The sequence below is a fragment of the Artemia sp. Qi Xiang Cuo genome, chromosome 9, assembly GCF_049724085.1.
Source record: "Artemia sp. Qi Xiang Cuo chromosome 9, ASM4972408v1, whole genome shotgun sequence".
NCBI lineage: Eukaryota > Metazoa > Arthropoda > Branchiopoda > Anostraca > Artemiidae > Artemia > Artemia sp. Qi Xiang Cuo.
Genome location: NC_142802.1, coordinates 50945539 through 51008489, shown reverse-complemented (window position 1 = coordinate 51008489; position 62951 = coordinate 50945539). Strand labels below are relative to the sequence as shown.

General features: G+C 36.4%; 1 long non-coding RNA gene across 1 annotated transcript; it reads left to right on the top strand.

The window, feature by feature from the left end:
- Window positions 1-3590: 3590 nt before the first annotated feature.
- LOC148948769 (uncharacterized) lies at window positions 3591-52017 on the top strand. The gene is made up of 4 exons (XR_016142204.1): window positions 3591-3805; window positions 29391-29563; window positions 44904-45026; window positions 51832-52017. It is a non-coding gene; the product is annotated as an uncharacterized LOC148948769 (long non-coding RNA).
- The last annotated feature ends 10934 nt before the right edge of the window (window positions 52018-62951 follow it).

Below are 62951 nucleotides of genomic sequence, written 5' to 3'. Positions count from 1 at the left end.
AAAACTGTATTATAAACTTTAATACGAAAAACTGCAGAACAAAGATCACGGATGTGTGTTTATTTGTCTGTTTGATTGTTTTTTGCTTGTTTTTTCTTCAGGGGTAATTGTATGGAACCGATGGCCGTATAAACACACAAATAGCTCTTTCGAAAAGAAACGGATGTTCTATTGCTTTTTTTAAGTGACCAAAAAAATTGAACAGCAATTAGCCCCCCTCCTAAGCCCATTTCTCCCCAAACTTGTTTGATCAAAATTTCAAGATATCCATTTGATTCAGCTTAGTCGAAAGGTCCAGTAATCATGCTTTTGGTGACAACATGACCCTCCACAGTCCCTGGAGAGAAGGATTTAGTCAGTCAATGAGCATTTTAAGTCTGGGCTGCAGTGGTACCTGGAAACCTAGTAAAAGACGATCATGTCCAATAGTAAAAAATTTATAGGTCACAATTCCTAAAACTAGAATCAGATCAAAATACGAAGCACACTAATAGAACCACCTTGTCCAAAACCCCTATATTGGAAACTTGTAGTCCCTTGGCTTGAACAACAAATGAAATATACTGGCTTGTAAATCATGAAAGGTGGCTGAAACCGTGATATTTTGTACACATACGGATCTTCATATTGTTCAGATATCGGGGCACTGGAACCAGTGCCTCCACTTTTAGATTTCAATTTTCCCTATTTTTATATCAGTTTTCCCTTATATTCCCTATGTTTGGGTCTGCTTTCTCCCTATTTTTCTCCCTAGAAAGAAGGAATATTTTGCTTTACATTTCCAAACAATCTACATGATTGCATGGTTTGATGCTGTACAGCGCAGCATAAATTGTTATTTGATGCTGCGCTATAACATCTATTTCACTACCTAGAACACATAAGAAAGTTTAATTAAGCGTCATTTCCAGCATTTCATCGCACTTGGCTTTTGCCTTTGTCTTGAAGCCAGTGACAGATTTTGGTATGCTGACTGTTGATAAAGTTTTATCTTTGTTTTCAAGCAGTAATTGACTCGAACAGGTGAGACTATTGTGACATTCTCGACACTATTTCGGATGTCTGTTTTGATTAATTTCAAGGGACTAAACAAATGCTCAGTTATTACATTGGTAAAAGGTAAAGAGAAGATCAGTGATTGCGCTTCTGCTGGATGCTTGAGTTTGCCACTGCACGTCTCCAGACTTAATATCTTCATCCAGTACCGCTCAACTGACCGGTTTTCAACTTGGGAATCTGCCAAATGAAGCTCAATGACATCAGTTATTGCCTGTGGCCTCCATTCTACGTCTATTTTCTAGAGGAAACACTTTTCTCCTAGAACAGGAAATCTCACAAACAGTGACCTTTGAGATTTTGGTTTCAAATTTTTACCTTTCCTTGGTTCAACCAAAGCATCTTGGAAGGGTCTTGGATGTGCTTGATTAGGACTACATAGTATTTTCAACAAGACTGGTAAAAGAGATCAATATTATCATTTGGCCCTTGAGCATCTACGAGTCCTTACATTGAATTGGTTGCAGCTATTCCCGCATATGTCTGGTTTAAAGGCAGGTACTCACTTGAAAGGTAAGGATCCAGTTCGGTAAAGAAAGCAGCACTGCGAATATAGTCCAGTTTCATGAAGTTAGACAAAACATCGTTCACATGTTTGCTGACACTTGTCTTTAGGGTGTAAAGAACTGGAAGCTCAGATTGAAAAACTTTGTTGAATTCGTTGGAGAGGCCAAGAGAGTGGTCCATGAATTCAAGGTACGGCTTTTTCAATTTGATTTGTAATGTTGACAAGATGAGGTCATTGGTTGCAGTTGGGTCCTCAAAATTGTTTTTTATGAAATACTGAGTAATAAAAGCCTGATGCTTAAAAAGCCTCTTTATGCAGGCCTGAAGGAACAACCAACGGGTTTATCCTGGTGCAAGAAATGAGAGTGCTTTGGATTGAAAGAACTCCTGAAATTCAGCATACTTATCTCATATGTAAACGCTTCTGGAAATGTGGGTATTGATATTTTGCGCTAAGTCTTCTACTGTCTTGGGAAGTGACAAGCATGCATAGGATGAACATCAGTGAATAAGATGGCATGAACATTTCACATTCAATGTATGGGACACCATGGCTTTCATTAGCGTTGATCTATTAGCTCCAAACCTGACGCTAGTAATATTTGTACAAAATCCAACAATATTTTGCTAAGGAATCGAGTTTTCTTTCTATGACTTGTTTGCTGCATTTAGTAAGACCCTCAGCCAATCCATCACTAAATTCGTTTTAGTGATGGTAAAGTTCAAGGGGTAAGGTTCATTTCTGACGCACATGCATGTTAAATTTTCATTCAGGATGCAATTCTGACTATAGAGATATTTTTATTTCTTAGCTACCTGAATAGTTCGTTAATATAAACCTTGCCCACAATTGCTGGATAGCCAAACCAATACTTCTTTATGTCGGTAGTTTACACCAATCAAACCCATTGCATAAAAAATAAAGTAAATGCTAGGATACTTAAATAATATTCCAGGGTTCAGCTTTTTGAAATTTTGGCAGTTATAGCACTGTAATCCACTGTTACTCCATAAGCTTTTTTAAAAACTGAGCATACGCAATGTTTGACAATTTTACAGCCTTTCGTTTCAAAAATAAAATTTCCCCTTTACCTTACTTTACCCTAGATTTCCCTGAAGATTCTTACTTTACCCAAGATTTCCGTTTGTCCCTAGATTTAAAATGAGTGTCCCTAAAACAATTGAATTCTGCTTAAAATATGGTAATCTCCCTAGAAGTAGAAGCCCTGAGTGGAACACTTTAGAGAGCTATTTAATGGCTCATTTTAAATGAAATTGATGGGATTAAAAACATTTTGCAATTTAAAAAAGTTATTTTTAATATAAAATCACTTTTTTACGAAAAAACTGCATTTTTCATGGTCAAGATTGATGAATGACGTCATAATCGTAGGTACTTAATCGTCATAATAGGAAGCGGTTTAATGGCTCATTTTAAAGGAAATGGTCATGTATAGAAATCTTTTTTATTAACTAAATATATTAAAGAACGAATTGTAGTCCATAGTATCTGAAGTATTATAGGGAATCATTATATAGATGATGAGCTTTTCTTAAGAAATCATCGTAGGTAAAAATTTCCCATACCGGGATAATTATGATAAAGAACGAACTCTAGGCCATAGTAACTAATTTGATTTTGAAAAGAATGAATTACGGCAGAAACCTAGATGGCAGTATAAGTAAGCTACATTCGTTTTAGGTCCTCTTCTTGTATTCTTAGAAATAGTAACCAGCTCTATATTTTGTCCCTTTTTCTTATTATCTTATGTCACAGTTTATCTGTGTCACAGATCAATGGGAAGCCGTACAGCCAGAAAGTGGATATCTATCCACTAAAGACTTATCTGTGTCACTAAGTTGTTGCCATTAAAGACTTAAAACAGAAGATATTCTCCAAACAATTTTCTGACGATCATCCCAAAGAGGTTTGTCTCTATTGCTTGATTGCTTGATTTCCTTAATTTCCTGAAATATTAAAAATAAAGAATTCCTTTTTCTTTTTACATGAAAATTTTCTATTCAGAAGCTACTGCTGGAATTGATGGTGGATGATAATCCTGAATCTGGTCCTACAGCTTCTGAAGAAAGGACTAGACTGCCATTACGAAGACTCGCGGAAATTTTTGGTGAAACTGGTGAGACCAGTCCCCCTAGGCCCCCCCTGGATCTGGATGTTTACAGTGCAGCCCACAAGTCAGCAATGCAGTAGAATTTTAAGGTTTAGGTGATTCTGTATAAGGTAAGACTGAAGTTTTCCATTGTACTTCTTGTCAGGCAGTTTAAGAATGGATCTCATGTAATGAATTTTTACCACCTACATTCATAACATTGAATCTTATCCTTGTGATGTCAAAACTATACATTCCTTTCTTCTATAACTAATGTGACTTTTAATTAAACATTCATATATTTCGGTGTGTTCTCGTATTTCAATGATCCTGTAGTTCAAGGGAAAGTTCTCAAATATCAAGGAGAAGTTTTTAAGCCTCTACATGGAATTCTCATGGTATTTATAAATAAATACAAGTATTTGTGAGTTTTTTTTAGGTGGAATTTTAAGTTGAGGCAAAAAATGTTGAATAGGCAAATACAAACAAATGTGATTAGATATGTGATTTCTACGCTCTTTTCTATTGCTGTTGAACATGAACTAAATGTTTAAAGTCAAAAGAATTGTTTGGGGCTTAAAGCTTTGAGAGAGAGACAGTGAGGTTGGGGAGAGGTTCAGCCTGCAGGTGTATAATAAACTTGGCCTAAGGCAAAACATTTGCAGCCTTGCGCCTTGGTAACAACCAAGACTGTGCCCAGGTAAAGTCCAGTATGACTGGAACCTTAGTTTTGTGAAAGTGAGTAAGAATGAAGAGAAGGAGGGGAAGTTACAACTTATATTTGGCAGCAAAAAAAAGGTTATGTCAAAGAACTTTCTTTAGCTGAGATGAAGCACTAGTTGCAAATAAGAGATCAATTTACTAAGGTATAATGCAACACAGAGACCAATTACATAATGCAGATAAAAATCATAGTAACGCAGAGATTCATTGGATAGTCGGTAAGCTATTCAAAAATTTAGTTCTTCTTCGTCGCTACCATCGTCTTCGAGGTTTCCGGCATCATCTGTTTCGCAATTATAACAGCTTGTTCCTTTACAATTGCCACGACCCCAGCTACATTTTAAGCCATGCTTTTTGTAAGAACATCCTAGCGTCGAACACTCGCTCTTGCAATTACAGTGAAACACTGAGACAAGGGAAGGGGGTGCCGGAGATCAACCTGAATATACAGGTCGCAATTTTATTTCTGCACAATCCAGACAAACCCCAAAAGATCCAGTCGACACTCAACATTTTCCCACGCTTTTGCTTCAAAGTATGCTCGAAGCGAATGATACTTGCAAACATTGCTTGTTGGTTGGAGCGTTTTTGCCTTTACATACTTCCCAGAACTTCCAACTTTTTCGAGGAATTTCCTGTAGTGGACCTGGTTAAGGTTTGTTTCGTTTTCCGCAGACTTAAATGAGATAAGCATGGCCTTCTCTCCAGATTTTCTTTTGTCTTATTTTGTAGAAGCTGAATATATGAATAGTCCAGTGATATCCTGGAAGTTTTTCTTCTTTTTTGCGTGCTTCAGTGGTGTAGATTTTCCTCTGCCATAAATTGCCAAAGTCGAGTTGCATCCGAGAAAGGCAATAAAGAAAAGAATCTGGTTGCAAAGGGTGTCATCAAGTTTCAATTTAGTGGCCAATATATCCCACTAAAGGACCTCAGTTTTCTGTGACTTTTACTTGGAATCGAAAAATAGCGGGTTACAGTCTCGCTTTGTGTGGTACAGTAAAAGGAGTAGTAAGTCCGTATCTCCTCCTATAAAGACAGTGGGCTGGTGTTCTGCCGACTCGATTGCAGTCATCACAATTCGCAGGTTATCATTGGCTGTTGATCGGTACATTCTGCATCCTGTATCATTAAGGTAGCCGGACAGCATGCTGATGATTGCCTGCTTGGTTTCTGGGTTGCAAAGGAAATCATCTCTTTTTTTTGCTAAAAAAGGCATCTGCCGCTGAATACTGATCTTAAGACAGCCTTTAGACCTGCTCTACCTCCCATGCGGTACTTCTTAAGATTGAGGTTCCAGATAAATACCCGTCAAGTGCTTTGAAAGCGCATCCATATCTTCGCTACACATAGTTTATGTATTTGGTGCTGATATCTGCGTACGTGCTGCATTTTTCTAAATTCAAATGATAGAGAACAGCCCCACAATCTAGTATATACTGAAGTTCATCCAAGATTTTAAGTTCGCAATCTGTCTTTGGTTGGAGACCTTCAACTTTGCCGAAGATAGCATTGGCAAGCGCTGGCTTGTCCACCAACCGAAGGAGACCATTCGGCTCAATTAACCAAGTTGGCGGGAAGCAGAGTTTGCACTTGAAAAACGTCTGGAGTTCTACATCTTAACTCTTTGCAACAGTGACGAGTCTTTGAAACATCAAAGGTGGGTTAACTTTAGGCAGTTCTGCTGCTGAATTCAGGTTTCTTTGCACTCTTATAGTACTATCAGTTGCCTTCTTCTTGAAAGTGTAAATGTTTACGTCTTTTCCAGTCATATCATTCAGGATTTTCCTGCCTATTGGTATAGCCTTGTGTACATCCACCTGCTCACTCGTAATGTCACCAGTTACTATATTCCTGAGAAATATCTACATGCTTTTTATAATGTTAAAAATCCTATTTTGATCTTTATGTCTACCATGATTTGCTACAACAGTGTTAAATGAAAAATGTAGAAACTCGTGGACAATGACGATTTTCGAAAAAGTCAGAATTGTATGTACCTCAAGACTACCTCACCCTCCTCAGACTACCTCATTTGCTTCAGAGACTACCTCACCCTCTCCATCCTCAATCCAATTTCCGGTAATGTTCTGGTGTAAATAGGGATGTTAAATCAAACCGCTAAACCTCTTTCTAAATTCGGAAGTATCTTTTCAGGACGGCATTATTTATATTAAAAACATTCACCCTCGACCTTAACCTGAAAAAACTCGAATTTGTGAAAAGAGCCAGAGCGGCAAACTTTTCAGATTTGGAATCAGCACATGATTTTTAGTAGGGTAGTGAAAGAATCATTTGTATAGCAATTTGTTTGAGGTCCGACCACATTTTTACTAGACTATCATAAGAAATGTGTGTAAGCCCCCTATGCTCAAATACAATGTGTTTAGGTGCTCCAATATGCTCCATTGCAATGCCGTGAGGACTGAAATTATTGAAATTGAGTGATGGTAGAGAAAAATGTCGGGAGAAAGACTGGATTGTTCAAAAATAATACAAATCAAGATTTTTTTTATGATTATGAATTTAAAAATTAGTGTATGAATTTAAATATTAGTGTAAAATATTGAAATTAAACTTTAATTATCCCTTGAAAAAGAGGGGAAGGGAGACTCGCTTTAGGTTTCAAACCCCAGTCTTGCATTGGGGGTATAGTGAGTTCCCTTAAAAAAAATGTTAAAATACAGAAAAAATAGTACATTAAAAAGAGCTATCTGTACAGTGTTGCAGAACGCTTTTTAATTATCTGCTCTTAGCATGTTTTGACCCTATACATTTCTCTGTGATAAGACTTTTAACTTTTACAGTAAAGAATTAAATCTAAAAAGTTTAAAACTGAAAGTTAAACTAAAACACTAAAAATCTTAACAGTATAAATGCAATGTTTATTATAGTTTTTTTTTTTAAATTGGATCTTCAGAAATAAAGAAGGATGGTGAGGCTTGCTATAGGGGTGAAACACAAAGCTCGTGAGTGGGGTAGAGAGATTTTTCCTTTAAATAGGATCAAATCTTAAAACACAGAAAATAATTGGTTATAACGCCATGCAGTGACTAACCCCCCTGAAAAGCTGGCATGATAGGTGGTGGCTATCTCTATACAGTATTATAGAACGCTCTTTGAATTATCTGCTCTTTGCATGTTTTGACTCGATAAATTTCCTCGTAAAAAGCTTGTGACTTTGACAGTAAAACCTTCAATCTATACAGTTTAAAAGTGACAATTAAATGAAAACATTAAAAATTATAAAAGTTTAAAAATATTGAAAGCAAAGCTTTAAACGTGAAAAAATTGAATTAAAATTATCCCCTGAAATAGAGGGAGGGGAGGCTCGCTGTAGGTTTGGAACCTGAGGCTCACGAGGGAAGTATAGAGCGTCTGCCCTTAAAAAAGACCAAATTTTAAAGCACAGAAGACAATCGGTTAGAATACACTGCAAGGAGTAACTCCCCTGAAAAGCTTGTATGAAATGTACATCTAATGGAGGGGGGGGTTTCGAAGGTTATGTGGTAAATATCAATGAAAGGGGTTTGTTCTTATGCTTTAAGTTATCTCTTGGTATGTGAATCTTTTAGTTATACATATTTCTATAGATACTTTTTAGCTAAACTCATAGTTGACGGTTCGCGTGTGGCATACCTGAGTGGAGGTGGAACTTCGTATGTAGTGAGCTTAAATTAGTGGTTCGAAATAGGGAGCTTATATTAACAACCATACTGACTCATAATCAGATTGATAAGTTTCAGGTTCCCTTGGTAGCGAGTGGAGCCACAAGGACAAACTATCTCGAGAAATACTAACATAGAGAAAATAAAATAAGAAAGTAATGTATTATTTATTACTCACATAATCGTCACAGAGTTTGATGGTAATATCAAGGACACATTGCAGCACAAGACACTAATATAAAATGGTCATCTAGAGCGATGCAACGCAAAAGTTAATGCACTGATAAAAAGTTTTCTCAAAAGTTTATTTTGAATGGACTGCAAATAATCTCACATAATACAAATCATAAGAAATTCATAGTAGTTTCTCCTAGATTCGACTGAGACAAGACTGAAAATAAGACTGCTCAAAATTGCTAAGTTCTAGCTATCTACTTTTCCCAATTTTGCCAGGGGTTACGTCCGGGAGTTACCAACAAGTATATTTTACGGATTCTATTGGTTCTATTATATGGCCTATATTTCTATTGGGTAATGATGAACCAATGAGCTACTTGTGTTTAATTAAGATTTATGACTTTTAAGATATCACTTTGGAATTCTTCAGAACAAACAAAGTTTTACACTGTATCTTTTTGCTTGTAAGGTGTCACTTAGTTCCTGGAAGGCTGATGATTTATTTCTGTGAAAATTGTTAAAGGACAATACAATTTAATTATATTGAGATGTTTATTCTGATATTTTCAGAACGAACAAGGTTTTACATTGTAGCTTTTCGCTAATGAGCTTTTTAATTACATTTAGATACATAGTTCTTTTTTCAGAACAATGCAATTAGATTACACCAAAATATTCTGTATCTCGAGTGACTATTTCTTTGTGTAATAAATTCTACCATCTCTTGATGGTTTGGTATTTCGAGCTCATAAGATTTAAAACATATTGTTGGTCACCTGTCATATAAGATTTGACAAATCACCTATTTTTTGGGTGATTTTATTTTATTTTTTACCTGAGCAACTTTAATTGGAAAATTTTGAGGTTTTTGAAAATTGATCCCATTACATATCATCCTTCCCATTCTTAACGATGTCCTCATCGTTGTGTTATGCTACTCTCTCTACACTTTCAAATTTTGATTTTTCTTTAAAAGAATTTATCTGAGTATTCATTACTTGAATTAGCTCTGCTTTTGTAAAATTTTATATCTTTTTTTTTCATATCCCTGATTGCTCTACTAGACTATACATGTAACAACATTACTTTAAAGTCTATCGCCTACACACTCGATTTGGCGAAGGAGCCAAAGAGTTTCTATTGACTAACACATTAGGTTATATGATTACATAATAATTATTGTTTCCTCCACCTAACACTAAGATTACCTTTACCTGATACGATTATCTTATCACTGAAAATGGTACATATTTGCCTTTTCTAATACTTGACTATACTTCCACCTGACGCTATAATGATACGATTATATTTTTATTCCTTCACCTAATATTAAATTCCTTCACCTGATAGGCTAATACTTCTACATGGTTTTAACTAATTAAGTTCTGCTTTTTGTAATTGCTTTATTACTTAACGTGGTACATATTCGCTACTTCTAATGCTAGTTTATGCTTCCACCTGACACTATATTGGTACGATAAGTATCTGACTTCAAAAACATCTAACTACATCCAAAACATCTAACTACAATACACTGATTGGCATGAATTAAAATAGTTTGCAAGAGAAAAAAAAATTTTACACATTAACATCTTTTAACTTAATATCTGATTGCAACACTGGGATAAGGTAGCTTGCACTGGTTTTCATCTTTTTTTTTGATAAGTTTTTCAGTATTTATTAAGGTTATGAGTTATATTCATAATACTTCAAACATACTTCATCATTTTACATTTCTATAAAATTCATACATGTTTTAACTTTATTTTGGGTTCCCATGGGACTCTTTACTGTGTCGACTAATTGTTTATTGTTTGTCTTTGTGGTGTTTCATCTTTTTGGCACTTTTTGCTTGGGATAAGCGTTTACGTTGTTCATAAGTATGACTGTTGCCCAAGATTGTCTGTGTATGGTTTGTCATGTCAAATACGAGGGGTTGCTGTCACAGGGATGTTGAAATGTCTATTAGGTACATAACCCTTGGGGAATTGATTACATGAAATGGGTATCTTGATCGCTGGCTGGGTATCTCTTCTTGGACACTTTTATTCTCGGGGAAAATCTAATACTCGTACAGTCTGTGTTTCCCGTAAATTGTTCACGTTCAATCCATCTTTTATTTGGACTTTGGGCTGTCTTACGACATTTAACGTTAACTAGGGCATGATCGAAACTTGATCTAAGGGCCTTGGCTCGACGTATTTGCTTTGATTCCCAGTTAAATGATACACAATCATTGAGGGCTTAACATGGAGATAAAAACAATAATAACTGGTTGGTTCTCTTCTCTGAACACTTTATTTTGGGAAAAATTTTAGCACGTACAGTTTATGTTTCCCATTAAATTGATCATGTTTTGGTTCTTCTTCTCATGGATGATGGTTTGGTTTTACGACATCTAGTAATGATTGGATAGAGTCAAAACTTAAGATTTTGATCTTGGTTAACATATTGTCTCTGATATGGGGCTTAATATATAGTCCTTGAGGGACTGACTCTTGGGTTATTCTTGGAGCTCCAAACATTTAATCTTAAGGACCTTGCTGTCTAAGGATAGTTATTTGACGGGTATTTATGCAGTTTTACGACATGACTGGTCGAGGTGGTTCTCTAGGTAATCATTAATTCAGATATATACTTATATATGGGGTCCTCGGTTTGCCGACATTGCTTGAGATAAAATTACCTGGTACTAGGTTTTGGTGATTTGGATTTTTCGTCAGGGTATCGTCTTCAGATATTTCCTTGGTGAGTACTTGTCGGTGGTTGACGAATGATGAAAGTAGATGCTACTGGGTTGTATCCGTGTTGCTTGCTGTTACGCCAATAATTAATTTGCACTGATTACTCTGCTTCCTGGAATATAAATATCTGGGCAGAATCACATGCTCTTTACAATTACATAAGTTAAAACATATATAACAACAATACACAGTTTTCATAATATTATACGTAGACTATTGTTTTAAATAATAGTCGTGATTATTGGTACTAATAATATCAACTTTTATATGGATACTGTTAAATTCAAAGACAAGATGAATAAAAGCAATCTTCGTGATTTTACACGTATTTTGTAGCAATAATTGGTTACAATACTTGTTTGATATACTAGGTTGATTACTCGTATTAACATTAGAATTAGTAATAAATATTTTTTTGTTTACGAAAACGACACTACGTAAGATTCTCAAGATTTGGTAATTATATGTATACTTATATATGTATGCGCAATTGGCACACATTTAATATTCAATACGTTTTTAAATGTTATTCAACACTCATCTACTTTAGCATTTGCTTATCTATTATACTACTACTTGTGAGGTAGGCTATATGGTTTTTATGAGAGGTCTCGATTTACTATAAATTTTCAAATCTTTACTGATTATGCGCGTCCATGCCGCTTAGGAAATATATCTTTGCAGCTGCATGGGTTTGCAAAAAAAATAAGTGGAAATTTGGGACTGGACATGGCAAGAATGAGGACCTCTACTCCCATTCGCTCGATCATATCCTCCCTTACTTTTTTGGCTTAAGGTTTATCAGGAAGTTCTGGGTTTATGTTCTGAGTCTGATTTGGCTCAATGTGATCTTTCTTCGGGTCCTGTCTCCGTGGTCTCATAATTCTTCCATAACTTGGATCAACAAAATCCTCATGGTTGGGGGAATCAATGAGCTCCAATATCGCAAACGACTAAATATTCCACTTGAAATGAGCTGAAGACGCTCCACATTGGTTTCTCGTATCTGATAATCTCCGGTCTCCTTGTGAATAGGAGAATTCATATTTCTCATGCATTATGACTATTTTGGGGGTAGTTCCCATGCTTAGGTATGACTCCTTGCTTTGTGACGTCTTGGGCCACTGCATGAACAATGAAAATTATGATTGCATCCGTTAATCGCACCTTCCTGTCTAATTCTAAAATTAATATGTGTTAATTTATTTTGCAATGTAATCTATTCCTAATTTTTTTGATTTTATTCTTTTGGGTTTTTAATATAGATTGTATTATTACGCGAACAGCTAACATCGTTAGCCACATGGTTTCTACATATATTGAAGTTACTAATCCTTTCTCGCATTGTATTTTATTCCCAATTTTCCTGTTACGGATCGATAATTGGGTTTATTTGCCAATTGTATTCTGAAACTATACGATTTTTCGTCATATTTTCTTAAATCGTATTTGACGTTTCATTTATTCGCGAAGACTTCTTCCCCTGATTTATTCACTACGATCATTGCAGCCGAGTATATGACGTTTTCTTTGGTGTGCTTTATACATATGAATTTCGTGTCAATAATTGCTTTGGCCATTCCTTCATTTGGTCCTTTCAGAACATTTCAGAATAATGGCCAAAAGAAGGTAGTTTCTATTGACTTTTGTCTAGTTAACTTTTTCAAGATTGGTTATAGTTATGGTACACTCTAGGTCGAGGTCAAACTACCTTTTCACCGGCATTTCCTCAATACATCGGGTACTCATTCGTTTGACCGTAATTCAAGTCATCTAAGGCTCCATATTAACTAATAATGAATACTTACTTTGAATGGAAAACAAGGTAACTTTAGGTCGAAGTTGAACTAATTTTTCACCGGTGCCACCTTGCACCTGGCTATTTGTGTGTTTGAACGTAATTCGATTTCCTAAAGCTCCGTACTCTAGTTTAACGACTTTGCGGTCGTTTTATAGGCTTAAAAGTATAGGGACTTTTCGGGAAACTACCTTTTCTGTCAACATATTAACACTGTATTTAGATCTCGTGACATTCACTCTAACTCATGGTTCTATAAATATTAATACAAGGTTGGTTTACAATGCACCTTTTAAATTGCGATAATAATAATTCAGTTAATACTGAAGGGTTCTTTTATCGTTCATTTTGACGAGGTTATTTATATATGCAATTTCTCCCACTACTATCGGGTTTCAATTTCAATATAGGTGCATCATCTGGCAGTGCCGCCTTTGAACTTGGAGATGTAAGCATATCGAGAAGTCGATAATTTTCCCATGATGAAACATTTGAGCTGAGAAATTTGAGTTCAAATAGTATATTATTTTTTCCGCTTTCAGGTATATTTAAGTACATTAAATACACCAATAACTGATTTGGGAGTTGCAGGCCTAGGTTGCGCCACACTGGAGGGCCATTTGTTTAAGAAGTTTGATGAATAGGCAGTTGTAGTGCTTGCCAAGCAACGTCTTGTTGTGCACTCAAGTCTCGTATCCATGTAACTTTTTCTCAACAGAGGGTGAAAGTCAAGTGATTGCATGGTGGGACAATATACACCATGCCCATCCCTGGCTCTAACCTCTTATGCTCGGGGGTTCATCCGTCTTCATTATCGTATATCGTATAGACATTTGAAATATTGCTCTTATTCCATTTTCAGAGTATTTCATGGGGTTATTCGCTGACTATTATTTTATTTTGCTTTTATGAATTAAGGATTGCCATATGTACTGAGCTTTTATTAATTGCCGAGAAAGAGAAAAAATTTTTTTTGTTACATTCGACGTGTGATGAGTACTATTACTGATTTTTAGTTAAAAGTATGCTTCGCTTTGTTTAAGTGTGTTTTTTTGAAATAAAAGAAATTTTTTTTTATTACCGTGCGAAGTGTGAGAGGTACTACTACTAATTTTTAGCCAAAAGTGCGTTTTACATGGTCTGAGTGGGTTTTTCGAGTTTGAATCATTAAGGAAAGGGTTGTATTATATTGTTTGTTAGCATATTTCAATTAATGCGATATCTGTCAATTAGTTTGAGGAAACTCTAAGGTTTTCTATTAGAATTTAATGTGGCATTCGATTTTATACTTGTTGAATCCTTATTTACAACAAAAATTCTTTCTTAAGTAACCTAAAGTTAACGAGGTTTCTTTCTAAACAATCTTTTTAAAGTGTTCTTTTTGAAGGCCCTTTTTTGAAAATATGGACTTATTCTCTAAGGCTTTCAAAATTAAGCTATTAAACTTTAATGCACTTTCATTTATCTTTATATCTCATTTAGCTTTAACTGGTGCGACTAAAGTATCTATTCTTTTATTTTCTTTAGCTTTGTATATCCTTGATTAATGGGAGTTAAGTGAGTTGAAGTGTAATTCATTTACTTTTAAGGTATCAACTCATCCTTCTCCTGTGGCGGAGTTATTGCCACGTAGCAGAGGTACTTATTATCAATTGTGGTATTACCTAAAAGTTTCGTGGTTTGTCATAATGGCATATCAATTTAATTCTTTTGTATTTCCCAATTAAAAATTAAAATATATTTTACGTTTGATGCAATGAAGGCGCCGCACTAAGGTGCCGCGTGATTAGGGGGGGGGGAGTGGGGGCTCCTAAATTTGGTTAGAATATTATTTATAGTACCTGTTATTCTTTTTCCTGGTATTTTATCGTGATAATCTTTACTATTTTACCCTTCTATATAAGCTCGTTTAGAGAGAAAGTTTCAAAATTTTTCTTGATTTTATCTACCAATTTAGTTTTTTTTGAAACATGTTTTCTGAACAAAGAGTAAAAGTGCTTTATCGGTTTTGGGATCTATTCACTTCCTTTCTTTTATGGCCACAACTTTCGCTTGATTACATTAGAAGTTACCCTTTAGTTGTTCATACTTCGTATAAATATCTGTTTTTATTTCATTAATTTTAGTTAAATACATGTGCTCGCTAATGAATGTGTATTTTTTGAACTCTTGAATACCGTGCTTTCGAAAAGCTTGAATTTTGTGAATAGTACGTGGTTTACTATGCTATATTTCTTATTGGGGGGATTAAGGATTCTCTGGGACCTGATGTCGTGACTGGTTTAAAAGGTTAGTAAAAATTATTAAATACTGTTTTGTTGTAGGTGCACTTATGAGTGACTATAATTTTTGGAAGAAAAAAAATTCTCTTTTTCACATTAATTGGTTTTTTTTGCAGTACTTGATTTCTGAATTATTTTGGTTATTAGTCTGTATTTTGACAGGCCTATATTGGTTTAATTTTTTTTCTTTTACCTACTCGTCTTTAGCGATAGGTTGCGCGGTTTGCGTCCTTTATGAGAGCCCACAGAAATGGGATTACATTTCTGTAGCAGAACGTATTTGCTACTGTCAAATAGCCATTAGCCTAACTGCACATTGCCATTTTTTAGAGTGCCACAGTGAATTTATGGGTCACCTTTACGATATACGCTATGTGATTGTCGTTTAAATATTTTGGGAATTACGATGCTTTAGGAATTAACTGATTGGTTTTATGTTTTACCCTTCTGGTATGTCATTTTAGTAAATTATCTGTCTTATATATATATATAATATACGACTGATTGCTGGATCGTAAGCGAATAATTTTATTCAATATTAGCTTCGCGTTTGGTTTCAATGGTCGTGATTATCTTCCAATCACAGTTCAAAACCTTTCTAAGGCTAAGAAATTGTCTGACCTAGGAAAAAATTTTTTTTTGTTATTCTTTTGTTACAGGTTATTCTTTATACTTTAATTGCGCGGTTCATTTGTATGCTTTGACTCGCTTTAATGTAATCTTGGTTGAATTTATTGCTGCAATTCTTAGGGTTTTTGATGAATATTTTGCCCTTTGCCTATCGACTGTAAGCGTACTGCTGTTTTTCCTAACTATTGCAAAATTAATGTGTCATTTAGCTAATCGTTGGTTGTGATTTTAATCTATGGTACAACAATTTTTATCAGGGAAATATATTTCTCTGTAGTTGGTCATCAAAAATTGAAAAAATTAATCAATATGCGTCCCTTTTTTTTGTATTAGTTCTATCTTATTTGTGACTCCTTGGTACGATATTTTGGTACTTTGATAGCTATTTTCATGCATTTTGGCCTTATGAAAGGTTGCTCTTTAATTCTTCTCACTCATGACTCAGAGGATACGTGAATCAATATTTGACTATGCCACTCGAGAAGTTCCTCTAACCAAATAGGCTAGACCACAAAATAGGCTGGGCCACTACGTATTTGGTCTATGTATTTGTGGGACTGGTTTTTATAGTTTAAGAATTACACTACCTTCGTAGTTTTGCTTGTATCTGTGGACATACTTCTTATTAAGGAATTTCAGGTTGAAACTTACATAACGTAATTAACACTTTAAATTCTATAATTTCCGCTTATTTTTTGCGCTTAAGGTTATTTTGCGTTGAAATTCTGACGATATTCTTCTTTTTGAAAGAGAACATTCTACTTATTTTGCAAGTTCTGGATTATACCACGTCAATCTACGATCAATATATGATCAATTATATGAATAATGATATTGATATTTATAAAAGAGGAAACGAAAGAGAAAATCTTTAGTTTCTACCTAAGGGTGTATCCCTTACTAAGATGTCCTATCACGTTTCTATAGGTTGAAGTCTACTTATTAAATTTAGTATTTTAAGTTCTACAATTTTGATTTATTTTTACATTTTGGGATATTGATTTGAGCCAATGCTCTAATGGTACATTGCGTGTCTTATGACCAATCACGATAACAAGATATTTCGAAAATGACGGTCCACTTTCGCAAAAAAAATTACATAATTTAATTAGCCCAATTCTGGAAAATTGGTTTACAAATTCTTAAATTCAAGAAAGGATTTGAAGGAATAGTAAGGCCCGCTTTTGTTATTCTAATTGATTAAGAATTCTTATAACGATTAGTTACCCTTCTCTAAGACATGAAAAGAAATTGTATTAACATTTAAGGGAGAACTAGCGTATTTCCTACTATTTGACTGAAAGCCAACTAGCACGCATGGTGCACGTCGGGCCAGGTAAGTAATTTTAATGTGACAACTGTGCCTTCTATCCGTATTAAGGGTATCTTTTGTATTAATTGGTTAGTACGTGCATTTTTGGCGACAAACAAATGAAAACGCACTGGTGTAAAAGGGGAGAGTGAGCAAATTTTGACATTTTAGCCTTTGTAATGAACTGCATTGTAGTTCATTTTTTTTTTGTGTTGCGCTTACGTGGTTTGGATTGGATATTTTTAGGATTATTTATTACAAAACAATTTCTAGGATATGACGCAGTACACGGGGTTAATTGAACTATACTCCTTATACTTTCTCTAAAAGAGAGAGCATTTTGATTTTGTCGGGGGAACACGTAAACAAGTTTATCAAGTTATCACTAGTTTTTTTTGAATTCTTGGAACGCATAGCTAATTTTTCTGGTGTGACATAGTTTTCAAGGATTCGCATTTTGCATAGGGTCACTTGAATTGCATAAGTAAGTTCAACGCTAACAAGAAATGGTATTAGTTTAGTAAGAACTTCGAAAGGAGAGAAAAAAAAATTGATGTGCAGGTTTTTTTTTAAATAATTGAATTTATTTAGAGGCTCAAATGAACTTTTTTTTTGGTCAAGGATGGTCTCCTCTATATAACCTAATCTTCACATCACCCCAAATCTAATATGCAGATTAAATATTCACTATTTTACTAAGAAAAGGTACAATTTTACTTATAACTAGCTTTTAATTAGTTAATTTTTGGCAAAATCTTTAGTTCATTTTTTGATTCGAATCTTTTGGGACAGATTTTTTTGTTAGTAGGCTTACATGGTTAATTTTATGAAAGATTAGTCAGGCTTGCTTCTGTTATTTAGATCGACAGAAAATCGTATATTTATGATTCGGTTAGTTATCATATCCCTATATGCATGTAAATCATGCCTCGCATTGTTACTACCCTTATTTATATATATATATATATATATATATATATATATATCATATATATATATATATATACTATCATATATATATATATATATATATATATATATATATATATATTATATTTATATACTATATATATATATATATATATATATATATATATATATATATTTATCATCATATCCTATATATATATATATATATATATATATATATATATATATATATATATATATATAAATGCTTGCTACCAAACTTCCTCTTTTCCGACTAAATTTGTAATACATACATTTTTTTCTATTAAGGAAATACTTCTGGCTAGCAGAAATTTAGTTATCTAGTTTAACGAGTTTCCGCTCGAATATTAGGTTATTTACTATATTTCGTTGCTAAACATCACCTTCTATAAAATGTAATCATTTTACTATATTAAAAAGTGATTTCGACAAAAATAAGGATTTTTACCTCTCTTTTTTTGTTCATTTAATTCGCATTCTTGATATTCCTTAGTTTTTCGTACCATCTGGTAATGGCTGGGTTTTGGGTGTTCTTTGTGGTGCAGAAACTTCTGAGGAATCTTGGCCCGTAGTAACATTCTCTTGGGCGTCAGGGCACTGGGTCCTCATAGTTATGTTATTATCCGTTGGAGGATCTTGTTGAGTAGTTTCCACTTGGGGTTTTATGTTATGTCGGGCCTGGTTTGGTATTACAAAATATACGGGTTGTGACGGTCCTTCGTTGTAATTGTTAGCAAGAAGATTTTCCAAATGGGGACTGAGGGGTAGGTCAATTTCAACAGTAAAGTACGTTGCATCCATTTGTTCTAAGTTTGAGCAGAAATCTCTCTGTTTCTGTAGTTCTTTTGTAAGTTCGGCATGGTTCTCCTTTAGCTGTTTCTCTAAGCTATCTTGTTGCAACTTGATTATTTCTTTTTGTGCTTTCAAGTGGTAGTACTTATGCTGCATGTCTAGGATTTTTGCTCTTTGGGGTGCCAGGAATTCCTGTATTGCTATTGTCGCGGATAGGATAGTACTATTTTTGTAATCTTGTACGTTTTTTACCAATTTCCTGCATTTTATCGTATAATACTTGTAGTTTTAGGATCTTGTAGGGATAATTATATCCCTCGATAAGCGTGGCGTCGCTTATTGATTCCATTTCATTCTGGATTTTGGCTGGTTGTTCTTTCACATCCATAAACTGGGCCTCAATTAATTTATCTATTTGTTTAGTAACCAGACTAACATTTATTTTCTTGTTCATTCTTTCTTGAGATTCCTTAACTAAGGGATTTAAGTATGGTTTCTATCACATTTTCAATTTTTCATTTTTCCATTATCAATTGGGCCGATGCTTCTAGGAGTAGTGATCGTATTTGAAATAACTGATCCATATTTGTTCTGTCTGTAACAGGGTTGCACTAGTTATTACTCTTTTTGTAGGAGGAGTTGAACAATTCTTGTTCTTCTTCTATCTTCAGGGTTTTTTTATCAAGCCGGAATTCAGTTTATCTGGAAAAATTTAACTATTAACTTTTTTGACTTTTTAAGGGTCGCTTTCATTGTAATTTCTTGTTTATATGCCCCCATTCTTTCAAAATGCTCATTTCGATTTACTAATGACTTATAAATATTTGTGGTATTTGATTCTTAGATATATTTCCATTTTTCTGGTTTCTTACTAATTCTGTCAGATTTCGTGGTAATTTCTTGTTCAGTGTCAGGCTTTTTATTTTTTTTTGACTTTCCCATATAGATTAGGTCAAATTTCTTGTACTGTTTTAATAGAAATTTTTGACCTCTTGCTTTGGCTGCCTTAGCATGAGCTGCGGCAGAAGCCGGTTTTTGTGTCTGTGTATCTCGGGGCTCGTCAGTAACTGATTCTTCGTCGGATTCGCTAGGGCTAGTCTCTGAAGACTCATTATTTGGGCTTTTGAGGGCGGTCCTTTGCGACTTGGGGGTATCTCCTGCCCTTGCTTCATATGTTTCGTCTCTTTTTGAGGTAGAGGGCTTATTTTCCAATTCCTCGCGTTGAAATCCTGTTTCGGGGGAGTTAAAAGATTCTTGGTAGCTCTGGGAGAAGTCAAATACTTTTGGGGAGTGTCTCCATTGCTTGAATGCCATATCTTCGGGGGGGGGTGAGGTATATTTCTTAGCATGGGGTGTTTCCAGGAGTGGGATTCCTTGGGTTTTACTTTGGATACCGTTATGTTATGGTATTGTCTTAGATTTTCATCTTCGGTGTGTTGCTGGGTCCTAGGCAAGGTACTTTGCCTTGTTTTTATCGGATAATTTATAGTGTCCATGGCTTCTCTCAAGCTTTTTGTATTTGTATCCCTAAGGGGAGTCTTCCTCCTTTTTGCCCCTGGGGTTTCCACAGCTCTGTTTAATTCCTCCTGTAGCGATAGGGGTCTTTCTATCGGGGTTGCTGGGGATACCATGTCATCAGGAAATCTTTTGGGGGGACATGGGGTTGAAATTCTATCCGGGAAAAATTGGGTTTTTGGCGACAGCGTAGAATCCAATTCTTCCTCCGAGCTTTCTGAAGATGAATTCTCTGGGCTTTTTGGGGTTCTTGCAGGCAAGGGTTTTAGGGGTTTTCTTTTAGGGATGACTAGGTTTTTCATGGCCAAAAATTCTTCAAAATCTTCCTCTTCCCTATGGTTTTCAAAATAGTTTTGTTTGAAATTAAAGCGTTATCATTCTGATAGCCTGTACTTGGGAAACTCATTTTCCGCATTTGATGAATCTGAGGATGAAGGCTCGGGTGCCCACTTAACGGGGTATTTGGCACCTCTCATACGGCTAACATGTGCCTTGTATGTTCTCCCGTTTTCTGGATTTATCATTTTAAAAGTAAAATCATTGTCGTATTTTTTGATTATTCTGTAGAGTCCTGAATATTTATTGGAAAGTTTCTTGCCTTCTAGCTTTGCCTCATTTTTCAGATACACACAATCTCCCACTTTAAAAGTTATATTTCCTTTGATTTTGGACTCATTTCTCGACTCTTGGTTCATCTTACTTTTTTCTAACTCTTGTCTAACTATTTTATAGGTTTTTCTCATCCTATTTATAAAATCTTGCTTGTAGTCCTCGGTATTATTGTAATATTCTCTGGATTCTATAATCTCCTGATAAGGTATTTTAAAATCCCGTCCGAATAAAAGAAAAAATGGACTTTTTTTAGTTGTTTCTCAATAAGTAGTATTAATTACATTGGTTAGGTAGGGTAGATATAGATCCCAGTCGTTTCGATTGTCTTTTGAATAAATACTCAAGACATTGGAAAATACTTTGTGCCTATTTTCAATTTTTCCATTAGCTTGGGGATGGTAGGGAGAGGTTACTAATTTCTCGATTTTAAGGAAACTTATTAAGTCTTTCGTTACTTTGGAAACGAAGTTAGTTTCATTGTCACTTATAACCTGGCAAGGAACACCAAATTCTAAGAATATTTTTGCCAACGCTTTACTTGAGGCATATGCACCTTGATTTTTCAGTGCTTTTGAAAAAGTGAATCCAGTAAAATGATCTATTACTGATATGATGCAAGTCTGACCTCTATAAGAAGCTGTTAATGCTCCACTTGTACCATATAGGTCAAATGAAACGATATCGAAAGGGAACCTTGCTATTGGCGCTCTTCCCAAGGGGGGATTAGGGTACGTTTGGGGATTTTTTCTTAAGCTACACGCTTCACATGTACTTATAAAATCTTTGAGTTTTGTTAATGCCGACGGAACATAAAAATATTGTTTTAGCTTGTGAAATGTTTTGGTTATTCCTAAGTGTCTGCCTATCTCTGAATGGAAGTACTCAAAAGCAGGTATTATTAAGCTCTGGGGAAGTACTGGGACTATTAGGGTTTGATTTCTATTTGTTTCACCTGTTACTATCCTGCAAAGGATTTCCTCGTCCAAGTCATAATAAAAATTGTCTATTTCCCGTCTCAGGGCTTTGAAATTATCATGGAGATTATCAGAATTCACAAAATAATTATTGAGAGTCAAACACATTTCATCCTTAACTTGGTTTCTTTTAATGTTAGCTAAGGACAAGGGATTACGGTTGATTTCGTTTTCTTCTGTAAGGATTTTAGGTTTATTGTTCCTGTGTTTTCGTTTACTGGGATTAATAGTATTTATTTGTTTAGTTTCATTATCGGAAGGGTTATTCTCTGGGTGTCTACTCAGGAAATCGCAAGGGGCATTTTGTTTACCGGTCACATGTTCAAATTCTTAATCCAGATCTTGGATTTTCATTATACATCTCGCTAAAATTCCAGTTGGATTTTTGAATGTGCTCAGGTACTGCAAACTTTTATGGTCCGAGCGCAACTTAAATTTTCGGCCTATCAAATAATGTCTAAATTTATCTAAATGGTAAATTATTGATAGTAATTCCAAATTCGTTGCTGAACAACTTTCTTCACCTTTGGTTAGAGTTCTGCTAGAATAGCATATGACTTTCTCTATATACCGAGGGGGTTCCTGTAGGGGTTCAGGGTAGTTTTCCACGGGGATTAATTGGGAAAGGATTGCACCGATGCCTAAAGCTGAAGCATCAGTGGTAACCACAAATTGTCCCTTTTCAAAATCTGGTAACGACAAAATTGGTTCAGAAGTAAGAGCCTTCTTGAGAGTATCTAATGAAGTTTGAGCTTCGTTCGACCAGGTGATAGTTTTGCCGGCCCCTTTAGTCGTCGATTAAGTGTTCGGCAATTTGGGCGTAGTTGCGTATAAATTTTCTAAAATAACTGGTTAAACCAATGATCCCTCTTAATTGTTTCATAGTTTTTGGTAGCTTGAGGTTTTCTACACATTTTATTTTTTCGGGGTCTGGTGATATTTGGCATTGGGTCACAATCATTCCTAAAAATTTTATTTCAAATTGAAATAGATTTACTTTTTCAGGTATACATTTCAAATTACCCTCCCTGAATTTTTCAAAAACTTTGGCTAATGTTTTTAAATGATCCTCTGGTGTTTCTCCCACACATATCACATCATCCACAAAATGGATGCTATTTTCTATACCTCGTAATAAGTGTAATAGAGGTCTACATAATGCACTTGGACTAGTTTTGAGTCCGAAGGGTACTCTCAAATATTCATAAGAACCACATTCCGTCGTCAAAAGGGTCGTTTTATAAACGTCATTGTCTGCTATTTTAACCTGATGATAACCTTGCGTGAGGTCAAGAGACGTGAAAATTTTATTTTTGGTTGAAATGGTGTCTAAGATTTCATTAATTCGGTGCAGGGGAAATTTGTCACTAATTACCTGCTTATTTAATGCTCTATAGTCCACTACGAGTCTAAAGTCCTTGTTCTTTTTTGGTACTAATATAGCAGGGGCTGAATACGGGCTTATACTTGGCCGTATTATATTGTTTCTTTCTAATTCGTGTATTTTATTTTTTAACCAGCCCGTGTAGGGATGGGGGATGTGATAGGGCTTTTTAGCTACGGGTAACCCTGTGGTTTGGATAGAATGTTCATAGAAAGGTATCAACCCAATATCTTCCTCACGTGTAGAAAAAATATCTCTAAAATTCCAGAGCAATTCACATAATTTTTTGTGTAATTGTTTATCTTGGATATGGTCTAATTTAAATTTTTCCAAAAATTGGGATCTTGTTAGTGGGTACCTGTCCTTTGGGTTACTGACATCAATACTATTAACTAATGTTTTCTTGGAATTTTTCCATTTGTTTAGCTCTTGTTCAGAAATCACTTGTATTTCAACGAGGCATGTTCCCTTTTTTAATGTAATCGTATCGTTTTCATGTGTGTTAGTCAACCAAATAAAACCTTCGCCTTTTTCATATGAAATAATCTGTTCTTCACAAAACAGATTTTGTTGAATTTCTTTACACGGGGATGCAAATCAAATTTCGGAATTGTCATTTACAGGGGTGACCATTTGTGAGATTTGTATTCTTTGCATAGTATTTGGGGGGATTTTTGTTTTGCGTACCGCGAACCCATAATATTTTTCTTCCGAGTTACTTTCTATTAAGTTAAGATGGGCGCTTGGTTGCGTCAATTCTTCCGCTTGTGGGGTTGGTTGTAAGGGTAAATCCAGGTCCTGTTCCCTTACGATGGTGCTTAGATTTATTGTATCATATCATTCCATAATTCAGCTATTTTCTTTATTTCTGTTTGTCTATACTCCTGCATTTTCCCTATTTTTGCTTTTATTGACTCAATCCATTTGCTGCTTAATTTTCTTTCTCTTTCTGTAGGAGAAAATGACGTGACGTGAGTTATAAAGGATTTGATTCTATTCACTGTGGCTTCCCTTCTCTCCACGTTTTGAAGAGTTGGATCGTATGGATACACGAATCTATAATTTGCCATATCCAACAACACTTTATTAAATTTTAGGAACTTTGCACCAATTATAGCCTCGTATGGGACATTTTGGCAGATTATGAAATTTGTAGGAAAGATCCTATTATCTTTTGTCACATCTAGACGTATGGAGCCTATAGCTTCCAGCCTATGACCCGTGACACTTGTTAAACTGGGAATATTGAACTTTTTCCGTCGCTTAATATATACTGGTAGTCTGTTAAATACAATCGAATTTACTATGTTAACTGATGCACCGGAATCCATTAACGCTTTGAAGTTAATACTTGAAACACTAAAATTATTTAATATAGTTAGTATATCATTATTATCACTAAAAGAAGGTACAATTACTGGATGAGACCTATAAAAAATACTGGCCTCCAGGGTCCCGGTTAATTTTCTTGGGGGCCTAATTCGTTTCCCTGTGCGCTTATTTGATAAGTTGGGGTTGGACGGTGGGGTTCGGCGGGAGTTTCATTTGCTACTGAAGTTCCAAATTGATGGACATTTAATTGTCTTGGTTTCAACGCATAGTTGCGCGAGTGCGGATTTCTCATGTTAGCCGCTCACGACATTTGTTCGTTTTGTATTGACGTAAAATCTCTTTCATTTTCCGAAAAATTTATTTCGTTTCCCGTTGGGAAAAAATATCTTGTCATTGCCTGTATTCCTGTTAAATTTGGTTGGATACACTGTTCGTAAATTATATTGGTACATGTTTTGTTGCGTATTTGGGTTGGGGAACCGATAATTATTTTGTAAGTTGGGGGAAGGATTTGTATAGGGTTTGGGAGGCGTATATTGGGAAGGATTTGCGTATACAAATCCTTGTTGGCGTATTATTTCTATAGCTTTCTGACCCATTGGCATTTAAGTTTGTTCTCCCGAACAAACGGTTATTAAAACTGGGGGTTACTGGTGTAAAGTTATTTCTAGTAAGGCATTCCCTGGCAATATTTCCTTGCTTATTACATGCATAGCATATAATTGGGGGATTCTGTACGTTGTTTGTGGTATTTGTGGATACAAAACGTACCAGCCTTTACCTCGTAGGGGTTGGAGATCTATTCTGTTTCTGTTTGGGTGAATTATCTCTCGAAAAGAATCCTGGGGAAATTGCTCGTGATCATCCCGGAGTTGAATTTTCTACGTTATTTATTCTTGACTTATTGTGGTTTACCACAATTGAGTCAGTTTCTATCCTTCTCTCTACTTCCTGGACTGCTAGCTCTAATGTTTGGATATTCTTTCATACCAACATTCGATACAGTTTGGGGCTTAATCCTTGCATGAAAGCATTTAGTACAATTTTATCATATAAAGGACCAAATTCTTTTCCATACTTGGCTTCAATAGATACCATTACTTTGTGCAGATATTCTCTAACATTTTGGGTTTCGTCGAAACAAACCGTACCATGCTTTAGTTTGTGTGTTGAACTTGTTTCAACGAATATTTCTCGGAACGCTTTTAGCAATTTTTTTATTGTGTTTATTGGAAGGTTGTTGTCTTCCCCTATTGTATTTTCTATTTGCTTTAGAAATGTTAGTGCTTGCCCTTTAAGTCTCATTAACAACATGCCTACTAATGATTTTAAGTCTGTTTGAGTTACTTCTACGAATTGGTTTAATTGTATAATAAATTCATCTACATCTGAATCACCATTATATGAGGGAAGCGATTTTGAAATTTCCACTGTTTTGGCAATGAGTTTTTGTTTTAATAATTGCTCGTTTTGATCTAACAACATTTTTTTAAAAATAAATTAAAATTCGGCACTGGTTTTGCTTTTTCTGATATAACTTAAATTTGGCGCGTCTAAATTATATTTTTGTTATTATTTTAAGGGGACTTAGGCAAAATAAAATATTGCACTTCAAAACATGTACAAAATTTAGCACTTTTAAATCATGCAAAATAACACACTTTCCCTATGCGTAATATTTCTCAATAATCTTTTTTTTTAATGTTGTCCTTGTGTTTTTGCTCCTTTAAACCGGGCCGCGCCAATTCTAATGGGGGGGGGGTGGGGTTTCAAAGGTTATGTAGCAAATATCAATGAAAGGGGTTTGTTCTTATGCTTTAAGTTATCTCTTGATATGTGAATCTTTTAGTTATACATATTTCTATAGATACTTTTTAGCTAAACTCTTAGTTGACGGTTCGCGTGTGGCATACCTGAGTGGAGGCGGAACTTCGTATGTAGTGAGCTTAAATTAGTGGTTCGAAATAGGGAGCTTATATTAACAGCCATACTGACTCATAATCAGATTGATAAGTTTCAGGTTCCCTTGGGAGCGAGTGGAGCCACAAGGAGAAACTATCTCGAGAAATACTAACATAGAGAGAATAAAATAAGAAAGTAATGTATTATTTATTACTCACATAATCGTCACAGAGTTTGATGGTAATATCAAGGACACATTGCAGCACAAGACACTAATATAAAATGGTCATCTAGAGCGATGCAACGCAAAAGTTAATGCACTGATAAAAAGTTTTCTCAAAAGTTTATTTTGAATGGACTGCAAATAATCTCACATAATACAAATCATAAGAAATTCATAGTAGTTTCTCCTAGATTCGACTGAGACAAGACTGAAAATAAGACTGCTCAAAATTGCTAAGTTCTAGCTATCTACTTTTCCCAATTTCGCCAGGGGTTACGTCCGGGAGTTACCAACAAGTATATTTTACGGATTCTATTGGTTCTATTATATGGCCTATATTTCTATTGGGTAATGATGAACCAATGAGCTACTTGGGTTTAATTAAGATTTATGACTTTTAAGATATCACTTTGGAATTCTTCAGAACAAACAAAGTTTTACACTGTGTCTTTTTGCTTGTAAGGTGTCACTTAGTTCCTGGAAGGCTGATGATTTATTTCTGTGAAAATTGTTAAAGGACAATACAATTTAATTATATTGAGATGTTTATTCTGATATTTTCAGAACGAACAAGGTTTTACATTGTAGCTTTTCGCTAATGAGCTTTTTAATTACATTTAGATACATAGTTCTTTTTTCAGAACAATGCAATTAGATTACACCAAAATATTCTGTATCTCGAGTGACTATTTCTTTGTGCAATAAATTCTACTATCTCTTAATGGTTTGGTATTTCGAGCTCATAAGATTTAAAATATATTGTTGGTCACCTGTCATATAAGATTTGACAAATCACCTATTATTTGGGTGATTTTATTTTATTTTTTACTTGGGTAACTTTAATTGGAAATTTTTGAGGTTTTTGAAAATTGATCCCATTACATACATTAGAAATGGCTACCTCTGTACAATGTTGTAGAACGCTCTTTTGAGTATTTGCTTTAGGCAAATTTGACCAAACAAATTTCGCTGTGATAAGTGTGTAATTCTGACAGTAAAACCTTGAATCTTAAAATTTAAGCTGTAAGTTTAACTAAAACATTAAAAAACTAAAAATTTTAACAGTATAAAAGGTAAAAAAACATTAAAAGTAATACTTTAAAAGTACAAGTTTTTAAAATTTGAAATTAAAAAATCCTCTGAAATAGAGGGAGGGAGATAAACACCGTAGGTGTAGAACCAGAGGCTCACGAGGGGAGTTTGAGTTTTCCTTAGGAAAAATATTAAAGTACAGAATATAATTGGTTAAAACACCATTAGGGAGTCCCCCAAATAGCTTATGTGAAAGATACATTATAAATGGCTATCACTGTACAATGTTGTAGAAACCTTTTTTGATTATTTGCTCTCAGCCTGTTTTGATCCAATAAATTTCTCCATGAAAGCTTGTAATTGAAGATGGAACTTTGCCGGAAAAGATAAGAAATGGGTTAAACTTAACCGTGCGTAGTCTGGACAACTTTCTAAGATGACCCTCCTGGAGATGCTTGGAAAACACTAAGCGGGAGATATATCATTATACATCAAATATTAAGTTTAATTTATTAGCTCTTTTTAAAGTTTTTAAAGACGAATATAGTTTCACTACAAACAAGTGTTTGGAAACTGCCTTCTTTCCTAACTGTAAATAAAAACCAAAAGCCTGCTACGTCATTGGTGCTTAACTGAAAACGGATTATATTACAAATATTTTCTTTTCCGGTTCTTACAGCATTGAAAATAAAAATACAATTACAGTGAAATAAATTCTTTTACTGATGGATCTTTCAGCAATTAATATCATTACTCTCCAAATATTCAGTTTGATGTTGTTAATACATTCCAAGACTGTTAAAGACGCAAATAGTTTTAAGATGCAATTTAAGTTTCACTCGTTTTAAGATTTATTTATTAATTTACATTAATACCTAATGTTTGAAATGACCATACGTAAAGGAGTTTTTGCTATATGATATTTGAACTATTTTTAAAAAAAATGACTACCTCAAATTTTTCATCAGATCTATTCGGGGAAAAAGGGCCTGGAGGGGGCAGTTGCCCTCTGATCACTTTTGACTCTTAGAAAGGGCACTAGAACCAGGAGTGCCATTTGGGAGGGGGGGCAGGGGTGGCCCATTGCCCACCCTAATTTTTCTGGGGGGCCCAAGCTTCCTCCCAAAGAGGCCTTTTTTTTCTTTTACAAAATATACAGGAACAGAATTACAATTAGCAATTAGTCAAAATTTTGAAACTGCTACATTTATATGGAGATTAACTTAGATAATAGTGAGATTAATAGTATAGCTGTGTTGTGCAGGCGTTGAAGTGACAGATTAGTTTCTGATTTTATTGATTTAAAATCTTTCTTGCGTGCTATCATGAGGAGTGTTTCCACTTCTACTTGTTTTGGTAGTAGGATGCTTATTTTCGTACCATTCTACTTCCAAATATGAAATCTACGTACTTTCTACTTATTTTTGAAGGCTTCACTTTTCGTGCCGGCCAATTATTTTGGTTTTGATTCCGTTGAATTGTAATCCTATAATGTCTCATAGAATGGGAGGTTGCAATTGTTTTTAGAAGCGGCATCTTTGTCGGGAGCGGAATCTTTGTCGGAAGCGGCAAAAAGGAAATTCGGAAAATTATAAAGATCAGTTTGAATGAATGAATGTGTTTAAACCGTAAGACCATCCATATCTAACCCATGTATTATTCGCCCAGTTCACCAGTTTACTATCTAATATCAGCACCTGAAGAGCCATTGAGGATTCATGAGTTTGTCAGGAGCTCAAAAGCGTAAGTTGGCAGCATTGAAGAAGGAGAAAGAAGCAGAAAAGCGAGTTTCTCTGAACAGATGGATTAAGAAGCAAAAGCCAAGTGAACCGGCTCGACAAGTAAGTAATCTACAGTATTTGTGTTTTATCAAGTTGTTTCCTTTTTTTCGCGATCTGGTGAACCAAAGTTACTGTTCTGAACCGCGCTGGGTATTTTATATGAAAAATAATAAATACAAAATAATACTGGATATGCAGTAGACCTGGTTTCCAATAAACTAAATAAAAAAAAACAAGTTTTTTAAACTGACAGTAAGGAGCGACATTAAAACTTAAAACGAACAGAAATTATTCCGTATATGAAAGGGACTGTCCCCTCCTCAACGGTTCGCTCTTTACACTAAAGTTTTTTTGGTTTTAAAAAATAAAGTTGTGAGACAGAGTCAAACTTTAGCGTAAAGAGCGAGGCGTTGAGGAGGGGACAGCCCCTTTCATATACGGAATAATTTCCGTTCGTTTTAAGTTTCAATGTCGCTCCTTACTTTCAGTTTAAAAAACTTGTTTGTTTATTTAATTTCTGATTGTTTTTTAGTTAATGCAGCTTTTATTTTGTCTCACCGTCATTGAATAAGTAAACAAAATTTGCATAAAATTTTTACTTTTCTTTTGCTAAATGGATGTCTCTAAATTTGGTTATGACGTAATTTACAAATTAACTTACGTAACTAACTTCTATATTCGTATATTTTTCTTCTGGCAAAAAATACAAAGTTGCAGATTTTTGCAGATATGAGCTTGAAACCTATGTAATAGGGTTTTCTGATACGCTGAATCTGACGGTGTGATTTTTATTAAAATTATTTCACTTGTAGGGGATGTTTCCCCCCTCTTTAAAAATCGATAAATTTTCTCAGGCTCGTAGCCTTTGATGAGTAATACTAAACTTAATAAAATTTACATATTTAGAATCAGCATTATAAACCCATTCTTTTGATACATTTATTGACATCAAAAATTTCGATTACTATTGAGCCGTATCGCTTGTTTTTTTTATTATTTTTTTATTATTACGTATATGTTATTACGTATATGAAGGGGTTCTCCCCTTAGTCAATACCACGCTCTTTACGTTAAAAGTAAAAAAAAATTTAAGTCACAAACCCCTGAATCACAAAGGCCGTTTAATTAGAATAGATAGCTCTTTTGAAAGCACTAAAAAAAACTGTAGCCTAAAGAGTGAGGTATTGACTTGGGGGAGAACCCCCTCATATAGCTTATAATTTCTGTTCGTTTTAAGTTCTAATGTTGCTTCTTACTTTCAGTTGAAAAAACTTGTTTTTTAAAATTTAATATCTGATCGTTTTTTAAATAATGTGTGGAAATCCGGCACCCCCTTCATAGAAATGTCCCTTACCCCAAAGAAAACATCCTCCACGGAAAGATTCTCTCGAGTAACCCCCTCCTCAGCCCCCCCCCCTCCGGAAAATAATCCTTCCTGAAAATGTCTGTATACTTCCCAATAACCAATAAATAATGCAGGCAAGTCCGGTGCCCCCTTCATGGCAATTTCCCTTCCTCCATAAAAACCTACTTCATGAACAGATCCTCCTACATAACCCCCAACCCACCCACCCTCTCTACCAGAAAAAACCCTCCTGAAAACTTCTGTGTATTTCCCAATAACCATTACTATATGTTAACATTGGGTAAAGTTCATAACTTTTAGCCCCTCCCCCCTGGGGACTTTGGGGGATTAAGTCATCCTAAAAGACAAAGTTATCATATTGTCGAGCATGCTAAACATAATGGCTATCTTAAAATTTTGATCGGGTGACTTTGGGAAAAATATGAGCGTGGGAGGGGGCCATCCATTTTTTTGGTCACTTAAAAAGGGCACTAGAACTTTTAATTTCCGTCCCTCCCATGATAATCTAGGACCACTGGGTCGATACGGTCACCCCTGGGGAAAAAAATGAATAAACACGCATCCATGATCTTTCTTCTGGCAAAAAATGCAAAATTCCACATTTCTGTAGACAGGAGCTTGAAACCTCTACAGTAGAGTTCTCTGATACACTGAATATGAAGGTGTGATTTTCATTAAGGTTTTATAACTTTTGGAGGGTTTTCCCCCTTTTTTTGAAAATCAGCCCAATTTTCTCAGGCGCGTAACTTTAGATAGGTAGAACTAAACTTGATAAAAGTTATATATTTGAAATCAGCATTGAAATCTGATTCTTTTGATGTATCTATTGGTATCTGTTTTCTAGAGTTTCGGTTATTATTGAGCCGGGTCGCTCCTTACTTATAGTTCGTTACCACGAACTGTTCTATTAAGGATTACCTCTATGTTGTTTTGTTTTGTTCTTTTTTTTCTGCAAAGCACAGTTAATTTTATGGATAACAATGCTACATGGGTTGAGGGGCATTAGCCAAAGATTGTTTTTTTTTTTTTTTTTTTTTTTTTATATTGATAGAACCACACAGTTTGGCAGTGCTGTCAATTTTATGGATTACAATGCTACATGGGTTGAGGGGCATAAGCCAAAGATTGTCGTTTTTTCTTCTTTTTTTCCTTTTTTTATTGATGGAACCATACAGTTGGGCAGTGCTTATAGCATTCAATTTGCTACAATGCCGACTGGCGATATGAAGCCGCATTCGATTTGCTGTAGTCAAGCTTCACGTTTCACCATTTGGTCCAAAATTATGAACCTGTTTGGCGGTCACATTATCAGTAGTTTTTCAGGCTAAATGGGAGAACGTCGCAGAAAAAATGCAAATAAGCCCACAACGGAGAAGGACGTAACAGAAACTACAGCAAATCGAACGCGCATTTAGCTTATTTGCAATCTGTAATGACACTCGAATCATTCATTCAAGGACTACTACAAAGGCTTTTTGCGATTTGGATTGGTATTGCATTAAGCCCAAAGTTTCTATTATTGTCTTTACCAGAGGCGCCAATTAGGGGGGGCAGGGGGGGCCATGGCCCCCCCCTACACTTTGAAAATTACCTTCTTATTTATATTTCACAGCTATTTTCTATTTTAGCTATGTGCTATATTAAACCAGCAGCTGGTCCAATAAATACGACCAACAAACTGGTGCCCTAATTATATAATCTTGTTTTGAAATGTCTAAGAGCGAGCGTGTCTACACTATTTTATTTCCGAGTAGGGTTCATTCAAAACTAAGCTTCATGTGGTCAGTACCCGTTTGTTATTGTTCTTGTGAAGAATTTGTTGTAAACTATGAGTTTTGTATATTGCCTTTTTTAGTAGCTGGGAAAGGAAATGTGTTCTAGGGTTTCAAGGGGTTTTGGTCAGCAGATTCTTGACGTTGTAGAATAGTTTATGGGATAACTAGTCCCAGTGGAGTGAATGGGACTGTCGTGAGCAGGAAATGTAAGTGATTGGTTTATGGAGTTTCCAAGCGGGGTAGTTTCATCGTGGAGTAGGGGAGTGATTTTCTAAGTGAGTTTCTACGTGTTTCTTCAGTTCTTCTCTTGCCGTGTCTTAGTGAAGTCATTATCTACTACTCGTTTAACTATGAGTAAAAAGCGACAACAAACTTTGGATTTTTTTTCGATGAAAATGTGGAAAAAAAATGAAGAAACTTTAGTGCAAGAAACTGGCAATAGTGTCAGCGCCCAAAGTCTCGGGTTAGTTGAGATAAATTCCCCCACCTTCGACAGAATTTCAGAAACAAGCGGAACAATAAATGGCTCAGATCAACATGAAAGTTCGGTCTGCATCGCTGAACCCCTTGCGGGTTCCAGTAGCAGTCAAGAAACTCTCTCAAATATCTCTAGGACGCATCACGACAAACCAGCTCAACCTATTCTTGAGAGATATCTGGCTTCCATTTCTAACGGAAGGAAATTCAGTGCATATGATAGTAAGATTTATTAATGGGTAGAAAGCTCAAAAAAGTTGAAGTCCATGTTTTGTTTTGCTTACCATCATTTTTCTCTAGGGACTCTCCGGATTATAAGACTTACTGGAAGATGAACTTTCACTGAGTCGGGATTTTGCAAGCGGGAAGACAGTTCTGCACTATTAAAGCAACATGATGGTTCTGAAAGACATAGGCATTGTATGTCAGCATGGACGGAATTTAAGATAATAAGTACTGATAATTCGAAATCTATAGCGAATGACTTAATTCAATCCAGATCTCAAGAGGTTCAGGAAAACAGAGATCAGGCGAAGCACATTTTTCACACTATTTTCTTTCTTGGCCACCAGGGTCTTGTGTTCAGGGGTCATGACGAATCAGAAACCTCTGCAAACTGGGTTAATTCGGCTGAATTGATGGAGGAGATGTCTAAAGGTGACAAAAAGCTGAAGGCCAAGTTACAGCGCCGATATGGTCACTATTGCAGTCATCAGTACCAAAATTACGCAGTTATACTGATAGGAAATGCCTTGCGCAAAGATATTATTTCAGAAGTAAAATCAGATAATTGATTTGCTATTCTTGTCAACGAGACAAAAGACGTTTCTAGAAAAGAACAATTAGCGATCCTCCTCAGTTACATATCAAATGGGCAAGTATTGTAGCGACCAATTGGCTGCTATTACATGCAAAAATTAGATATCAAGAGCTTATCCACCTCGATTTGTGAAACTATAGAAAAGCTTGGTGTAGATTCGATACTGTGTATTGCCCAATGTTATGATGGCGCATCTGTTATGAGTGGGGAATTTAACGGAGTTCAAGCAAAGTTTAGGGAGAAGGTGCCTCATGCAGTTTATTTACACTGTCACGCCCACAGATTAAACTTGGTTTTGACTGACTGCCTAAAAAATATCAGCGAACTTTCTGAATTTTTCTCTGTGATGCAAAGACTTTGCGCATTTATATCATGCAGCAATAATCGTCACGAGTTATTTGTGGAATCCCAGCGTATTAGCGGGCAAAAAGTCTTGGAGCTAGAGAGGACTGTCCAGACTCGCTGATTTTACGCAGTCCACTCTATTTTGAAGGTGAAGGCCAGATTTGATTGTATTGTTGCTGTGCTTGCCGCAGTCTCTGATAGTTCCAACGGCGAGGCAGCGTGTGAAGCAAAAGGACTACTGGACAAAATCAACTCTGCCTCTTTTGTTTCATTTTTACACATAATGGAAAAAGTATTAGTCATTGTAAATTGTTTATCAGAGCAACTTCAATCTGGAAGTTTGTTGATTTATAAGGCACTTGCACTGATTTCTGGGACATATGAGACACTCCAAAAGCTGAGAAATGATAACGAATGGAACAACTTAAGCAAAAACAAATCTAAATTCTTAGCTTTAAACGATATCCAGGAATCGAAATCTCCACAATCTAAAACCAGTGCTCGAAACAAGAGAAGTCAAGCCATTTCCATTCGTCTCAAAGCCTTTCTTTCAAACTCAACAACCGGTAAATGCAATATCAGTCAGCCAGTTGAATCAGACTGCGGTAAACTTCTGTACTTTGAGGTAATAGATCGTTTCACGAGTGAGATGGACCAACGTTTCATGCAGAATATTCCTCTGCTCGACGCTTTATCTGCCATCGACCCCTCAAGTTCCAATTTTCTCGAAATTTCAAAAGTGGAAAGAGTTATGTGTCATTATCAAGAGATTCTCGGTGTTGACGACCATGCCATAGAATCCCAGCTTTCTCTTGCGAAACTGCATCTGTCAAAAGGTGATATTTCAAAAATGGATCTTCTTCGAGCTATCAAAATCTTATCCGACCTCCCCGTTAACAATTATGCAGGGCTAAAACATATGAAGCTTCTTGCTACTTTCCCTTTAATCACTGCCAGTAATGAACGATTCTTCTTCGCATTAAGGCATGTGAAAGAATATCTGCAATTAACGATGGGAAGCGACAGACTCAGTGATCTCATGATAATGGCTGTTGAAAAAGAGGAGGTAAAGAAACTGGATTTGGATAGATTAGTCAACGATTTTGCCAAGCAGCGACCTCGCCGCTACCACCTGTTTTAGTTATGTTTGCTAAATGTTGTTCTTTTTTTTGCATCTTAATTAAAAAAAAATCGAAAAAAAAATCCTTGCCCCCCCCTACATTTTCGTGAATTGGCGCCACTGGTCTTTACGGGTAGATAAGGATCAACGCATGTATAATCATCCGAAAAACGTCCCCTTTGGCTTTGCTGAAATTTCCTGTTCTTTTTTTTCCGAAGTTCGATATACTCTAGCAAACTGTAACACCATGGAAGAGTTCTAGCACTATTTTCCCGAACTGCTGTGCCGAAAGCGGAAACTGCTACGCAGTTTGGACTTAACACGCTAAAAAAAAACACCTGTCTAAATGTTGAAAATTAGTTCAATAGTGCTTCAAAGTACAAGAGTGGCTTTTATCCTTTGGGTATATCTTTCAGGTGCCTGACTCAGCACCCGAACAATCCATTGCCGTTGCTTTGGGTCCTTCGAAGGACGTGGTGGTCGATCAGACCTAGCTAGTAGGAAACAAGACGGCTCAAAGAGACACTGCGCCTGTCACTGCTCAAGAGGCACAATCTGGACGAGATACGACTCGAGATGAAGAGCACCATCGTTCAAGTGGTCTTATTGATATTTCTTCATCCTCCCACGACCATCCATGTCAAATAGAGCTGCTCCGGTACCCTGCACAGGTTTTAGCAAACGGCAAGCTAAGACGGTCATTTAATATTTCGTATTATGGAAAGCATCCTTGGCTTGGGTACTCAGTTAAGGAAAACTAAGTTTTCTGTTGCAGCTACAGACACTTTAGCGGTCCATCGACCCATTGCAGACGGAGATACGGGGCGAGGCCTTTAATCGAGACTGGCGTTAGAAGATGGAAGGACATCGCAAGCGTTCTAGAAGAGCATGCGAAAAGTGACCACCACAGGGACAGTGCAGTTTTGTGGACGAAGTTCAAAGCTATACAAGCCAAGAAGATGCAACCCATCGCATCTGTTTTTTCAACGGACAGGAATAAGGAGATGAATGAAAATAGGGAGCACGTAAAGGCTTTACTGAAAGTAACGGCCCTACTGGGGCGACTGGGTACAACCTTTTGCGTCCATGATGAGACTGAATCTTCGGCAAACAAAGGAAAGGACATTTCGTCGAAACTTGCAATCTTCTCGCCGAGTATTCTCCTACGCTTTTCAACAAGCTACAAAGACGATAGGGCCACCATACGTCCCACGAATATCAGAACAATCAAATTCCAGTTATCGGATATAGGCTTCGGTCTACAAAATTGCAAGAAGTTAAGCGTGCCAAATACTTTGCTGTTCTTGTTGACGAGACAAAAGATAATTCGAAGAAAGAACAGCTCGCCATTCTTCTGAGGTACTTCGACGAGGGAAAAGTACGAGAAAGGCCAATAGGATACTACCTTATGAAAAGCCTTATGAAAATCCTTCCATAACAATCCATGTCAACCACAGCTGCTACGGTACCCTGCACAGGTTTCAGCAAACGGCAAGCTAAGACGGTCATTTAATATTTCGTATTATGGAAAGCATCCTTGGCTTGGGTACTCAGTTAAGGAAAATTCGGTTTTCTGTTTCAGCTGCAGACACTTTGCCGGCCCGTCAACCCTTCGCGGACAGAGATACGGGGCGAAGCCTTTCATTGAGATCGGCGTTAGAACATGGAAAGACATCGCAAGCGTTTTAGAAGAGCATGCGAAAAGTGACCACCACAGGGACAGTGCAGTTTCGTGGACGAAGCTCAAAGCTATACAAGCCAAGGAGATGCAACCCATCGCATCTGTTTTGTCAACGGACAGAAATAAGGAGATGAATGAAAACAGGGAACACGTAAAGGCTTTACTGAAAGTAACGGCCCTACTGGGGTGACTGGGTACAGCCTTTCGCGGCCACGATGAGACTGAACCTTCGGCAATCAAAGGAAATTTCTTCGAAACTTTCAATCTTCTCGCCGAGTATTCTCTTACGCTTTTCAACAATCTACAAAGACAATACGGCCACTATACGTCCCACGAATACCAGAACGATCTAATTTCAGTTATCGGATCTAGGCTTCGGTCTACAATAGTGCAAGAAGTTAAGTGTGCCAAATACTTTGCTGTTCTTGTCGACGAGACAAAAGATAATTCGAAGAAAGAACAGCTCCCCATTCTTCTGAGGTCGATCAATATCGAAGATAAGACTCCGATATGAACGTGTTCTTGCTGTATGTAAAAAAAACTATCTCAAAGTGCTCATCAGATGGATTTCAGAAAAAAGGCGTGGAGGGGGGGGGGCTAGGTGCCCTCCAATCTCTTATGACTCATAAAAAGTGAACTAGAACTTTCAATTTCCAATCAAATGAGCCCTCTTTAAATTTAATACGAGCATCGTTGCCATAAGACCCATATATGCCCCCAGGGCATAACTTACAACGCCTGCCTCTGGGTCCTGGGGGGTTTTGTCGACACAGGAGTTTTTCTTATATTAACTTTTATCTATTTTTAACAAAATAGCTATCTTAAAATTTTTATTGGATGCATTTAGGAAAAAAGGGTTTGGGGGTGGGATTTGGTTACCCTCCAATATCCTTTGACTTTTAAAAAGTAAACTAAAAATTTCAATTTCCAATCAAATGAGCCCTCTTTGAAGCTTATACGAGCATTTCTTCTATAAGAACCATATATGCCCCCAGGGCATAACTTATAACCCTTGCCCCCGAAGACTGGGGGGGGGGGGGGTGTTCTGCTGAAACTTATAATTTCGAGAGCTTTCAACTACGTTGAACAAAATAGCTATATCAAAATTTTTATTGGATTTGTTTGGGGAAATGGCTGTCGTGGAAGGGGTGTCAGTTGCCTTAGAATCACTTTCGACCATTAAAAAGGAACTAGCCATTTAACTTTCAAATCGAATGTGCCCTCTCTGAAGTTTCTACGACATTGTTGTTTATATAAAACCTTATATGCCCCCAGGGCATAACTTAAAACCCTTGCCCTGAGGGCTGTGAAAGAGTTGTCATCCTCAAAGACTTAATTTCCAGAACTTAAAACTACGTTTAATAAAATGGCTATCTCAAAATTCTGATTGGATATGTTTGGGGAAAAGTTGGGTTTGGAAGGGGTGTTAGTTGCCTTCCAATCACTTTCGACTATTTAAAGGGCACGACAACGCGACACGACAGTTTCTACGACAACGCGTTCGTGAAACAAATTGGCTATCAAGAAATTTTGATCGGATATGTTAGGGAAAATGGTGGGCGTCGAAGGGGTGTTTGTTGCCTTCCAATAACTTTCGACAAATAAAAAGGGCACTAGCCATTTCAATTTCCAATCAAATGAGTCATTTTTGAAGTTTCTACGACGACGTGTTCAGTAAAAGCCTTATATGCCCCCAGGGCATAACTTAACCCTTTCCCTGAGGGCTATAGGGAAGTGTCCTCTACAAAAACATAATTTCTATCTGGAAATCCGAAACACTGAATAAAATGGCTATCCAAAAATTTTGATTGGATGTGTTTAGGGAGAGAGGGGGTCTATTTGCCCCCAAATTACTTTCGACTATTAAAAAGGGCGCTAGATCTTTGAATTTCCAATCGAATGAGCTCTTTTTCAAGTTTCTACGACAAAGATTTGAATAAAAACTTATATACCCCCAGGGCATAACTTACAACCCTTGCTCTGAAGACAATGGGGGGAGTGTCCTGCTCAAAGGTACAATATCCTGAACTTTGACTGCGTGGAACAAAATAGCTATCTCAAAATTTTGATTGGATGTTTTTGGGGAAATAGTGGGCGGGGAAGGCGTGTTAGTCTAATTACTTTAAACTATTAAAAAGGGCACAAGCCATTTCAACTTGTAATCAAATGAGCCCTTTTTGAAGTTTCAACCCGTTCTATAAAATCTTTATATGCCCTCAGGGTATAACTAACAACCCTTGTCCTGAGGGCTTTGAGGAGGTTGTCATCCTCAAAGTCCTAATTTCCAGAACTTAAAACTACGTTGAACAAAATGGCTATCTCAAAATTTTGATTAGATGTGTTCGGGGGAATGATGGGCGTGGGAGGGGGGGGGAGTTGGTGTCCCTCCAAACACTTTCTACTATGAAAAAGGGCACTAGCCACTCCCATTTGCAATCGAATGAGCCGTTTTTGAAGCTTTTACGACAACACCTTCTTTAAAAACCTTATATGCCCCCAGGCCATAACTTAAACCCTTACCCTGAGGGTTGTGAGGGAGTTTCCTCCTCAAAATATTTTCTGTGTGAAAAACAACTATGCTAAACAACATGGCTATCTCAAAATTTTGATTGGATGTGTTTGGGGGAATGATAGGCGTGGGGGGGGGGGTAGTTCCCCTCCAATCACTTCTGACTATTAAATAGGGTACCACCCCTTTGAATTTCCAATCGAATGAGCCTTTTTTGAAGTTTTTACGACAATGCCTTCTACAAAAACCTTATATGCCCCCAGGGCATAACTTACAACCCTTGCCCTGAGGGCTTTGGGGGACTGTCCTCCTCAAAAACATAATTTCTATCTGGAAATCTGAAACACTGAATAAATTGGCTATCTAAAAATTTTGATGGGATGTGTTTGGGGAGAAGGTGGTTGAGATAGGGGGGCTAGTTCCCCTCAAATCACTTTCGACTATTAAAAATGACACTAGACCTTTGAATTTCCAATCGAATGACCCCTTTTTCAAGTTTCTACGACAAAGATTTCAATAAAAAATAATATGACCCCAGGATATAACTTAAAACCCTAGCCCTGAAGGTTGTGGGGGAGTGTCCTCCTCAAAAACATATTTTCTATCTGAAAATCAACTACGCTGAACAAAATGGCTATCTCGAAATTTTGATTGGATATATTTGGGGGAATGATGAGCGTGAGGGAGGGCGGGCTAGTTGCCCTCCAATCACTTTCGACTATTAAATAAGTTACTAGCCCTTTGAATTTCCAATCGAATGAGCCTGTTTTGAAGTTTCTACGACAACGCCTTCTATAAAAACCTTATATGCCCCCAGGACGTAACTTAAAACCCTTGCCCTGAGGGTTGTGGGGGAGTGTCCTCCTCAAAAACATATTTTATAATTGGAAATCAACTACGCTGAACAAAATGACTATCTCAAAATTTCGATTGTATATGTTTGGGGGAATAATGGGCGTGGGGGCGGGGCTAGTTTCCCTCCAATCACTTTTGACTATTAAAAAGGGCACTAGCCACTCCCATTTCCATTTGAATGAACCCTTTTTGAAGTTTCTACGACAACTCCTTCGATACGAAGTGCCCGGGTGGAGAAAAAAAACACTAACACATTGTGCCCACATCGTTTTATACTGAGGCAGCACTAGCACGCTAACTATGATAAGCAATGACCGAACCAAAAATAGTCGTAATGTTTTCAGCTTCAAAATAGCTGGATATTTTTTTTTAATTATTAGATCAATCGTAACCCAATAGTTCTATTGGAAGAAATTTTATATGACCTTTCAAAATTTAATACACAGAGGAGGCCCCGCAAAAAAAAATCCAATCGGGCACAGCACCTAGTCGATCCGGCATTGTCTACAGTAGGGATATCTAATATTATGAATCTGATGGTGTGATCTTCATTAAGATCACTTCATGTTTTTTTTCCATTTTTGCAAAAATTGGACAAATTTTTTCAGGCTCGTAGTTTTTGATAGGTATCACTAAATTGGATGAATTTTAAATACTTTGAATAAGCCTCAAATTCGATTCGTTTGATGTATCTATTGTTATCAAGGCTCTGTCTGCTTACCTTAGTTCAGTTAATTCGTATCTGGGAAATATGGTGCTAGGCGTTTCCTCACTCCCACTGTCCTGCAGAAAAATTTCTGCAAAATTTCTCCCCATTGTTTTCCATTAAAAATTCCTCACATGCAAAATTGAGCAGTCACAGTAAAGTACAGGAAGGTACATCGAAAAAAGGGTACCCCCTCCTCCATTAAAAATTCCTCACATGCAAAATTGAGCAGTCACAGAGAAAGTACAGAAAGGGTACCTCGAAATTTCCATCAGATGTCCTAAGTGGCGACATAATGACCAGATGTCTGATTTTCAATGTCTGAGTGTGAGTCTCTTAACTATGTTTATAATTTTCCTCATCACAGTATTTTATTTGATCAAGCAAAAATAGTAGATACGTCTGTAAGACTTTACAAAGCTTCGGGGAAATTATAGAAATAAAATAAGATAATATGTGGGGGCATTAGTATCAATAGAGATGAAGGGAAATTTAGGATCAATTCAATTTATAACAGCTTAATGAAAAAGCAAGTAAGATATTCAACCAGTACTGATTTTAATAATAGTTCTGAAACGACAGATGAAAGTTCTGATTTAATAGTTGTGATGAAAGAATAATAGTTCTGATGAAAGACTTTGCGAACAAAGGTCAGAATGGGTTAAATGTTGGGAAAAGTAAACGAACTGCTGCTAAGTTTTCAAGCTAACGAATCCATTCAATTTATAATTCAAAAATTTGTGAATGAACTTGTGGGATTTAATTAGAGGTTATGGGCCGGGGGTTAGCTGACCTTAATTGGTTTTTGTTAAAGTATAAATATATTCTTCATTTTTGATAGATTTCTATTTATATTCTGTGAGAAGGCAAGTGAATCAATATAGACATTTTATTTTGTTTATACGCCAGAACATGGAAGTGTTTATTTAATATGTGAGTTTTGATCTTATTTATTTATATTTATTCTTTTGTTTTTTTTCTTTCTCTTTATGCGTTTAATATGTATTATTCGGATGTACCTCATAAAGAAAGAAAAACGAGCAAAAATGGGGTTTTTATAGGCCAAATGAAGATACTGAAAAAACGAAGCGAATATTTCGAGAGGACAAACGCCTCTCTTCTTCAGCGCGAAACGAAACGATGTATCAATAAAAGCCAAAAATTAAAAGAATTAAAACCAAATACCTAACAACCATAAAAGCGAGTTATTCGCCAATATCCGCGATTTGCACAAAATCCAAAAAATATGATCTGCCATCGACGGATACTAGCGAACAACTGAACAAAAGAAAGGAATCAATTCATTCACTCAAAAAAACAAAACGAACCAGCAGTTAAATAAGTTGGAAAACTATGTCATTTGATTTCGGATTTTAATTAAGGCATTTCTTGCAGACACCCTTTGAGACCTAAGGGGTTGTTCACGTGTTTGAATAGATGACTGAGAAAGTGGTTCAAGGTTTATTTCAGGGATCACTAAAGTATCGGCTTCTCTTTTGAGAAAACCGAAATATAACTCATTTATTCTTAAATCACCGGAATCTCTGTTTAAAGCTAGACCTAAATGTTGGTATTTATAAATTTCAACAGCTTCTCTGTAGTGCTGGACAATACCCTTATCATTCGAAATAAGACTAGCTTGATTAAACAAAATAGTATGGTCTGGTTTTTCAAAAATGTGCTCTGCAAGGGCAGAGTCAAAATTTTCCGGTTTTTTCTGCTTTTTAAGTGTATTATTAATTGAGCTAGAATGCTGAGTTAATCTATCTGTTAGTCGCTGATTAGTTCTTCCAATATACCAAAGACCACACGAACAAGGAATTATGTAGACACCGGAGTTTTCACCTATCGGGATAGGGTCTTTTCCTTGATAAATTTGGGACCTGATAGTTTTTCTGGGTCTATAATAAGTGTAAATGTTATTTTTCGTTAGATTTTTTGAAATGTGGTCTGAAATCCCTTTAATGTATGGGACACCAAGATAAACTGAATTTTCCCTTTGATTTGTGTTTTCTGTGGAACTATCTGATAATCTTTTAATGCGTTTTGCAATTACAGAATTTATTAAACTAATTGGATAACCATTCCCAAATAAAATTTGAGTGGTTGAGTTCTAAATCCAAGAAACGTGTTGAACAAACTTTCAATGCTCTATCAACTAGAGAAGTGACAACTCCTCTTTTCACAGCAGGAGAATGATTGGAGGAATAACTTAAGTAACGGTCATTATGTGTGGGTTTTCTATATACACTAAACTCGAAACATGAATCATTTCGGTGCACTAAAACATCTAAGAAAGGAAGACGCCTCTCTATCTCTGATTCCTGAGTAAATTTCAGTTTTGGATCCAAGGAGTTGAGCAAGTGAAGAAAAGAACCCAGAGACTTATCACCATGCTCCCATAAATAAAAAATGTCATCTTTAAAACGAACTCAAAACTCAGGCTTACAAGAACCTTGCAAAATAGCCCTTTCTTCAAGGTCTTCCATGAAAATATCAGCCTGTATTGGAGAAAGGGGGCACCCATGGAGAGCCCATATTTCTGTCTATAAAAAATGCCTCTATAATGAAAGTAAAAAGAAGTTCTATTACAAAGGGCTGTAAGCGAAAGAAGTGTCTGATTCGAAAGAGCGGAATTTTCTGATATAGATGGGTTAGAAATTAAGTTTTTGCTCCAAAAACAGTTCGGCCTTTTGAGGATCACAATTGGTATACATTGAATCTGCATCAAAACTGCCAATTCTTGTATTTGGTTTAACCGAAACTTGCTTTACCTTGGAAACGAAATCAGCGGAATTTTTAATATAGGATTTTTGAGCCTGAATTAGTGGGCGAAATATCACTGATAAGAATTTTCCTATTTTTGCTGTAGGAGAATTAAAAGAAGAAACAATGGGTCGAAGTGGATTACCGGGCTTATGAACTTTAGGAAGACCATAAAAGCGAGGGGACGTACAACCGCGTGGGTAAAACCTTTTGTAAGAAATTATCTTATTCGGATGTAAGTTAATTTTTTAAGAAGAAAATTTTTGTTTCATTTTTTCTTCTTTTTTTTCCGTTGAGAAAGGCTCCCGGACGTGGGGCCGAAATTTTCGGATTATGTTTGTTTAATTAAGTGTTAATTTTATTGTACTTACTGCTTTATAAAAATTAAAACCCGTTTATCTTGCTTAATTTTTCGTGGATGAAATTGAATAATAAAAACAAGTATTTTTCAATTGAAAGTAAAGAGTAATATTAAAACTTAAAAAACAGAAATTATCACGTAGCCTATATGAGGGGGGCCCAATTCTTTAGGAGCAAGTCCTGATACATATGGGTATTTTGATTAGAGCCAGAAGTTTTTTTTTAAACTACTAAAAAACTTTAGTGTTAAGAACAAGGTATTGACCCCTCTCTTATTGACCCCTATAGCTAAGCAGAGCATCCGTCCAATGAGCTACCACATGTTTTACCACCATAAAGAGACCCAAAGCACCTTCAGTTAGCCTCTAACCAGTGGCATCTTATCAAAGCCGGGAACAGAATTTTGGAATCAAGAGTTTATTCACGATTTTTGTTCTGGGGGTAGGGTTACACAAAAATTTTGAAGAACGATCAAAAATCTGTTTTTGTTTGCATTTTTATCGCTTTATTGCGAGTCTTATGATCACATTTTTACTGTGGAGAGGGGTTAAACCCTTTAATCCTTACCCTGAAAACGGCTTTGGTACGAACGCACGATTAAATGTATGTTTTTATTATAGGTGAAATACCAGGGAGCTTCCACAAGATTATAGTAAATGATGAGATCCATAAGGCTTACAACAAGCTTAAAGAATATTTATTGACTCACATAGATTCTAGGAAGAACGGAGCCCGAATGATTGGTGAAGTTTTATCGAAGCTTTCCTCTCTTTTTTATTTTAGTAGTTTATCTTTTAATATATTTCTCACTGATATTTCTAATTAATTTTTTTTTGGTTTTGGTAATTTTATCAGTAAATTTCTGTTTGCTTTAGCACCATTATTTCACAAAGGCATGAGATGAAGGACATTTTAGTTTTTAATTTAAGCTGAATAATATAATTTTGAAAATGGGAATCATACCTTCCTACTGTTGCTATTTTCACTTTCAGTTTACTCTTTTATATTCATTTCAGTAGCCTACTTATTTCACAACCATTTTCATTCTTTCTTTCTTTGTTTAGACCTTTTTTTTTCTCCTTTAAAAAGTAAAATGTCTTCTATTTTTTCCTATTTCATTGATAAATTAAAAAAGTATAAGTTATGATTGGCACAAACGCAATAATTTTAATAATATAGAACTATATAAATATAGAAAACTAGAATCATATATAATTAATATAAAGCAAGAGTTTTTAATAATATAAAATAACAAAAATAGATTTTAATTAATAATTAGAATAAAAACTGCCCAGAAATCAAGGAAAATGTAAGACTTTAGTGGGCTGAGCCTCCCCTCCGGCTTGTGCCCTTGAGATAAGAGGATTAACCATTTTGATTTACAATATTAAAGAAGAATGGCAGAGAAAGGCTTATGCAAAGTATAGTTCTTCATAAAAATTCAGCCAGAGGTTTAAGATACGAGAGTTTAAGGAAGAATAAAAGTGAAAAACTGAAATGAGTTTTTCGTTATAAATAAAACAAGATGTCTCAGCAATTCCAAGTCAACCTAAAACATTTTATTATTTATCATTGTATTATGCTAAAATATGTATTTTATTTAATAATATTATGTCGATTAGGTCGGTGAAAATGGTATTAAACATATAAAAAAGGTTGATAAAAAATTGAAGATATGTAGCAATTGTCAAAAAAAAAAAAATAATAAAAAATGAAAGAACGCACTAAATTGAAGTTGATTAGAACGATGAAAGGAAGAACAAAATGATTGGAAATGGTGTTTTCAATGAGAAAAAGTTACTATTCTTCATTGGAAGACTGTTTCGTAATGAGAAAAAGTGGAAATATAGATCTTTTTGTTATTTTGTTTCCTTGGAAGTAGGTTCCTTCTGGGGTTGTGAGAGGGGTTTTGAGATTGATTAAAGCCTTGCGGCCAAAGCTTATGCAAAGGGTGTCACGTCTTGTGTGAAGTAGTACAACCTGTCCTCTTTGAAATATAACTGTAAGGCCTTTGTTATTTAAAAATTATCATAAGGGCTATATTTGAATTTGAGGTGTACAACTTCTTTGGGTGTGAATTTGGGTTTTAATTTTTTTTTTTTTTTTTTTATAAAGTAGAGTTGTGAGAAAGAGTTTAACTTTAGCGTAAATAGCAAGGTGCCGAGGAGGGGATAGCTCCTTTCATATACAGAGTAATGTCTGTTTGTTTTAAGTTTTAACAAACAAAAAATCGCGAAGAAAGGAAGAAAACGAGGACAATTAACAGCCAGTGAAAAAATTGAAAAATTATGCAAATATTTCGGTCAAGACCTCCGCTTGACCGTCCTCAGTGCAGAATAAAACTGATAAAATATAAAAACCAAACCTTAAAATAAAAACACCAAACTAAAATTGGATGACCCTTTCCTAGTAACGGTGAAAGGGTAACTGAATAAAAAACACAAGTCTAAATGGCATTTCAGAATTTCATTTTGCGTAAAGTACTTTTAAAGGCTGATCGCTTTCCAGTTTGATTGTTATCAGAGACTCTATTCGATTGCACAATATAACTTTGTGGATGTATGTAAATATGATCAGAATTAATAATTTTTTCATAAATGGGACTTAGAAAAATTTCTCCAGTGTCTCTATTGAGAGCTACCTTTTCGTGAATGTGCTTTTTTATTTCAACTGCCTCCCTGAAAACTTGCGTGAGACCTTTAACGGGGGCAACGATAGAGGCCTCGTCAAACAAAATGAAATGATGTGGATTCTCGTACACATGTTGCGCCAAGGCGGAATCAAAAGCCTCAGGCCTTTGGCGTAACCTCATTGCCTTGTCGATTGAGGACTTGTGCTCAGATAGCCTCTCCCCCAATTGCTGTTGGGTTCTACCAAAATAAAAACAGCCACAAGAACAAGGAATTCTATAAACACCACTACCCAGAAAGGGGCTGGTTTTATCTTTGCCGTTGTTAAAAAAGTTCTGTGTAATATTTGAATTTTTAAAGGCGACGCTAAGTTTATGTTTTTTAATGATTCTTTTCAATTTTGGAATGTAGGGTAGAACAGTGAAAAGTTTCTTATCATCCACCAATGGGACGGTATCTGTTGGGGCTTGTGGACCTGATGCACTCCCCTCTGCCTTTTTTCGTCTTCTGTGTATAATGATCTCAAGTAATTTTATAGGGTAGCCATTGCAAAATAAAATGTCCTTAATATAGTTCAATTCTGAGTCTATGTGAGGCTCTGAGCATATTCTTATTACTCAGTCAACCAAAGAAATAACAACTCCTCTTTTTATGCAGGGAGAGTGGTTGGAGGAAAAATGCAAATACCTATCGTTATGCGTAGGCTTTCTATAAATAGAAAATTCAAGGCCAGGAGACTTATTAAAAATTAAAACATCTAGGAAAGGAAGTTTTTGGTTATGTTCTAGTTCTAAAGTGAACTGAAGGTTAGAGTCCAAAGTGTTTAGATGAGTTAAGAAGGAGTTAAGTGACTCTCCTCCATGCTCCCACAGAGAAATAACATCATCCACAAACCTACCCCAAAGACAGTATTTCATGGGAAAATTTTCCAGAGCAGAGATTTCTATGAATTCCATATAAAAAGTTGCCAAAAATGGTGAAAGACTTGTACCCATGGGTAAACCCCTAATTTGGGTGAAAAATTGATTATTATATCGGAGATATGAGGAGGAACTATTGCAAAGACGGACGAGACGCATAATAGTTTCTATATCCAGTGTTTTGTAGTCTATTTGATCAATATTATCTTCTAATTTCCTCTGAAATTTTGTTTGACGAGGCCTCTATCGTTGCCCCCGTTAAAGGTCTCACGCAAGTTTTCAGGGAGGCAGTTGAAATAAAAAAGCACATTCACCAAAAGGTAGCTCTCAATAGAGACACTGGAGAAATTTTTCTAATTCCCATTTATGACAAAATTATTAATTCTGATTGTTTTTACATACATCCACAATGTTATATTGTGGAACCGAATAGAGTCTCCGATAACAATCAAACTGGAAAGCGATCAACCTTTAAAAGTGCTTTACGCAAAATGAAATTCTGAAATGCCATTTAGACTTGTGTTTTTTATTCAGTTACCCTTTCGCCGTTACTAGGAAAGGGTCGTCCAATTTTAGTTTGGTGTTTTTATTTTAAGGTTTGGTTTTTATATTTTTATCAGTTTTATTCGGTACTGAGGACGGTCAAGCAGAGGTCTTGACCGAAATATTTGCATAATTTTTCAATTTTGTCACTGGCTGTTAATTGTCCTCGTTTTCTTCCTTTCTTCGCGAATTTTTCTTTATCATGATTAGCCAGTGTGGTCTCAGAAATTATTTAAGTTTTAATGTCGCTCCTTACTTTCAGTAAAAAAAAATTGCTTTTTATTATTTAATTTAATGATAGAAACTATTTGAAAAAGTAAAGTAAAGAAGAAGAAGAGAATAAATTCGATGCGTAACTAATTCCAAAGTATTTGACAAAATGTCATCATATTTTCTATAGGGTGCTTTCTATTTTGTATGCTTTCCCTAATACATAAATTTGTAGAAGTTTTGGTGTACGAGATCAAAAATAATCAGATTGATTTCACTTAGATATCAAAGTTTGTGAGTCCGAGAATGGAAAATAATTTTCCAGAAATAGAATTTTCCAGAAGTGGAAAATAAAAAAGAAACGTTAAATCAGTTTTGACGTGCTGTACTTGCTGTCAAAACTGAACAGCAACTGAATTTGCTGTTCAGTTTGTACATCGTCGGAAGAACTCTGGAACTGAGTTTTTAACTGGTATGAGATGGCTTGAAGGTATATTCATATATAACCGGTAGGTGAAAGGTACCTGCATGGAGAATGTCAGTTTTTTTAACCCATTAAGCTGTGGGCTAAAAATATTTAAACCCACTAACTGTTGATTGTCATTCACTTAGTGATTCTTGACATTTCTTTTATGGCAGGGTAAAAGTGTAGTTTATTATAAGCTGTTTGAGTCTTTGGTATGTTGACTTGTAATTGTGTCAATGTCTGTTTTTGTTTCTTTGTTGTTTTTCCTCTTGATAACTGGTATGGAGATTAGATCGGTTTATACTACAAAGACCCAAGTATATTACGAAAAATTTTAAGAAAAATTATCTTACAATCTAGAAATTAAAAAAACTCAGAACACCCCGTGGTAACCAAAAGTTTAAAAATCATGTTACTAAAACAAAACTGGCTAGTGAGAAAAAACGTTCATCTTGTAGCTGATTCAGGAATGATAATCATTATTTTCCTTAGTTTCAATTATAAAGTGTTATTTTGAAAACAAATTGGCAAAAGTTTTTAAAAAGTAAGCATTAAATATCTCAAGCTACTCCATTTCAAGCCCCTTTAAGTTGCATAATATGCGCTCACTTTTTCCTTTATTAGATTTATTCCAATTTTCTCCTTTCATAATTGTGTAAATATGTGCTTAAAGTATTTAAAATTTTTTGCACAAATTTAGGAGGGGAAAGAAAATATTAAAAAGAAAATATAATAGCATAAACTATACTCATAATGCAAGCATCAACAATTTATATTCGAAAGAATTAATAGATACAATATTACCTATACCCAGCTACAGTTCAAATGCAAAAACATTGTACAAAGGGTAGTTGAATTCATGCTACACAGTCAATAAATTCAGGGACTACTCCACGCAAACAATATATACTACGGTTTTCCTTTCTTCGGGATGATGGGCGTGGGGGGGGGGGGATAGTTGATCTACAATCCCTTGCAACTATGAAAAAGGGCACTAGCTCTTTGCGTTTTCAATCAAATGAGCCTTTTTTGAAATTTTTATGACAATTCCTTATATAAAAACCTTACATGCCCTCAGGCCATAACTTAAAACCATCGCCCCAAGAGTTGTGGGGGAATGTGCTCCTAAAAAACATATTTTCTATTTGGAAAACAACTGCGCTGAACAAAATGGCTATCTCAAAATTTTGATTGGATGTGTTTGGGGGAATGATGGGCGTGGAAGGGGGTTAGTTGCCCTCCAATCACTTTCGACTATTAAAAAGTACACTAGTCCTTTGAATTTCCAATCAAATGAGTCTTTCTTGAATTTTCTACGACGACGCCTTCTATAAAAACCTTACATGCCCCCAGGGCATAACTTAAAACCCATGCCCCGAGGTTTGTAGGGGAATGTCCTCCTTAAAAACATATTTCAACTACGCTGAACAAAATGGCTATCTCAAAATTTGGATTGGATGTTTTTGGGGGAATGATGGGCGTTGAAGGGGGGCTAGTTACCTCCAATCACTTACGACTGTTAAAACGGCCACTACCCGTTTGAATTTCCAATTGACTGAGCCTTTTTTGAAGTTTCTATGACAACGCCTTCTATAAAAACATTATATGCCCTCAGGGCATAACTTATAACCCTTGCCCCGACGGTTGTGGGGGAGTGTCCTCCTCAAAAAGGTATTTTCTATGTGGAAATCAACTACGCTGAACAAAATGACTATCTCAAAATTTTGACTGGATGTATTAGGGGAATGATGGGCGAGGGGGGAGCTAGTTGCCCTCCAATCATTTTCGACTATTAAAGAGGGCACTAGCCCTTTGAATTTTCAAACAAATGAGCTTTTTTAAATTTCTACGACAACGCCTTCTATAAAAGCCTTATATGCCCCCTGGGTATAACTTAAAACCCTTGCTCTGAGGGTTGTGGGGGAGCGTCCTCTTTAAAAATATATTTTCCATCTGAAAATCAACTCCGCTGAACAAAATGGCTATCTCCAAATTTCAATTGAATGCGTTTTGGGGAATGATGGACTTGGAGGGGGGGGGGCTAGTTACCCTCCAATCACTTTCAACTTTTAAAAAGGGCACTAGCTACTCCAATTTGCAATCGAATGTGCCCTTTTCGAACTTTCTATGACAACTCCTTCGATACGATGTGCCAGGGTATGGGAAAAAAAAAACACATTGTGCCCACATCGTTCTTTACTTAGGCAGCGCTTCGCGCTGCCTATGATAGCGCATGTGCTTCAGATAGTACATAAATACCAAAGTATGTCCCGGGAAGATATTTTAAAGTACCTACCTCCACTCCTTCTCTTTCTAGAGGGTCCTTAAATTTGCCTACATGAAAGGTCTATACTGATTGAAATTTTGACAAAACACAATTTTACCTTAATTTTCAGTTATCAGTTTCTTTTTCTCAAGGTTTAGTTCCAAAATTACAATAAAGCCATATCAATGTTTTTTTTCCTTCAAAATTTAGGAAATGTATTTGCATATCTTTTAAAACCTTATAAATGTGGATTGAGCAAAGTTTTGAAGCTGAAAACAATTTTGTTGTACTTCATCTAAGCAGAAGATCTAATTGCAAGGTTTTAATTTTATAACACACAAATTTGATAAGGTGGCGAACAAGAGATTGGATGAGATCTGATGAGTAAGTCAAAAGTATTCAGAAAAGACAGGATTCGTGGCGTTATTATTGCAACCCTTACGCTCGGGAGATAAAAAAGGAGCGAAATCTTTCTTTTATTTGTGCCTTGATTTGATTTCATCTTCATTTCAGGTCCACGTGTCACTTTTTTCCTGATTGGAAGATATTTCTCACTCAAGTGTCTTCTGTCAGCCTGCTACAACGCCATTGATTTACTGATTTCCACAATGAAAAAATACAGCCTTTAAGAGGTATCTTATTATCTGATAAGTTTTTTATTGTAATTTTCTGTTCTTGAAAATAAATGAGACTATTTTTTGGGTATTTTCATTTTTTCTTCTTTATTCCAAGCCTAGCGGGTTATTAGAACATCCTAGTGAGATGCATAAGAGCTCATTCAAAAGCTATTTCTGATATGTACGTTGCTTATATACTTTTTGCCGTGTGCAAGTGCCAAATGGCACGAAAAAAGACACTTTTAATGCCATTTCTCGATGGGTGGGGCTGGCGGGCTACCAGAACATCTTAGATAGATTTTTGATGGCTCATATAAAAGATATTGCTCATATCTACGTTCTTTTTATAAATTCAACCATCTTTAAGTTTCAAATTGCACTAAAAACGGCACTTTTGATGCCGTGTCTCAAGTGGAAAAGCTAGGGCAAGTGGGTTACTAGAACTTTTTTAGAGTGGTGTTTAATGGCTCATTTGAAAACTTTGGATCGTGTCTACTGGCTTTTTATCAATTCTACCATTCGTAAGTGAGATATAGCCCTGAAAGTAACATTTTTGGTGCCACTTCTTAAGTGGAAAATCTTAAAAGCATAACACAATATCATTGTAATAATTTTAGTCCAAAACCCTTAACTTGAGGTTTGCAGGAACACCTCCTGCAACTTTCTCCTCCAGTCCGTCTTAATAAGCTACACAGTTAAACTCCTATAAGATCCATAGATTAAATTACATTATTAAAGGTGTGGTTTTGTCAGTGCAGCGGTAGACTTCAAATTAGATTATCATGCATTTGATTCAAGCTTGGATTTTTTTTTCAATCATTGTTTGTCACTTCTTATGATTAATTTTCAGATAATCCACTGTTTTTGTAAGCGGGATGCACTCATTGCTTAAGGCATTGAATAAAAAAACAAGTTTTTTTAACTGAAAGTAAGGAGCTTTATTAAAACTTAAAATGAGCAGAAATTATTCCGTATATGAAAGGGGCTGTCCCCTCCTCAACACCTCGCTCTTTACCCAAAAGTTTTTTATTAAAAAAAAAGATAGAGTTGTGAGAAAGTCAAAATTTAGCGTAAAGAGCAAGGCGTTGAGGAGGGGACAGCCCCTTTCATATACGGAATAATTTATGTTCGTTTTAAGTTTTAATGTCGCTCCTTACTTTCAGTTAAAAAAACTTGTTTTTTAGTTGATTTTTTAACGTTTTTGAATAAATGCAGGTTTTGATCTTGGCTTACAGTACATGAATAATTAAAACAAAATTTTCATATTAATTTACTTTTATTTGGTTAAATGGCTTTCTCGAAACTTGTTTTATTTTATTTACGAACGTTTTTATTAGTAATAGATATACGTAACTTACGAATTAACTTACGTAACGAACTTCTATATTCATATATTTTTAATACGTATATTAGGGGGTTCGCCCCCTAGTCAATACTTTGCTGTTTAAGCGAAAGTTCGAATTTTGTTCCAATTCTTTAAAAATGACCGCTTAATCACAAAGGCCGTTAATTAGAATAAATAGCTCTTATGAAAGTACTAAAAAATCTTTGGCTTAAAGATTGAGTTTTTGACTAGAGGGTGAACCCAATCATATATGTAATATTTTATGTTCGTTTAAAGTTTTGATGTTGCTGCTGATGCAGTTGAAAAACTGGTTTTTTGTATTTAATTTCTGATCTTTTTTTAAATAATGCTGGGAGGTCTGGCGTCCCCTTCATAGTAATGTCCCTTCCCCCATGAAAACTTCCTTCATGGAAAGATCCTCCCCCATAGACCCCGAACCCCTCCCCCCCCATTACCAGGTAAAATCTCCCCTGAAAACGTCTGTACTGTATACTTCCCAATAAACAATACTATATGCTAACAGTGGGTAAAGTTCATAAATTTCAGCCCTCTTCCCGGGAACTTCGAGGGATTAAGTCATCCTAAAAGAGATACTTTTAATATTTTCGAACATGCTGAACAAAATGGCTATCTCAAAATTTTGATCAGGTCACTTTGGAAAAAAATGAGCGTGGGAGGGGGCCTAGTTGCCCTCCATTTTTTGGTCACTTAAAAAGGGCACTAGAACATTTAATTTCCATTCCAATGAGCCCTCTCACGATATTCTAGGACCACTGGGTCAATACGATCACCCCTGGAAAAAAAAACAAATAAACACGCACTCGTGATCTTTCTTCTGGCAATAAACGAAAAATTCCACATTTTTGTAGATAGGAGCTTGAAACCTCTACAGTAGGATTCTTTGATACGCGGAATATGATGGTGTGATTTTCATTAAGGTTCTATACGCGTAACTTTTGATGGGTAAGATTAAACTTGATGAAACTTATATATTTGAAATCAGCATTAAAATCTGATTCTTTTGATGTATCTATTTGTATCAAAATACTGTTTTCTAGAGTTTCGGTTACCATTGAGCCGGGTCCCAATAACCAATACTATATTTTAACATTGGGTAAAGTTCATAACTTTCAGCCCTCCTCCTGGGGGCTTTGACGGATTAAGTCATCCTAAAAGACATAGTTATAATATTTTCGACCATGCTGAACAAAATAGCTATCTCAAAATTTTGATCAGGTGACTTTGGGAAGAAAATGAGCGTGGGAGGGGGCCTAGTTGCCCTCCATTTTTTTGGTCACTTAAAAAGGGCACTAGAACTTTTAATTTCCGTTCCAATGAGCCCTCCGACGATATTCTAGGACCACTGGGTCGATACGATCACCCCTGGGAAAAAAAAACAAATAAACACGCATCCGTGATCTTTCTTCTGGGAAAAAAATAGAAAATTCCACATTTTTGTAGATAGGAGCTTGAAACCTCTACAGTATGGTTCTCTGATACGCTGACTATGATGGTGTGATTTTCATTAAGGTTTTATAATTTTTAGGGGGTCTTTCCTCCTTTTTTCGAAAATCAGCCATATTTTCTCAGGCTCATCACTTTTGATAGGTAAGATTAAACTAGAAGAAACTTATATATTTGAAATCGGAATTAAAATTTGATTCTTTTGATGTATCTATTGGTATCAAAATTCCGTTTTTTAGAGTTTTGGTTACCACTGAGCCGAGTCGCTCCTTACTTACAGTTCGTTACCACGAACTGTTTGATATCCCGAGAAGGCAGATTTTAAACCTATTACTCATATCTAAGTATAATACAAAGTTGCAGATATTTGCAGATATGAGCTAGAAACCTATGTAAAAGGATTTTCTGATACGCTGAATCTGACGGTGTGATTTTCATTAAAACTCTTTCACTTGTAGGGGATGTTTCCCCCCTCTTTAAAAAATCGGGTAAATTCTCTCAGGCTCGTAGCCTTTGATGAGTGACACAACTTAATAAAATTTATACATTTAGAATCAGCATTATAAACCCATTCTTTTGATACATTTATTGACATCAAAATTTCGTTTTTAAAAGTTTCGATTACTATCGAGCCGTATCGCTTGTTTTTTTTATTGTTTTTTTTTAGTACGTATATGTTACTACGTATATGAAGGGGTTCTCCCCTTAGTCAATACCACGCTCTTTACGTTAAAAGTTGAAAACAAATTTAATTCACAAACCCCTGAATCACAAAGGCCGTTTAATTATAATAGATAGCTCTTTTGAAAGCACTAAAAAAAAACGTAGCGTAAAGAGCGAGGTTTTGACTTGGGGGAGAACCCCCTCAAATACGTTATAATTTCTGTTCGTTTTCGGTTCTTATGTTGCTTCTTACTTTCAGTTGAAAAAATATGTTTTTTTAAATTTAATTTCTGATCGTTTTTCAAATAATGCTTTGAAATCTGGCGCCCCCTTCATAGAAATATCCCATACCCCAAAGAGCCATCCTCCACAGAAAGATTCTCCCGAGTAAGCTCCTCCTCCAGCCCCCCCCCCCCAGAAAATAATCCTTCCTGAAAATGTCTGTATACTTCCCAATAACCAATAAATAATGCTGGCAAGTCCGGCGCCCCCTTCATGGCAATTTCCCTTCCCCCATAAAAACTTCCTTCATGAACAGAGCCTCCAACATAACCCCCAACCCACCCACCCCCTCTACCAGAAAAAACCCTACTGAAAACTTCTGTATACTTCCCAATAACCAATACAATATGTTAACATTGGGTAAAGTTCATAACTTTTAACCCTCCCCCCGGGGACTTCGGGGGATAAAGTCATCCTAAAAGACATAGTTATCATATTTTTGACCATGCTGAACAAAATGGCTATCTCAAAATTTTTATCGAGTGACTTTGGGGAAAATATGAGCGTAGGAGGGGGCCTAGTTGCCCTCCATTTTTTTGGTCAATTAAAAAGGGCACTAAAACTTTTAATTTCCGTTCCGATGAGCCTTCCCACGATATTCTAGGACCACTGGCTCAATATAATCACCCCTGGGGAAAAAAACAAAAAAAACAAATAAACACGCATCCGTGATCTTTCTTCTGGCAAAAAATGCAAAATTCCACATTTTTGTAGATAGGAGCTTGAAACCTCTACAGTAGAGTTCTCTGATACGCTGAATATGAAGGTGTGATTTTCATTAAGGTTCTATAGCTTTTAGGGGGTCTTTCCCCCTTTTTTTGAAAATCAGCCAAATTTTCTCAGCCGCGTAACTTTAGATGGGTAGCACTAAACTTGATGAAAATTTTATATTTGAAATCAACATTGAAATCTGATTCTTTATATGTATCTATTGGTATAAAAATTTGCGTTTTCTAGAGTTTCGTTTATCATTGAGCCGGGTCACTCCTTACTTACAGTTTGTTACCACGAACTGTTTGATTAAGATTACCTCTATGTTGTTTTGTTTTGTTCTTTTTTCTTTTGCAAAGCACTGTTAATCTTATGGATAACAATGCTACATGGGTTGAGGAGCATAAGCCAAAAATTGTTTTTTTTTTCCTTTCTTTCTTTTTTTTTTATTGATGGAACCACACAGTTTGGCAGTGCTTTTAATTTTATGGATAACAATGCTACATTAGTTGAGGGGCATAAGCCAAAGATTGTCGTTTTTTTTCTTTTCTTTCTTTTTTTTTATTGATGGAACCACACAGTTTGGCAGTGCTTATAGCATTCGATTTGCTACAATACCGACTGGTGATATGAAGCCGCATTCGATTTGCTGCTGTCACGCTTCACGTTTCGCCATTTGGTCCAAAATTATGAACCTGTTTTGCGGTCACATTAGCAGTAGATCTTCAGGCTAAATGGGAGAACGTGGCAGAAAAAAAAAAATGCAAATAAGCCCACAACGGAGAAGGACGTAACTAAAACTACAGCAAATCGAACGCACCTTTAGCTTATTTGCGATCTGTCATGACACCCAAATCATTCATTCAAGGACTACTGCAAAGGGTTTTTGCGATTTGGGTTGCTATTGCATTAAGCCCAAAGTTTCTATTGTTGTCTTTACGGGTAAATAAGGATCAACGCATGTATGATCATCCGAAAAATGCCCTCTTTGGCTTTGCTGAAATTTCCTGTTTTTTTCCGAGGTTCAAACGCGCCTTTAGCTTATTTGCGATCTGTAATGACACTCGAATCATTCATTCAAGGACTACTGCAAAGGCTTTTTGCGATTTGGATTGGTATTGCATTAAGCCCAAAGTTTCTATTATTGTCTTTACGGGTAGATAAGGATCAACGCATGTATAATCATCCGAAAAACGCCCTCTTTGGCTTTGCTGAAATTTCCTGTTTTTTTCCGAGGTTCGAACGCGCCTTTAGCTTATTTGCGATCTGTAATGACACTCGAATCATTCATTCAAGGACTACTGCAAAGGCTTTTTGCGATTTGGATTGGTATTGCATTAAGCCCAAAGTTTCTATTATTGTCTTTACGGGTAGATAAGGATCAACGCATGTATAATCATCCGAAAAACGCCCTCTTTGGCTTTGCTGAAATTTCCTGTTTTTTCCGTAGTTCAAACGCACCTTTAGCTTATTTGCGATCTGTAATGACACTCGAATCATTCATTCAAGGACTACTGCAAAGGCTTTTTGCGATTTGGATTGGTATTAAGCCCAAAGTTCCTATTATTGTCTTTACGGGTAGATAAGGATCAACGCATGTATAATCATCCGAAAAACTTCCCCTTTGGCTTTGCTGAAAGTTCGATGTACTTTAGCAAACTGTCACACCATGGAGGAGTTCTAGCACTATTTTTCCCGAACTGCTGTGCCGAAAGCGGAAACTGCTACGCAGTTTGGACTTAACATACTAAAAAAAACCAACTGTTTAAATGTTGAAAATGAGTTCAATAGTGCTTCAAAGTACAAGAGCGGCTTTTAACCTTTGGGTATATCTTTCAGGTGCCTGACTCAGCACCCGAACAATCCATTGCCGTTACTTTGGGTCCTTCGAAGGACGTGGTGGTCGGTCAGACCTAGCTAGTAGGAAACAAGACGGCTCAAAGAGACACTGCGCCTGTCACTGCTCAAGAGGCACAATCTGGACAAGATACTACTCGAGATGAAAAGCACTATCGTTCAAGTGGTCCTACTGATATTTCTTCATCCTCCCACGACCATTCATGTCAACCACAGCTGCTACAGTACCCTGCATAGGTTTCAGCAAACGGCAAGCTAAGACGGTCATTTAATAAAGACGGTCGTATTATGGAAAGCATCCTTGGCTTGGGTACTCAGTTAAGGAAAATTTGGTTTTTTGTTTTAGCTGCAGACACTTCGGTGGCCCGTCAATTCTTCGCTGACAGAGATACGGGGCGAGGCCTTTCATCTAGACCGGCGTTAGAAGATGGAAGGACATCTCCAGTGTTCTAGAAGAGCATGCAAAAAGTGACCGCCACAGGGACAGTGCAGTTTCGTGGACGAGGCTCAAAGCTATACAAGCCAAGGAGATGCAACCCATCGCATCTGTTTTGTCAACAGACAGGAATAAGGAGATGAATGAAAACAGGGAATACGTAAAGACTTTACTGAAAGTAACAGCCCTACTGGGGGGACTGGGTACAGCCTTTCGCGGCCACGATGAGACTGAGCCTTCGGCAAACAAAGGACATTTCGTCGAAACTTGCAATCTTCTCGCCGAGTACTCTCCTACGCTTTTCAACAAGCTACAAAGACGATACGGCCACTATACGTCCCACGAATACCAGAACGATCTAATTTCAGTTATCGAATCTAGGCTTCGGTCTGCAATAGTGCAAAAAGTTAAGCGTGCCAAATACTTTGCTGTTCTTGTCGACGAGACAAAATATAATTCGAATAAAGAACAGCTCGCCATTCTTCTGAGGTACTTCGACGAGGGAAAAGTACGAGAAAGACCAATAGGATGCTATCATATGAAAAGCCTGGATGCTGAGAGTTTAACCAGCTTCATTTACGAAACAGTGGCGAAACTTGGTCTCGACTGGAACCATTGTTTTGCTCAATGCTACGGCGGAGCAAGCGTGATAAGCGGGCCCTTCTCTTGTGTTCAAGCAAAACTGAGAGCGAAAGCGCCACAAGCAGTATATATTCATTGCCATGCGCATAGACTAAATTTGGTCATTGCAAACTGCGTTGAAGGTGTTGGGACTGTTGGCTCATTTTTTTTGTTAGTCCAAAATCTTTACACGTTCATTTCCAACAGCAACAACAGACATCAAATTTTTGTCGAGTCCCAAAAGGCTACTCAACTGACAGTCCTGGAATTAGAAAGGAGTGCTGCGACAAAATTGTCACACTGGTATCGATCCATATCGAAGATAAGACTCCGATATGAATGTGTTCTGGCTGTACTGTCTGCAGTCAGCGAGGGAGCTGATAGTAAATCTCGAGCAGAAGCAGCTGGGCTCCAGAGAAAAATGGAATCTTTCACAGTTATATTCCAGTTGCTCTATGTGGAAGCAATTCTGAGGACAAAAACTCCCTTTAAGAGCAGCTTCAGTCAGTTGATCTGGTAATATCCAGGTCCCACACCTTGATTCAAGCAACAAGGAAGGAAATAGCTGAACTGCACTCTGACACTTCATTTGCATCACTTTTGGAGAAGGTAAAAGAGTTTGCTGAAGGTCTTGAAATTGAAATACCTGACGTGAATGGACCCGCGACTGGATCCTTCTCTGTGGGTCAAAAGGGATGACCTAGAAAAACCCAAAAAATTATCAAACACTTGAAAGAATTCATGACCACTTCGACGTTAGGAAAAAACTTTGTTGAATCCGACAATAGAGCTCCAACTCTAGCGGAAGAACTGAAAAGAGAATACATGTAGACTGCAGGTCATCTGATTGCGGACTTCGACAGACAGTTTACAGATAACCTTCCAGTGCTCAGTACACTTGAAGCTCTGGACCCCAGCTCTACCAAGTTCATGGATGCAGGGCTCCTCAAGCAATTCTCTGATCTTTATTCTGAAATGGACATTAACCAGATTCTTCTTGAGGCCCAAGCTGGTATTGCCAAGCGGTTTTTACTCGAGGAGGAGGCAAAGCCGAAGAACTTCATGGACGTCATCGATAATATCGAGATACTTCCAGTTAAAAATTTGAATTTCGACCAGCTTGTTGACGACTTTGCGAAGATGAAACCACGACGATTCCCCTTGTTGCCTTAAGTGTTCACTGATCTGTTTCAAAATTTTGTTGTATTTTTTGATTTTGTAAATATAATATTTGATCGAGCAAAGTTTGAATTTCGAAAATCAAGTTAAAAACTTGAATTTCGACCAGCTTGTTGACGACTTTGCGAAGATGGAACCACGACGATTCCCCTTGTTGCCTTAAGTGTTCACTGATCTGTTTCAAAATTTTGTTGTATTTTTTGATTTTGTAAATATAATACTTGATCCAGCAAAGTTTTGCATCGTTATAGCCGGAGCGTGACTCCGACTTGGACTGAAGTATTTACTGTAAGCAGCGAGCTGAAGAATTTGGCTACAGAATGTACTTTAGTCAAAGCGTGAGTTTCTACAGAGGTCTGGCTTTCGTCAAGTTCTAGGTCAAGAAATTTCGTCAAGAGCGAAAGAAGGAAAGGCAAAGAAATTGATACAATTTCCTTAATTTTTACGGTAACTCCCAAGGAAGGCAGTTTTTTTTTCGGATAAAGCTAGAGGCAATTTGTTTTTTATACAAGCCTGCTTCGGGGCCCATGTTGATTGCTTGCCCACCCTAAGGTTTGGCTGGAATGGCGCCTCTGACTAGAACTCTTGATTTCCAATCGAATGAGCCCTCTTTAAAGCTTATACGACGACCCATTCTATAGGAAGTGCCTCTGGGAGAAAAATAAATGTGGTGTGGGGGAAGGCTAGCTGCCCCCCAATCAATTTTGACTTAAAAAGTGAATTACAACTTTCAATTTCCAATCAACTGAGCCCTCTAGGAAGTTTATACGACCATCCCTTCCATAAAAATCCTAAATGCCCCCAGGGCATAACTTACAACCACTACTTCTGGGTCCTGGGGGGCTATGTCGACCCCGGAGAACTTTGAACTATTTTTAATATAATGTATATTTCAAAATTTTTATCTGATACATTTAGGGCAGGGAGGATGCGGAGGGGGGGGGGCTAGTTCCTCTCTGATCTCTTTTAACTCTTAAAAAGTGAACAAGAACTTTCAATTTCCAATCAAATAAATCATCTCCAAAGTTTATACAAGCATCCCTTTCATAAGAACTATATATGCCCCTACTGCATTACGCACAAGTTTAACTGTCTTGACTCTTAAAAAGTGAACTAGAACTTTCAATTTCCAATCAAATGAGCCCTCTATCGAGTTTATACGAGCATCCCTTTCAGAAGAACCATACATGCCCTTAGGGCATAACTTGGAACGCCGTCCCGTGTGCCCTGGGGGGCTGTATTAGCATCGAATTTTTTTTATCCGACCTTTGAGCTATTTTTGACGAAATGTCTATCTCAAAATTTTTATTAGATGGGTTATCTAAAAGAAGGCGTGGGGGGGGGAGGCTAGCTGCCCTCGGATCTCTTGACTTGTCAACAGTGAGCTCAAACTTTTTATATCCAATCACTTGAGCCCTCTCTGAAGTTTATACGAGCATCCCTTTCATACGAACAATATATGCCCCAGGGCATAACTTGTTAATTTTAACTGTTAATTTTATGGATAACAATGCTACATGGGTTGAGGGACATAAGCCAAAGATTTTCGTTTTTTTTTTCTTTTCTTTTTTTTTTATTGATGGAACCACAAAGTTTGGCAGTGCTTATAGCATTAGATTTGCTACAATTCCGACTGGTGATATGAAGCCGCATTCGATTTGCTGTAGTCACGCTTCACGTTTCACCGTTTCTTCCAAAATTATGAACCTGTTTGGCGGTCACATTATCAGTAGTTCTTCAGGCTAAATGGGAGAACGTCGCAGAAAAATGCAAATAAGCCCAAAATGGAGAAAGACGTAACTGAAACTACAGCAAATAGAACAAGTCTTTAGCTTATTTGCGATCTGTCATGACACCCAAATCATTCATTCAAGGACTACTGCAAAGACTTTTTGCGACTTGGGTTGCTATTGGATTAAGCCAAAAGTTTCTATTATTCATCTGAAAAACGCCCTCTTTGGTTTTGCTGAAATTTCCTGTTTTTTTTTCGAAGTTGAATGTACTTTAGTAAACTGTCAAACCATGGAGGAGTTCTAGCACTGTTTTTCCCGAACTGCCGTGCCGAAAGCGGAAACTGCTACACAGTTTGGACTTAACATACTAAAAAAAAGCAACTGTTTAAATGTTGAAAATGAGTTCAATAGTGCTTAAGAGTACAAGAGTGGCTTTTAACCTTTGGGTATATCTTTCAGATGCCTGAATCAGCACCCGAATAATCCATTGCCGTTGCTTTGGGTCCTTCAAAGGACGTGGTGGTCGGTCAGACCGAGCTAGTAGGAAACAAGCTGACTCAAAGAGACACTGTTACTTCTCAAGAGGCACAATCAAGACGAGATACGACTCGAGATGAAGAGCACCATCGTTCAAGTGGTCCTACTGATATTTCTTCATCCTCCCACGACCATCCATGTCAAACACAGCTGCTACGGTACCCTGCACAGGTTTCAGCAAACGGCAA